Genomic DNA, 60,948 nt, shown 5'->3' on the forward strand with positions numbered 1-60,948 from the left:
TTGACTAAGCTTGTATCTAAAACTTACTCAGTCTCATTGTGCCAAAAGGCTTTGAGAAACTCTAAGTTCAAAATTAGCAGTCAGCCATACATGAAAATTTTAAAATAGTTCCTAACCCCCCACTTGGAACTAAATTTTCACGTTACACGGGACCAACATTCGCCACCCATCATTATACGTGCCTCCACTCTTTAGTCCTGGTCTCACTTGATACCTGACTTCACACTATACAGCCGTCCTCAGACCACTGCCATATCCACTCGTCTTCACATGGTCTAAATGGTAAAATAATATCAATGATATCATGTGCCTCCGTCTCAATAAAACACCCCTAGATTTTACTCGAGTCCCACTCTCTCCTATCATCAAGCAACAAGTCATCAACCTTTAAATCTCCCAACCCAAGGACCGAAATTGAATTAATACAAACTCCATCAAGTTTAGGCACCCAAGGATCGTCCCAAACACTTATAGACTTCCTATCACCCACCTTCCACCTTATACCCATCCTTAGAATATCAAGCCCACTCCAAATACTTCTCCAAACCACACTAGGATTATTACCTAATTTGGAAAAAAGTAGTTCCTCATTTGGAAATATCTAGCTTTGAATATTTTACCCATAAAGTATATGGAGACTTAAGTGTAAATCTTTAAAACTCATGCCCCCAAATTCCTTCCCTTGACACAATTTTGACCAATGAATTCCTCTTCTCCATTCCGGTTTCAAGCCCACCAAAATGAATTCATTAATTTTTGGAGATCATCACAAATAGAACGAGGTAAGAGAAACGTACTCATACAAAAAGTGGGTAGTGCTTGTGCCACGGATTTGAGAAGTACTTCCTTGCCTGCCTGTGATAAGAAACGAAATCCCCATCTCCCAAATTTCTTGCGCAACCTATCTAATAGGAATGCAAAAATTCGTCCTTTAAACTTGCCTATCAGGGACGGTAACCTGATATACCGATCCGCGTCCAATGGTGCATTTACCTATAAATCCCCTTAATTTCGTCTTTGAGGTCCTCCCGGACGTTGGCACTAAAGAAAACTCCCTACTTGTTTAAGTTAATCGCTTGCCTCGATGCGTGTTCATATCCAGACATAATTTTGATCACCTCCCTTGTCTCTCCCATAGATGCACCCGAAGAATAGGAAGCTATCATCTAAAAAACAAAAAAATTGAGTTATAGCTGGTGCCCATCTGCATTGCACCCAGTTATTAAATTCTGCTCCTCAGCCCGCTTAATTAAGCGGGAAAGCACCTCTGCACACATGACAAACATGGCAGGTGATAGCGGGTCGCCTTGCCGTAACCCTTTACCTAGTATGATCTGTGAGCTCACAATTCAGCACCATTTTGTACCAAACCGTGGTAATATATAGCATAATCCACTCAATCCACTTCGAACTAAACCCCATACGCTCCATCACCACCTCCAAAAACTTCTAATCGATCATATAGTATGCGTTGCTAATATCAATTTTCAAAGCCACATTCCCTGCCACCCCTCTGCTTTAGCACTTCATAAAGTGTATAGATTCAAATGCTACATGTACAATATCAATTATTGACCTGCCAAGGACAAAAAGAGATTGGGTATCACTAATGGTCTCTGGTAGAATAATTTGCAATCGATTAGCTAACACCTTTGCAATCAACTTATATACCATATTGCATAACGATATTGGTCGAAACTCTTTCAGCGAAACTATGTTCTCACACTTGGGAATTAGAACAATAGTCGTACCATTCAAAGTCGGCAGGAACGTTCCCAAATTCAGCCATTCAGTGCATGTTGCGCCCTCCTCCTTCCCAATTTTATCCTTAAAAGGCTGATAAATTCCAGAGGCCCGAGCGATTTGTCCGAGTGCATAGAAAATAACGACACATTAAATTCATCACATTCGAAGGGTGTTGTGAGCATCACATTAGCTTCCTCATCAACCATCCTAGGGATGACACAAAGACTCATGACTATTAGATTTGAAAAATAAGAAAATAGTTACGCAACTAGAACATTGAGACTTTTGATAGTAAGTAGATACTTTCCATTTTTAGGGCAGATTGCCTATAAATATCATCACTTTCTCAACATTGCGTGTGTCTGCAAAAAAAAAAAAGGACAAAAAAAAAGAAGAAAAAAGGCAAGTGAAGGTTAGAGAGCATTTTGAGGGCAAATCAACTCAAACCAAAACCATCCAAAATCACCATTTTTACACCAAAACTCCAAATCGAAAAAGGGGCTTTACCTCAACTCCTACCATCTCCAATCCAAAGCTCACGACTAAGCTCTGATTTAGGAAATACGGAACTATTGGCACACAACGATGGTAAGATTTTGGAGGGTTCTTATGGTCTTTTTATTTCTATTTTCTATGGATTTTGGTGTTGATTTGAGTCGTACCATTCAAATTCGGCAGGAACGTTCCCAAATTCAGCCATTCAGTGCATGTTGCGCCCTCCTCCTTCCCAATTTTATCCTTAAAAGACTGATAAATTCCAGGATTCAAACCGTTAGGCCCGAGCGATTTGTCCGAGTGCATAGAAAATAACGCCACCTTAAATTCATCACATTCGAAGGGTGTTGTGAGCATCACATTAGCTTCCTCATCAACCATCCTAGGGATGACACAAAGACTCATGACTATTAGATTTGAAAAGTAAGAAAATAGTTACGCAACTAGAACATTGAGACTTTTGATAGTAAGTAGATACTTTCCATTTTTAGGGCAGATTGCCTATAAATATCATCACTTTCTCAACATTGCGTGTGTCTGCAAAAAAAAAAAAAAGGACAAAAAAAAAGAAGAAAAAAGGCAAGTGAAGGTTAGAGAGCATTTTGAGGGCAAATCAACTCAAACCAAAACCATCCAAAATCACCATTTTTACACCAAAACTCCAAATCGAAAAAGGGGCTTACCTCAACTCCTACCATCTCCAATTCAAAGCTCACGACTAAGCTCTGATTTAGGAAATACGGAACTATTGGCACACAACGATGGTAAGATTTTGGAGGGTTCTTATGGTCTTTTTATTTCTATTTTTTTATGGATTTTGGTGTTGATTTGAGTTTTTGTTGATTTTGATGTTTGGATGATTTTCTACGATTCTACTAGATTTGGTAAGTTTTTTTTTTTTTTTTGAAAAGCTAAACTTGGTAAGTTAGATCTAGAGTTTATTCTTTCATTTGTGGAAATAATAAATCCATTTCTAATTAGGAATTTGAAGGTTTTTAAAATGGTTTTGTGAAAGGTTTTCACTCGTTTTCCAAATTTGGTCATGCTCATAATCAGATCAACTAGAACACGGAAACATTCAATAGTAAGTAGATACTTTTCATTTTTAGAGCAGATTGCGAATGAATATATCATCATTTTCTTAATATTGTGTGAGTTAGCAAAATAAAATAAAATAATAGAGGCAGGAAAAAAGGAAGAAAAGAGGTACATGAAGGTTAGAGAGCATTCTGATGGTAAAACCATTCAAACCAAAACCATCCAAAATCATCATTTTTATACCAAAACTCCAAATCGAAAAAGTGGCTTTACCTTAACTCCTACCATCTCCAATCCAAATTTCGTAAGAATTCGGGAAACACGAAACTATTGGCATGCAACGACTGTAAGGTTTTGGAGTGTTGTTACATCTTATTTCCATTTTTATGGATTTTGGTTTCTTTCATTTGTGGAAATAAGAAATCCATTTCTAGTTAGGAATTTGAAGGTTTTTAAAGCATTTTGAGAATAAAACCACTCAAATCAAACCATCCAAAATCACAATTTGTACACCAAAACTCCAAATTGAAAAAGGGGCTTTACCTCAATTCCTACCATTTCCAATACAAAGTTCGTGACTAAGCTTTGATTCGGAAAACACTGGTAAGATTTTGTAGTGTTCTTACCGTGTTTCTTATTTCCATTTTTATGGATTTTTTGGTGTTGATTTTGAGTTTTTGTTGATTTGATGTTTGGATGATTTTCTAGACTTAGTAAGTTAGATCTCTATTCTTTTGTTTATGGAAAAAAGAAATCCATCTCTAGTTAGGAATTCAAAGGTTTTTAAAATGGTTTTTGAAAGTTATTTTTGTTTCTAAATTCTTTATTTGGTTTAGAACGATGCTTTTACGAAATGTTGTCACTCGTTTTTTATCTGATTCGAGAATCGATAAACTTGTTTTGAGGCAGAACCATCATCCAGATTTTTTTTTATCGTTTTTTATCTGGATGGTTCCATATAAAGATGTCCAATCAGAACCATCATCCAGATCAAACAAACAGCTGTTTTACCAAGAACACAATGAATTTAGTCTCTCTCGGACAATCTCAGTTCTAATCAGATCATAGTTAGATATAAAATGCTTCCTGAAAATATATTACCAGTATAAATCAATAGAATTATTATTCCATGTATGGTCATGCCTAAATCAACAAAAGTATCAATCTTTAACATTAAACTGTGTAAAAATTGCATAACCAAAAATCACTAGTCAAGAAATGCAAAGTTGCTGTCGAGAAAAACAGCAGCCAAGCCAGCACATTTAAAACCTAATCAATCAATTGGAAATCGCACATGCTTTCCTTTAGGAGTAGGCACTCCTTTCAAATGCAAAACATTTGCCCCTTCTTCTACAATAATCTCATCATCACTGTCATACTCAAACTTCTTATACTTCCCTTCAAACTTTGATTCAATACTTATCTTCCCTACTCCTTCACACACTTCATCAATCCAGTCTTCCTCAAAATACTCCTCTTCCTCTTCCTCCTCCACATCTTCTTCATCATGAGTGCTTGCATTCACTTGAATTGACCAATTAGAACCACTATCCTCATCTGTTGTCACCACTGAAACTGATGATAATGAATCAGATTTCTCTGAGAAATCCAGCAATAATGATCTTGTCACACTCTTTTGAGACTCATCAAACATTTCCCCCACCACCTGAAACAAAAAAGAAATCAAAATTTCACACATACATTTCCCCCATTCATAAAGTTTCAATCTTTTTACAAAATCCACACCTGACAAATCTTCAATTGTTCTTCAATCACAGGCAGAGGCGTGATAGAGGCACTAGAGCCGCCATTAATGTTGCCACCATCATCATCTCCAGAGAGATTAAGTATCTGTGGTGTATTAGCCGGAGTAGGGGCAAGAAGTCCGGTTGGAGAATTAACAAACCCTTGAAGATGAAGAAAGGGACGATTCTCCAATGAAATCTTTGAAATTTCCCCTCCTTCTTCTTCAACTTTCTGCAATAGGGCTTTAACTTGCCCCCTTAACAATGCCTCTCCGGATCCAGGTGTCATAATCATCTTACTTCTATTGCTTCTCTGTTTATTCATCATCCCTGATAATGGAGTCTCAGACCGACTTACCAGAGCAACCCCGACAATTGGGGAATCATTTGTTATATCAATAAGCGCACACCTATCTTGCTCATTATTTGAATTTCCTCCAATTCTTCTTCTTGATTTCGCTACTGATCCCTTATCTTCTGAACCTGAAACATAAAATCATAAGAACAAATTGAATCCACAAAATCGAATTTTGAAATTAGAAAGGGGGGGAAACGAAAAAACGAACTTGAGATGTTGGTATTGTTAAGAGCAGCGATTGTCTGAGATCTTGTGAGTCTTCTAGTTGACGATGGAGTTTCCATTGCAGAGAAAAGAAAGAATCAATGAAAGCGAAAAAGAGAAAAGTAGATTGTTTCTGTGTGAGGGAAAGTTGAGAGGGTTTTTATGTTTAAAAGGTTTGGTGGATAGGGAGAGAGAGAGAGAGGTTTAAACGGTAACTAGACCGTTAGAGCGCACATACGCGTTTTCTACAAAAACTAGCCGTTGAGGTTTTATTTTTCTGAAGAGCGCTTGGATAATGTATTTTATCGGGTTTTATGGTAATAATTTTTTTTTTTGATAAAATAGTGGTGGTTTTAATAATTATTAATTGCCCCTAAACTTATATCTTCTACATTATTTGATAAATTATTACTTTTGGTTAGGGCTGTAATCGAGCCGAGTCGAGCCGAGCTTTGGCCTGTTCAAGCTCGGCTCGCTATAAAATTAACGAGCTCGAGCCCGAGCCGAGCTTGATATAAAATTAACGAGCCGAGTTCGAGCCGAGCTTTGGCTTGCTCAACGAGCTTGAGCCGAGCTTCGAGCTTGTTTTGAGCCCAACATCCTCTTTTGGACTTGGTTCATTAACAAAATTATCTAACCATGAATTGCTTGTGAGTAAATTGTTAATTATATTTGCGAAGTTTGCTCGCAAATAACTCTTTAATTGTGTACATAAACAAGCTCACAAGTAAAGTTCGTGAATAAATAAACAAGATGCTTACAAATAGTTCATCTATTACTCATTTATTATGTTTGTAAACGAACTCATCTAATAGCAAATGAAATAATATTAAGTTTAAATATTTATGAACTAACACAAAACTATATAGTAGTTTTCTACAAAACTAAAATTTGTTCATAAATGTTTTAATCGAGCCTGCTCGCGAGCTTTCGAGCCGAGCTTTGGCCTGTTCAAGCTTGGGTCATTCACGAACCGAGCCAGTAAATCGTGTTCACGAGCGACTCGTTTACAAATCGAGCCGAGTCGAGCCGGGCTTTTATCGAGCCGATCACCGAGCGGCTCATGAGCGGCTCTGTTCATTTACAGCCCTACTTTTGGTTTACTAAAGTCACTATATAAATTTAGGATTCATGTACAAAATAGCACCAATATAGATTTAATTTCTAAAAAAGAATATAAATTTAGGCATCGATAATGGAACGTGACACGTTATTCATATTACTTCGTTAAGTTCTGGCAATTATACGTGAAGAGAGAAATCAAAAGTTAACGGAGCAATATGAATGACGTGTCACGTTTCATTATCAAGACCTAAATTGGTACGAAATTGAGACCTAAATTGCTATGGAATTGAGACCTAAATTGGTATTCTTTTTTAAACGTTAAGTCTATTATTTTGTATATGGATGCTAAATTGATACTTTTCCAAAAAGCGTATGCCTATTTTTGTACCTTATCTCTATTTTTTTTAATAAGTAAACTTGCAAACTGTACAAAATTAATTAACTGATAAATATAAATTTAGGTAAATATTTTTTTTATATAATTTGTCTGATTTCTCAGTTCGAGACTCGTCATATATTTTTTAGGTAAATAATTTATTCGTTTCTGTCAACTCTTCAATTTTTTCAATTAGAGTCACGAGTCAAAATAGATAAAATAAAATTTAAAATACGTTTTTCCTATTTTATAACGATAAAAAATCACTATTTTATTTGTTTCCTTTTTTTCTTTTTTTTTCCAAAATGTTTTTAAATATAGCAATTGATTTATTAGTTTTTATATTATTATAAAATTTTAATTCAGCAGCGTACAATTTATTTGAATAAAAATATCTTAAAATTATAAAATTGAGAGTAAGAATATATGAAATTATAGATATGAATTTTTTATTCCTAATATTTACAAATAAAATGAACAAAAATTATTTTGAAAATATCATCTAGATTCGTAATAATGTTTATCATTAATTTAAAGATATCATATTAAAGGCAAAGTAAAAAACATACCCTATTTGCATAAATGTAATTGACATGCTTACCTTATATAGTATATAGGAGTGTGTATAAATAGATGCATTACCCCTAAGATGAAATATACAGAAATACTCTCTTTCTTTGTCTGTTTTTATATAAAAAAATTTAAATTTTACTTGGTCATAAAAGCCGATTGGGTTTTAAAATTTTGAAAACGACGTAATTTAATTAAATGATTCGTTTGTTTGATGAACTTGTTTAAAAGCACATATTAATTTTCCAAATTTATTGAAATTAATCTATTGCTTCTCTAAATTTGATTAAATTAAAATCTGCTTTAATTTGTTTAATTTTTTTTTTTGTCTTGTATATAGAATTTAGGTTAAATTTTTTTCTGTCATGTAGAATTTAGGAGGAGGAAATTAATTACTTTAAAAATAAGTTTGGGAGACTAATATTATACTTAAAACATAAAAGACAACATTTACAGAGTCAACTTGTAATAATTGAATTCAATAGAATTTGATTTTTTTATATATTTTTTGGTAAATAATCCGACTATTCGGTTTGAAGTTTTCACGCACCTTTTAGAACCAATGGGGTGTTTGTTAGGAGGGATATAAGAGGTGGGATATGAATAAAAAATACGAGATAAATTATCCCGCGTTTGTTTGTGAGATAGAAGAGTGAGACAGATGAGTGATAAGTCTCTTATCCCTCAAATCCTATACCCAGGAGGGGGTGGTATAAGGAGGTGGGATAAGCTCATGCGATTTTAATAGGATGGAAAAGTCCATCTTATTCCTCAAATTAATGTTATGTAGTTTAAATAAGGTTAAAATAGTAAAATGTATTATTTTATCCATATCCCTATCCCACGTACCAAACATTGAATAATAATTCTCGAATTATATTTTTATCCTTATCCCAACTATTTATCCTTATCCATATCCCAACCTTTATCCTTATCACTATCCCAATAGAATACCAAACGCCCCGCAAGTGTACATAAAATAGAAAACGTTGCTTTCGGAAAGTCAACAGAAATGGTCTCGCCATCCCTAAAGTTTCTTGCATCGGCCAAGTTTTTTTTTACACGAAAAGTATCAACAATAAGAAGAAATAAGAAATTATGAAATGTTTAGAGAACTAGATTGTATATATATTAGGTGTAAATTACACCTATCAGTGGGTTTTTATATAAAAATTCTCAGCCCAAGTCTAAATCGTTGTTAATTTAGGTGGACTTGGATCGAGTTTGGCTCGGACTCAAAAATCAAATTTCAAACTCAATCCATATAAGCTCATCTAAAAATATATATACAATTTTTAATAATAAAAAATAATTATATAAATTTACTAAATAATATTAATAGGCATGTCGGGCCATGTTATTTTTATAAACCTCAAGTTGATCGAAAATATAGACAAGTTTTATCGGGCCTAAGCCTAAGGTCAGTGTTTCTTGTCCAAGCCCGGACAGGGTGACACGGGCCTGCGAGGGCCGGACAGGAACCCGGGCTTGTGAACAAGTCTACCCATGATCCTTGAACTTTGCTCATATTTTCATTATGGATCCTAAACTTCAAAATCTAACATTACGATCCCTGAATTTTGCACTTTACTAACATAAAAACCACTTTTACTGTTAAATAAAATGATCACTCCAATGGTAGATTACTCTCATTGTAGAGCTGATGGAAATGATATTATAAAAAACTTGAATTCTTGAACTTTTTGTTTTTTTTTTTTGTTATTTAGTTGTTGCTTCATTGAGAGAAAATAATTGTTTAGAGAGAAAGTTTTGAAAATTGTGATTTGAAAAATAAAAAAATTGTGATCTGTCCTCTACAAACTTCTCCATGTCCTTTGTAATTCTCTTCCTCTTCACCAAACGATCTTCTTATGGGCAACCACTGATGATCTTAATGACTCCCCTAAGCGCTCGCTCAACTTAGCATCTATCATGTTGTTATAGTGACTTCTCTGGTCATTTTATATAGCTTTCATTGTTCTGCCATTTTATTAAGCTCTGTAGCTAGCTAGCTACAATCTTTCGTGTCATGGCCTTTGCTTTTATAAAACTCATAGCATGTTACATTATGGCGGTGCTTAGAGGATTTTAGATTCGGTGGATATCAGATATGATGCCTATTTTTTTCAACCCAATAGAGGATCTCTTTTTTGGGAGAATTTAAGGGGGACAAAGCTTTGACCAGCTTGCTCTCTTGACCTTCGATAATCTTTGCTTTAGTCATTTCTAGACTCTTTTGGAATGTCTTGGGTCGTCTAGTGGTGAGCTTTTTGGATAAATATTTGCTTCGAAAATTGGAAGCTATAGCTTCAACAACTCCATCTACATTTAGTTGATAGATTTGTATGGCTTCCCTTTGAAATCTTTCCACCCACTTATGGAGGGTTTCGTGAGGTTCGTGAACTAGGTAATTCAAATCTTGCATAGTTTTACTTTTTTGGGATGGACATGATTAAATTCTCGACAAACTCATTTTCCATTTGGTTACACCTCCATATGGATCCTAGAAGGAGTTGATCATGTTGAAACACCTTTCCACATGATTTTGATTTGACAAAATTATTTAAGTTAATCTGATGATTAAGACAATTAAATTTAAGTGCTTTGATTTAATTGTACTAATGTCTTTGTTCAATGTTGAGTATAATATTAAATGAGAACAGAAATAAAAAGTAAGACAGAACGAAGTCAGCATGAGCCACAGAAGCTGAGTAGAACACAACTCAGCATCATAGAAGAAAAGTCTTCTCCAGAACAAACGCTTGAAGATGAAGCTGACCGAAGAAGCTGAGTAGAACGTAACTCAGCCCCGTCAAAGATAAAGATCGAAGGCAACGTCAATTAAATCAAGCTGAGTGTTCGTCAGGACAGCACCAATGATCCGTTGACTAGAAGACAAAGCCCGACAAAGGTCTGCACCAATTCAGAAGCCTCGGAATTGCGCCAAGAGACCTTTTCGAGACGCATGGATCAACTGGCGTTTTGCAAGAAGACAAACCTGGCGCTAGAAGACGAAACCTGGTGCAAGAAGATGAAACTGGCAAGCCTAGCGACTGCTAATTTCAGACGACAGGATTGGCCTGCAAATCTGAATGCTGACCAATGAATGACGTAAGAAGACCGTTGAATTCAATGGATATATCCGAATTCAAATGATTGAAGCTTCAGATTTTACTATAAAAGGACAAGTTCATCACTTGGATCTTTGGCCGAAATACAAGAAAGCACAGACAGAAAAGCAAATCTTCACAAGAGTGAAAATCCAAAATAGAAGCTGTCTAAATAGAAAAAGCAAGTTCTTACACCCAAATCCAATCTCTGTGTAAAAGTCTAGAGTGAATTTGTATTCATCTAAAGTGTTCTTCATTTGAGAGAACAAATTTTGTATCAATTGTAAAGGTTGAGAGAGTGAAGCTGAGTACTCGGTTTTAGTACTCAGTGGTAGAGAGAATCTAAGCGTTCGGTCATAGCGCTCAGTATGGTTGAGTAGACGAATAGAGGACGGAACTCTTGCATATTCAATTGCTTTGTAAACGGTTTGTGCTCTACTTTTAAAGAGCTCAATAGTGGATTGAAAAAGCCCGGAAGGATTCTGGGGACTGGACGTAGGCGGTGAGGCCAAACCAGGATAAGGCTGCTGAGTAATCTCTAACCCTTCTCTTGATATATATATGTATGTGTTGTTTGCTTAAATTACTCAGTATATAATTTGTGTAAACCGACGCTGAGTAATCAGAGTGCTGAGTTGGAAGCTGACCTTAAGTGTTATTTCCCAACTCACAAGTGAAACAGTTCTAGTCAGCATCTGACTAAAGCTGTCTTACACTACACTCAGCCTTGCTGACCAAAACTGAGTGAAGTATTTTAAAGAATTAAAATAAGTCAGCATAATTAAGCGAAAAATTTACATTACTTCCTAACCCCCCCCCCCTTGGAACTAATCCTATTACATTACACGGGACCAACAAGTGGTATCAGAGCACAGTAGCTCACTACTCAAAGATAAAACTATCTTGAGCTGATCCCTGTAAATGGCTGAGAACAGCACTCATTTCCTTCCAGGAAATCAAACAACACAGATACTCCCTGAGGGATTATCAATTAGTCGGCCTCCTCTGTTTTTCGGGTCAAACTATACATTTTGGAAAAACAGAATGAAAATTTTTATTCAGGCAACAAACATGAGTGCATGGCTTGCGATAGTCCAAGGCCCGTTTGTTCCTTACAAAATTGTAAACAACGAGAAAGTTGTTAAAAGTGAGACTGAGTGGTCAGAAGATGACCTTAAGAAATTACAGAATAATGCTTCGGCTATCAATATGCTTCAATATGCTTCACTGTGCTTTAGATGCTGCAGAGTACAACAAAATTTCAGGTTGTGAGTCAGCACAGGAAATATGGAAAAAGCTAGAGGTGACCTAAGGAGTCCAAGGTGAATCAACACATGAGACTGTACGAGTTGTTTGAGATGAACGAAAATGAAGACATCTCTGAGATGAACTCAAGGTTCACAAATATCATAAATGAGCTTAAGAGACTCGGCAAGAACTTCACATAAGAAGAACATGTGAAGAAAATCTTGAGGAGTCTCTCCAAGAGCTGGAAAGCTAAGAAGACAGCTGTGGAAGAAGCTCAGGACCTGACCACATACAAATATGATGAGTTCATAGGATCTCTGCTGACCCATGAGATCTCCATGAAGAATTTTGAAGCTAAGGAAAAGTCAGAGGACAAGAAGCAAAAATCTCTTGTCATGAAAGCTGACTCAACAGAAGCTGACTCATCAGATGATGAGGAGATGGCCATGTTCACCAGAAAGATGAAGAAGCTGTTCAGAAAGAATGACAAGAACAGCAAAAGGCCATTTAGAAAAAGCGATAAATACAAAGCTGAGTCCAGCGACAGCAAATATAAGAAGGACAGCTCGAAGCCTATCACTTGCTTTGAATGCCATCAAACTGGGCACATTAAATCAAGTTGTTCCTCACTGAAGAAAGAAAAGAAAGGTAGCAGAAAAGCTATGGTGGCAACATGGAGCGATAGTGATGAGTCAACCTCATCAGAAGCTGATGCCACTGAGTCAGCAAACATATATTTCATGGCTGACGAATCTGCTGACCACTGCCGATCTGAGCAAGTTGACCTCTCAGATGGATCTGACCAAGAGGAACACTCCAATGAGGTAACATCTCTTCTTTTGCTCAGAAATGAAATGGTTAATGCCCTGAGTGATCTCTATACACTGACCAAAAAGTGTAATAAGAAAATAAGAGCACTCAGCATGCGATGTGATGAGATTGAAGAGGTCAAACTGAGTGACCTCCGACATCTGCTTCAAGACAACACCAGGCAAGATGAGAATCTAAAAATCATGCATCGGTTTGTCTCGGAAGTCCAATCAGACTCTAAGAAGCTGAGGAAGGACATCACATCTATACAGAACCAGCTGAGTACATCGGCTAAGAAAAGGTTCTATTCAAATGCTGAGTATCAAGGTACAGGTCAGCATAGACAGTACACTCAGCAGAACAGTCAGTGTGACTGTTGTGGAAAAGAGGACACACTGTAAATATGTGTTGGTATGCTCAGCACCATCGTGCTGACCAAAAGAGGAAATACCCTCAAAGGGTAATTTTTTGTGACTATTGTGGTAAAGATGGACACACCATAAATGTATGCCGCCACAAAATAAAATATGATGCTTCACCTGTTCATGCTAACCAACGAGGACCTAAAAAGAATTGGGTACCTAAAGACGAATAGTTTAAAATGCAGGTGAGCCTGAGGTGCACGGAGAAGTCAAAGCTATGGTACATTGACAGCATATGCTCGAGGCATATGACTGGTGATGAAACTCAGTTCATCACACTTGTGCATAAACGAGGTGGAAATGTAAGCTTTGGAGACAATAAAAAGGGTAAGATAGTAGGATCAAGTACTATCGGAGGAAATCCTACTATTGAGTCAGTCTCCTTAGTCAGGGGTCTCAAATATAACCTATTGAGCGTGGCTCAGCTATGTGACAGTGGTAGAAAGGTTGTATTTGATGCCACTGAGTGTCGAATACTCGAGGGAAAAACAAATGATTTGATTTTAACTGCCCCTCGTGTTGACAATATTTTCATGTTGAGTTTAGAAAAGAAGTTTTCGAAAAACATATGCTTAGTGTCAAAGGAAGATAATTCCTGGCTATGGCATAGGAGACTTGGTCATGTAAGCATGGACCTCCTTGCCAAATTAGCAAGAAAGCAATTAGTTGAGGATTTGCCTAAACTTAAATTTGAGAAAGATCAATTATGCAATGCTTGTCAGCAAGGTAAACAAACCAAAAAGTCTTTTCAAAGTAAAAATATTGTCTCAACCAAGCATCCATTGGAATTACTACACTTGGATCTTTTCAGACCTGTCTAGCCACTCAGCTTGGGCGGTAAGAGATTTTCCTTAGTCATTGTGGATGATTTCTCTCGGTATACTTGGGTCATCTTGCTGAGTAGCAAGGATGAAGCCTTTGAGATGTTTTCAACACTGATTAGAAAACTTGAAAATGACAAACACTTAAAATTAGCTCACATCCGAAGTGATAATGGTAGAGAATTCAAGAACCAACAGTTTGATGAATTCTGTGAAGTCAGCGGCATTGACCATAATTTTTCTGCTCCTAGAACTCCTCAACAAAATTGGGTAGTTGAGAGGAAGAACAAAACCTTAGTTGAAATAGCTAGGACAATGCTGAGTGAGAATAGGCTTCCAAAGTATTTCTGGGGTGAAGCTGTCAACACAGCATGCTATATACTCAATAGGGCTTTAGTTAGACCTATACTTAAGAAAATCCCCTACGAACTTTGGAAAGGACGAAAACCCAACATTGGATATTTTCGAGCCTTTGGTTGTAAATGTTTTATACTCAATACGAAATACAACCTTGCCAAGTTTGACTCTAAAGCTGACGAAGCGATCTTTCTAGGGTACTCAACTAACAGTAAAGCATATAAGGTGTTCAATAAACGAACTCAGGTCGTAGAAGAGTCTGTACATGTTGAGTTCGATGAAACTGACCCTACAGGAAAGTCAAGCAGTCTGCCGAAGATGACCCATGCTCAGCTTCCGCTGACCAAAATGGAGCCGCTGAGTCATTACCACACGGGCTGACCAAAGGTAAAAACGAACCTGAAATTACCTTTGCTGACCAATCTAAAACTACAGAGATTGTTGAAACACGTGCTCCTGAAAACTCAACATTACCCAAAGAGATCAAAATTCCAAGAGGACACTCAGAGAAGTCCATTCTTGATGCTGCTGAGAACACCCTGATGACCAGAAATCAACTCAGGAGATATCTCAGTAATGTTGCGTTCGTCTCAGTCCATGAACCAAAGAACTTCACCGAAGCTGAGCACGACGAATTCTGGATCAATGCGATGCAAGAAGAGCTTGATCAATTCAAGAGAAATGAGGTATGGGATTTAGTACCAAAACCTAGGAATCAAAAGACCATAGGAACTAAATGGGTCTTTCGAAATAAGCTAGATGAACAAGGCAATGTAGTCAGGAACAAAGCCAGACTCGTAGCTTAGGGCTACAGTCAGCAAGAAGGCATTGACTATGGTGAGACCTTTGCACCCGTAGCTAGGTTAGAGGCTATAAGGATATTATGTGCATATGCTAGCTTCATGAACTTTAAACTATTCCAAATGGATGTCAAAAGTGCATTTCTTAATGGAGTTATAAACGAAGAGGTATATGTTAGTCAGCCTCCAGGGTTTGAAGACCCAAAATTTCCAAACCACGTTTATAAACTCAAGAAGGCCCTGTACAGCCTGAAACAAGCACCACGTGCTTGGTGCGAAAGGTTGACTAGTTTCCTGAGGACCAGGAACTATGTCAAAGGTAAAGCTGACACAACATTATTCATTAAGAAAAAGGGTAAGGATACCCTGCTGGCACAAATATACGTAGATGATATTATCTTTGGTGCTACTAATGAATCAATGTGCAAGGAATTTAGTAAACAGATGCAAACTGAGTTCGAGATGTCAATGATGGGCGAACTCAACTTCTTCCTTGGACTTCAGATTAAGCAAGGGAAGAATGGCATCTTCATTAGTCAGTCTAAGTATGCCAAAGAAATATTGAAAAAATTCGATATGGAAGAATGTAAACCCATATCTACCCCAATGGGTACTGACACTGTGCTTTGCGCTGACGAGAAAGGTAAGTCAGTAGACAACAAGTTATATCGAGGTATGATTGGCTCTCTACTTTATCTAACTGCTAGTAGGCCAGACATTCAGTACTCAGCATGTTATTGTGCGAGATATCAAGCTGACCCCAGGGAATCTCATTATATAGTTGTCAAAAGAATTTTTAGATACTTGCAGAGCTCAGTTAATGCAGGTTTATGGTATCCAAACACAAATGACTTCACACTCATTAGATACACCGACGCTGACTATGAAGCTGGAGCGTAAAAGCACCTCAGGAGGATGTCACTTCCTTGGAAGCTGTCTAGTGTCTTGGTTCAGTAAGAAGCAATCGTTAGTGGCCCTGTCAACAACTGAAGCTGAGTACATTGCTGCTGGAAGCTGTGTGGCATAAGTCCTATGGATTAAGCAACAGCTGGAGGATTATGGAGTACAAACAGAAACAATCGAAGTCAAATGCGACAACCAGAGTGCCATTGACTTATCCAAAAATCCAATCCAACACAGCAGGATGAAGCATGTCAGCATTCGGCATCACTTCATCAAAGACCATGTACTCAAGGGTGAGATCAAGCTGGCCTATGTTCCAACAGATGAATAGCTTGCGGATATCTTTATGAAGCCTTTGGCTCGTGAGCAATTTAACATACTAAGGGAAGCTATCGGTATGTCTAATCCTCTTTAATAGATTTCTGCGCTTAAATGAATGTTGAGTGATTATTACATTCTGAGTGATTAGTGCTTAATGAGTAACTATTGTATGCTGAGCTAATATAAATAACATAAAATCACCTTATGCTGAGTAGACATACATACTGTGTGATTACTATGAGCTGAGTTACTAAGCACGCTAATATCCCTTCTACGTAAAACTGAGCACTCAGAACTTCAAAACGTTTCATATTCTAGATGCTGAGTAAATCCACTTGCACAATAAATGCTAGCACGCGCATTAAGTAGCCACCTAGGATGATGTAAGCGTAATAAATAGAAAACACATGCGCCGAATGTATTATAAATGCCAGAGATAACGGTCGATTGATCAACCCGAGGTGAAACCGCCATTTTGACCTATCAGATTAACTCGAAACGACTATAAATAGTGGACGATTTCCCACTAACTACTCTTTACACTTAAAATCTTTGGCATTCGATTTCTCTCTCTCTCAAAATCCCAAAACTTCTGCATTTCTCTAATTCTTAAGAAAATCATGTCTAGCGATTCCTAGAACCATTCTGGTCAAGATTACGACGACAATCGCTCCGATCTGAACCCTCCGTCTCCTGCTCAGCAGGACTATAAAGAGACTTCCACTGAGTCTCAAGAACAAGGTCAGCATGACCAATCCAAGGTCAGCACTCCTAGCAAAAACCCCCAAGCTGACTAAGCAACTCCTTCAAGAACGAAGAAGGAGAAAAAGAGCAAGCAGCCTAAGGAAAAGGTGTTCCTTCCAGTCTACAAGAGCGTGCAAAAATTTAAAGTCTTCCGTTCCCGTTGGTTCTCCAAGGGATTCGTAGAAGCTGAGAAGCCCTTTTGCGAGTGGATTTCCAAGAATGGGTGGACCGAGCTATTCTCTCTCTCCGACACCACTTACCCGCAGATGGTAAGAGAATTTTACTCCAATCTAAGGCTTGCCGAAGATGATGTTGACCACCTAGTCACCAAGGTCAAAAAAAAGGACATCACCATCACTCCGTCCTATCTCGCTAAACTGTTAAAGCTGACGGCCAAAGGATCAAAACTCAGGTGCACGAACGACTACACATGTGTTGACTACCCAGTTGAGTTCTATAAACCAAAGAACCATAAAGGCGAAATCGACAGTACCTGCATGGGTCAGCCTCAGAAAATGGCCCACTATATCCTGACCAATTTCCTGTTCCCTAAGATCAACGCCTCCTCCTCAGCTTCAAATTTTGAGCAGTGCTTCACCTGGCACATGCTAAACTATAAGCCGCTCAACATGCCCGTATTTCTCATCGGTGCCTTCCAATGCAGTACCGGGACACTCAGGATGGGGTCTCTCATCACAAAGATACTGCAGGATCACAAGGTCAGCATGGTTGAGGAGATTGAAATTTCGGGTACGGAAATCACCGTTGTGGTGCTGTTCGGCTTAGCATACAACCAACCGATAAACCCAAGAAAGGAAAGGGGGATATGGTTGAAGAAGAACCTGTTGATGAAAATGAAGAAGGGGATAATATGGTTGAAGCAGCATAGGCTGAGCTGACTAAGAAAGGGAAGAAAGTGATGGGTGACAAAGAACCCGCTGACCGCACTAGGCAGGATAAAAAGAGGAAAGCTGACAAATCCTCCTCCAAAGACATTAACACAGCTCCGAGGAAGTGATGCTCGAAATGTGTATCGTGCAAAACTAAGGGCAAGTGCACCCTATCGTTATCAAGTAATAAATAATAAGTAGAGTATCGTTCCCACGAGGATTGTGTTTATAGCTATTGATTTTTGTGAATTTCTATTATCTAAGCAATCAAAACTTGAATTGTTTGAGATACTAAACTAATGAATTTAAAACAACTAAATAAAGTAAACAAAGAAGGAAACAAAATGGATTTAAATATGATGTAAATCACTAGAGCAAGGCTTCACCTAACCAAATGTATGTAATCCACATGACAATCCTATCCAAGTTCTTAAGTTTTAATCTAGAGACGGTGATTATTTCCTAAAGTAATTAACCAAGCTTTGGTCTAGTCAAGATTAATCCTATTTCACATACAATTATCCTAGTTTTGGTCCAATCAAGAATAAAGGTATAATGAAAGCATTAAGCTCTCTGAAATAACCCCAAAAAGTCGTGAAACTAAACCCTGAAAAACCGCACCGCATAGACACATGTCTAAACTATGTAGTTCCATTAATTATCTTAGTGTCGGTCAACCAAAACAATTAATTGTAATTTAGCTAAATATTGGCCAAATATCTAACTAGGAAATTAAGCTCCATAGTTTAATTCTCTAATTAATAAATTATGAACTTGAAATTGGATTGCAGGTAAATCATCTACTTTGATTAGGATCCACCATAGCTCTAGCTATGGATTTGTTAGTTCATGGTAGATGGAAAGAAAACAAGAAATTTAATAGAAAACATAATTAAAGTAAAGGGAAGAAAAGATGAAGTGAAAATAAACTTTGAAATAAAAACTAGAATCAGTTAGAAAGGAAGAAAGGAAAAGAACAAAAAGAAACTATAAAAAATCTAAAAGAGAGAGCTAAAGAGAGTGTGGTGAGGCCTGTTCCATGTCTGTTCCAGGTCTGCCTTCATGCTTCCAAATGTAGGTATTTATAGTTGCACATGCCTTCATACATTCCTTGAAACTTCCAACTTTAATGCCATTAAAGAGAAGATTAATGGAGGATTGAATTCTTTGCTCTAACTTCTTAATTTTAATGTAATTAAAAAGAAGATTAATGGAGAGTTGAATTCTTCTTTGCAACTTTTTAACTTTAATAGAATTAAAGAGAGCATTAAGTAGTGTAACTCCTTCTTGAGCATTCAAAAGACTCTTTAAATAGTCATAACATTCCTTGGATGGTTATTGAGGAATTTATGACAATAAAGACTTATGTAAAGAGTCATGGATTCTTCATTCTTCAACTGCTACAAGGTCACCAACTAGAGAGAGTTCTAACTTTGCAACTTTATTTACTTGAATAATGATTCCTTAATTGCATTTTTTCCCAAATAATACCTAAAAACATATGGAACAAGCATTAGTTCTTGAAACACAAAACTAAACATAAAACAATTAAAAAATATTAAAAACTATCTTAACATGTATGATTATTATAATTAAAATATATTAAAAACTATATGAAAATGCAAGATAACAGGAAGCTTCGGATAATCTCTAGTGCGAAGAAAGTTGTTGCTGAACAAGCTCAAGGGGAACCTAAGTCAGCGGAGAAACAAAAAATGCAAGTTGAGCTTGAGGAAGAAAGTGAGGAGACACCTGATCAGCCCCTGAAGAGGAAGAAAACCTCTGGGTTGAAGCCAATTGAAGCTGACCCACTTGACTTCGTGATTACAAAGGAATCACACTTCGCGCGGAGTCAAGAGATTGATCTAGAGAAAATTCCCTCTGGTCAGGAGGATGAACAAGGCTACACTGAGGATCAGCCTCAAGCTGACATGATGGGTCATGCTGAGCAAAGTAAACCAGTTGATGCTGAGCAAGCTGAGCACCTGGCTAAGTCACCAGTGAAGGACAAGGTTGTGGAAGGCCTTGATACTGACCTTAACTCCTCCTCTGAGTCTCTCGAGTATATTCCTGATGATCCTTCTCCACCAACTAAAACTCCTAAGGACAGTACGGACAAGCGTTTCAAACGCAAAGCTCAAAAACCCAACCTCATCGACTTGTTGGATGACTCCCCTCTCAGAGATCCAATCACCAATTTAACCGGACTTCAGTTCCAGTTCTTCACCAATGTTGTTGAACCAACTCCGGACCAAATCAAGGAAAAACAAGCCTCTGTTTCTCAAGCTGAGGAACAAGCCGACCCAATTGTCCCTAAAGGTCAACTCTCTACCGACACCGCTGCTCAACCTTCCACTGAGCAAGTGCTCGAAGTCCATGATGCTCAACCAAACGAGCTAGCAAAGGAAACTCCTGCTCAAGACAGTTCTGAGTTGCCTCAACCTCCAAAATCTACTCAACTTCAAACTGACACTGAGCAAGTCAATATTTCTGCTGATCCAATTCTTCCTACACCTTCACAACTGAAAGAAAATCTGTCAGCCCATGCTGTTGACCTAGATAAAAGTGCAGCTGCTGACCAAGCTGGCACCTCCACTACTCAACACCAAACACCTCCTCCATCCGGTGCTGATAAGATTCCGACCCCTGAGCAACACACTGATGAATCCTATGCTTACCTAAATGCCTCTGAGTCTGAAAGGAAAATTATTCACTCAGCTCAAGCTCTCCTTCAGGATATTCATCAAACTCACGCCGATGTTGCTAGGTCTGTTCATGTTGAGCCAACTCAAATCTCGTCTGTCACTCAGCTTCTGACCGAAATCAAGGGTCTCAAAGAACTGATGAGCGTCATGACATCTTTCATTTCTCAACAGCCCAAGCAAGAGTCAATAGTGAAGCTGGCCGAACTCCAACTGATGATGGTGAACCATATGAACTCCATCCAAGGTCAACTCAATACCTTATCAGCTGCGAACTCAACGTATGCAACCTCTATTGAGGTCCATCACCACTTCTCCCAGCTGACCTTTGAGCTGACTGGAGCTCGTGACCTTATATCCTCCTCCTCTCAGTGCTCCATCGAACAGATTGGTGAGGCCATTCGCCTACTCAACCTGAGTAAAGAGGAAATGGACACTGACCAAGTGAAGACCAACGAAATTCTACAGTGCACTCAATCCACCCTTGCGCAGGTCCGGCACACAAATGCTCAATGTTAAGCATATGACACTGCCCTGCTCAGGATGTATCATCAATCCTATGCTCGGATGACAGAATCGATAACTTGGATCGGGAAATCTCAAGAGTATCTGCTAAGTATGCTCAGTGCCAACATTAAAATCTCCGCTTCAAGTATGGACAAGGGTATGCAGGTCTTCCAAGGTCTTAGAGAGAGTATGAGTCAACTGCAACTGTACTCCTCCAAACTGACTCATGCTGTTCAACAGGGAATCTTTTATGCTCCTTCTCCTCCATCTCATGATGCTGGAAAAATGGGGGAGAAAGAACGAACTCAGCAGAAAACGGGGGAGGTATCTAAGCCAGCTGTCGGAACTCAACGGAAGCCTGGTTCAACTTCTGCTGACCCGAGCACCCACACTCAGCAACAACGGACTGCCCAAACCAAGCCCATGTCAAATCATGTTCAAGCCAATATTAGGAAATAGTGCTAGCAATAGTCTATAGTGCTTGTAACTTATATTGCATGGCATGTTCTTGTTAAGCTGAGTTATATGACTTATAAGCATCTTTTATCCACACTGACTTTATATATGCGATGCTAAATTGTTGTGCTTACATGCTGATCTGTCACACTTAACTATTCATTGAACAACAAATTAAAACTTGTGAACATAAGGAATATACAAGTAAAACATACTCAGCACACAACTCTGATACTTAGATGTGACACTGAGTAATAACTAAATGTTCCAAGCATTGATCTACTTCTGAAAAGAGAGCCTAGGCTCATCTGAATTAGATCTTAGAAGGTCTAGAATTGAACTAAGTCAGTAAAGGCATGTCTTAATTTCACTCAATTAAATCTTAGAAGGTTTAGAGTTAATTTAAGTCAATAGATGCAACCCTTACGGGGGAGTAACTTCAGAAGAATAAAAGGTAAATCAATCATGGGGAACCTCAATGCTGAGTTCCAAAATTAAATACTTTTGCCAACATCAAAATGGGGGAGTTTGTTGAAACACCTTTCCACATGATTTTGATTTGACAAAATTATTTAAGTTAATCCCATGATTAAGACAATTAAATTTAAGTGCTTTGATTTAATTGTACTAATGTGTTTGTTCAATGTTGAGTATAATATTAAATGAGAACAAAAATAAAAAGTAAGATACAACGAAGTCAGCATGAGCCACAGAAGCTGAGTAGAACACAACTCAGCATCATAGAAGAAAAGTCTTCTCCAGAACAAATGCTTGAAGACGAAGCTGACCGAAGAAGCTGAGTAGAACGTAACTCAGCCCCGTCAAAGATAAAGATCAAAGGCAACGTCAATTAAATCAAGCTGAGTGTTCATCAGGACAGCACCAATGATCCGTTGACTAGAAGACAAAGCCCAACAAAGGTCTTCACCAATTCAGAAGCCTCGAAATTGCGTCAAGAGACCTTTTTGAGACGCATGGATCAACTGGCGTTTTGCAAGAAGACAAACCTGGCGTTAGAAGACGAAACCTGGCGCAAGAAGATGAAACTGGCAAGCCTAGCGACTGCTAATTTCAGACGACAGGATTGGCCTGCAAATTTGAATGCTGACCAATGAATGACGCAAGAAGACCGTTTGAATTCAACGGATATGTCTGAATTCAAATGATTGAAGCTTCAGATTTTACTATAAAAGGACAAGTTCATCACTTAGATCTTTGGCCGAAATACAAGAAAGCACAGACAGAAAAGCAAATCTTCACAAGAGTGAAAATCCAAAATAGAAGCTGTCTAAATAGAAAAAGCAAGTTCTTACACCCAAATCCAATCTTTGTGTAAAAGTCTAGAGTGAATTTGTATTATCTAAAGTGTTCTTCGTTTGAGAGAACAAATTTTGTATCAATTGTAAAGGTTGAGAGAGTGAAGCTGAGTACTCGATTTTAGTACTCAGTGGTAGAGAGAATCTGAGCGTTCGGTCATAACGCTCAGTATGATTGAGTAGACGAATAGAGGATGGTACTCTTGCATACTCAATTGCTTTGTAAACGGTTTGTGCTCTACCTTTAAAGAGCTCAGTAGTGGATTGAAAAAGCCCGGAAGGATTCTGGGGACTGGACGTAGGCGGTGAGGCCGAACCAGGATAAGGCTGCTGAGTAATCTCTAACCCTTCTCTTGATATATATGTATGTGTTGTTTGCTTAAATTACTCAGTATATAATTTGTGTAAACCGACGCTGAGTAATCAGAGTGTTGAGTTGGAAGCTGACCTTAAGTGTTATTTCCCAACTCACAAGTGAAACAGTTCTAGTCAGCATCTGACTAAAGCTGTCTTACACTACACTCAGCCTTGCTGACCAAAACTGAGTGAAGTATTTTAAAGAATTAAAATAAGTCAGCATAATTAAGCGAAAAAGTTACATTAGTTCCTAACCCCCTCTTGGAACTAATCCTATTACATTACACGGGACCAACAGATCATACTAGCAGGCCTCAAAATCTTTGAGTATGGTGGGAAAGAGCATGCAACTGAGGGCGTCCATGGAAGTAGTTGTCTCTAAATCTCGAAGTTCTTGACATAGGTCATTGGCTTAGTCATTCCATTATAGTCCTTCAACGTTGGGTGCTTGAACCCTCAAAGCATTGCCTTCTCCATAATCTCTACACAAAGTGGTGTGCTTACATCCATTATTTCAGGTATACGAGAATCGACCCTGCATCCACCATAGCATTCCGGAGTTCCTTCCAAATGAGGTTATACATTTCCTCATTCAGAAGTGAACCCTCCCATTCTCTTATCCTCTGATTCGATCTAGGATCCCATCAACCATTAGATTTTAGTCCTAAAGGTTTGAGGTGGTTTTCTTCATAATGCTGAAGGCGAGATTTGGCTCAGATCGAGAATTATCTTTCCTCCTTTTGGGAGATCTAGATTCATTAGATCAATGGTGTTGTCTATGAGGTGTTTGCAAATGATGATACTTTTGGTGTATATGATTGGATTCTCTCTTTAGATCATCCTCGAGAGACGTTATGCTGGGAATTTGTAGACAAGTTCCTCTTTTTGGGGCAAGTATGGACAATATTATGTCTGGTAGAACAAGGAGTAACATCAAATTTTCTACTTGTTTGTTGGCCTCTTTTTTTCATGGACTCCTAGATGGAACCTATGTTATAGATAAGTCTTTCCATATTTTCATCCATGAACCTTCGTAGGTCATGGTCCAGGGATCTCATGCATGGTTATATCTATTGATCCAATGTTGGGGTGATGTGCAAAGGCTCTATCAGATTATTTCTCGTATCAACTAGACTCTGATTCCTTATTGGCGGAGCTAAAGAATAAGGAATGTCAAAGGTTGGTTGGATTAGTGACTAGATGACAAAGCTACTCATCTTAGTTATGGTGCACTTTTTTTCATCCATGTTCACCACACCATCTGGATTTTCCAAACTGGGCTTGCTGATCGTACTAATTTCATGAAGTAACATAGAAGAGTAGTCGGAGGAGGGCAAGGGACTAGCGACCCTACTCTAATGCTTACGTTAGTGAAGAGTAGGACTGAGTAAGAAATAAACTTAAAGGAGTTGAGGGAGATAAGTCAATGAATACTTTTTTAGTGTTGTACTAGGTATATTTATAGTAGAATTGGGGGATACCCTAGGTTTTAGTAAACTCCCACGTGGAAATGCCTTAGTGGATGTGTCAATTATAATTATATTTGAAGGTACCTATTGTTTTCACTTATTCCGGCGGGGAATAAGGGGCAGGGAGCATGTTCCGTTTAAGGTCCTCATTTGATTGGACCACGTGTCTGGCATTTATATTTTTGGATGAAGTGACATCATTGGTCCATGGGTATTCTCATTATGATGGTATGATATCATATGTCCCCCAAAGCTTAGACTTCGAAGTGCGTTAGGGCTTCAATCCTACTATTGTGCCGAAGGTTGACTATTGCTTCGGTGTAGATTTGGATTGATTATAACCTTCAGATCTCCTTGGTTTATGTTTGGTTCGCGACATGTTATCGTTTTTCATTATTTCGATGTGAAGTAGTAAGTAGGTGTATGATATGAGATTTGATGAGTGCGTGAATTGACGTCATTTAATTTTCTCATCCATCACGTGATGATGATGTCATTTCCCAAAAATAATGTAGAATATTTTTGACAGATAATTTTAAAACTATAAATCTGTGTTTATAAATAGATAAATCAGAAATTTTTACAATTGCAAGAAAAAGAATGATTTTTGTTATTGATATGGTAGGGGTTACATCTATTGAGAATAAAATGAGGGAAAACCGACTAAGGTGGATTGGCCATGTAAGACGAAAAGCGCTTGATGCGCCGGTTAGGAGGACTGAAGAGTGCCAAAGGGATGTAGTGGTGAGGGGTAGGGGAAGACCTAAGCAAACTTGGAGGAGCGTGATCGAGAGTGATATGAGTTTACTGGGGATTGAGGAAAATATGGTAGTGGATAGGACAGAGTGGAGGGAGAGAATTTGTGTTGCTGACACGACTTGATTTCACGGTTTTATATGATGGTTCATGTTAGCCGACCCCGAATCATTTCGGGACTAGGGCTTTGTTGTTGTTGTTGTTGATATGGTACGAAATAATGTAATGGGCTTAAGCACATAAGCTCAGGTCTATTATTTCGCATATTTGGCTAGTCCATCCAGTTAAGAAGGGTCTTTTCGGAATTAATGTAAGAAAGGAGCTTCGAATTCCAAAAGGTACACTTAAGTCACTTCATTGCAGAAATTTAGGTTCCAAACAAATAACAAGCTGACACGTGTGCAATGACACAAACATTAATGTTTGTAAATAGCACATGAATTGGGAATCATGTACACAATTCTACATTAACTACTTTCACTAAATAACTCGCAAGTTACGTATTTCAACTAACTTATGCATCAGAGAGGGTTTGCCGGTTTCCGATTCTCTGTCTAACTGTTTTTTTCATTTTCAGGTGATTAGATAATATCAGTTATAATAAATGAGAACCATAATAGTAGTAGTACAATAAATTCATTCAAGAATGGTATAAAAAAAATATAGAGGTTGTAGCTACTTCAATTGAAAGCAATTATGAGCATGCATGAAAGATGGAAGTAGGTATCATTAAAAAGCGTTGTAGGTATGGTTCATGGATACTCATAATTGCACTTGTCACACCATATGCCACTCCATTTCCGTGTGAATTAAAATTAAATAATAATAATAATAATAATCATAATAATATAATAATCATAATAAAAAAAAATATAGGTAAATATTTGGTTTAATTTTTGGGATAAGGTAATAAAATAGGCCTATAGTTCTTGGAGAAATATTAATTTAGACTCCACGTATAAAATAACACTAATATATATCTAGCGTTTAAAATAGCACTAATATATTACTCCGTTAAGTTATGTCAATTGTATGTGAAGTGGGAAATCAGAAATTAACAGAGTAATAGGAATGTCGTGTCCAATCCGTTATCGATGCCTAAATTGATACACTTTTTAAACGTTAAGCCTAAATTCATGCTATTTTATACGTGGAATCTAAATTGATACTTCTCTAAAAATCATAGGCCTATTTTGATATCTTATCCTATAGTTTTTTAACTTAAATATTGAAGTATTAGAAAAACTATGATAAATTATATGACGGGTAAATTACACCCATGACAACTAAACTTTACCTATTTTTACGTTATGGTCACTGAACTTCATTTCTTCCCGGTATAGCTACTGAACTTTACACTTTTTAATACCAGTAGCCACTCAATGCCTCAAAACGATCATTGACGGCTAAAAATAAAAAATCCAAAGCGTTAATAATATTCTAAGAAACTTTAATTCTTAAAAATTTTCATTTTGAGGTCATTTATGTGTTGTTTGGTTAGGAGAGAGAAAATTGATTTTTAGAAAGAGAAAGCTCCAAAAATATGATTTTCGAAAATAAAAAATATGGTTTCATGGTAAATGTCGTTCTGAGCAACTTTAATTCTTGAATATTTTATTTTAAGGTCGTTAACGATTGTTAACAGTCATTTTGAGAAGTTCGTTAAAATTGAGTGGCCATCGGTGTTAAAAAAGTGTAAAGTTCAGTGGCTATACTGGGAAGAAATGAAGTTCAGTGGCCATAATGTGAAAATGGGTAAAGTTGAATCGCCATGGATGCAATTTACCCATTATATGGCATAGGTTAAAATTCACAATGTATTATTTTATTTTTGAAAGGGACTAATGTATTATTAATGTATTTTACATAATTAAGCCCTGAACTTTTAGGATTTTAGAGATTGAGTTTCTAATGATTTACTTTTATATTAAGTCTTTTTTTTTAAAAAAAAAAAAAAAGTCCCAAAACACTTGAGTTCCTCAATATAATTTTGTTAATTAAACCATTAATGAAGAACTCAATATATATAAAAATTAAAGATCAAAGGCTTAATAAATTTTTTTATTAAGATTAAGTATTTAATCAAGAAAAGTTAGGAAGATTAGATGTTTAATCAAAGGCTTAATCAAGCCATTAGGGAAGAACTCAATACATATAAGGTGCATGCTTTAAAAGAGGTTTGTAGATATACATATTTATAGGGCTGTAAATGAGTCCAGTCGCTCATAAGCGATTCGGTGGTCGGTTCGATAAAAGCTCAGCTCGACTCGGCTCGATTTGTAAATGAGCCGCTCGTGAGTACGATTTACTGGCTCGGTTCGTAAATGACCTAAGTTTGAGCATGTCAAAGCTCGGCTCGAAAGCTCGCAAGCAGCTCGATTAGAACATTTATGAACAAATTTTAGTTTTGTAGAAAATTATATAGATTTATGTTAGTTCACAAAATATCATAATTTAATATTATTTCATTTGCTATTAGATGATTTCGTTCACAAATATAATAAATCAGTGATAGCCGAACTATTTGTAAGCATCTTGTTTATTTATTCACGAACTTTACTTGTGATCTTGTTTATGTACACAGTTAAAGAGCTATTTGCGAGCAAACTTAATAAATATAATTAATATTTTACTCACAACGAATTCATTGTTAGATAATTTTTTTAATGAACCAAATTCAAATAGGATTTTGGGCGCGAAACAAGCTCGAAACTCGACTCGAGCTTGTTTATTTTCTAATGAGCTGAGCCGAGTTTCAGCAAGCCAAAGCTCGGTTCGGGCTCGAGCTTGTTAATTTTATAACGAGAAGAGTTTGAGTATGCCAAAACTCGGCTCGATTATAGTCCTACATATGTAAGGCGGTAGTGACCCTCAAATTAGGAATGCCATTTTTGTTTAATTTTCAAAAAACTTTGTGCGTAATGAAATGTTAAAAAATAAACAGTTGTATGAAATGATGTTATATTTGATACTTGTTTACATTTTAGCTTTTTTTTTTTTTTTTTTTTTTGTAGGAAAGGAAAGAAAAACAAACAAAACAAAGCCGCCTAACCCGGGATCAGCCTAGGAAAACTGACTCCCACCATGTCATCCAAAATAAGAAACGAAAGGAAACCCGGAGGAGTAGAAAAGGTTGAGAGTCCCAACATCCTGACATGACCTTTAATTGCTTGATTACATTTTAGGAGGAGCTAATTTTTATTTTTATTTTTTGAATAATAATAATAATAATTATTATTATTATAGATATCAAATTGGAAAAAAATATTATTGTTTATAAAAAATTTCAAAGTAACTTCATTTTTTATGAGATTAAAGTTGAGTATATTTTTTAAAAATATTAAAGTCCAAATTCTCATATTTGGCACATGAACTTCAAAATGTTTAAAACGAGTATATATATATCATAAACCACATTCTCCTAGTTATCAATGATTTGAATATTAGGTGCATATCTCAAACCTTAATTTAACATGTTATTCATTCCTCTATACCTTTTACAATTTCTTTTTCTTTCATTCACTCCCAAGGGCGGAGCCAGCCCAGAGCTCGGGGGCCAAAGCCCCCCGGCCACCGGCTCCGTCCTTAAGTACGGGTCGATTTGTCTTCTATAGCTCCCTAAAATTAGTATATATTGATTCTATATAGTATTCTTTCAATGTTTAAATGTAGATCAGATGGTTAAAGATGTATATTCTCTCCAACCTCATTTTCTTTTTAGAAAGTTTTTATTAATTTTAACTTTATTTTTAAATAATTATAAAAACATGTTACCATTATTAATTAATTTAAATGGACTTTTTATTTTGATAACACTTTTGAATTCATTTTTATTGTCTTTTTCATTAAGAAAAAGTAAACATATTTAATTTTCTATTAGTTCAATACTAGTTTCTAAAAAATGATAACATTTTTATAATTTTAACGCGTTGAATGCTAGTTTTTTTTTGAAAAATAACTTGAAAGCAAATTATTAAAAGACAATAGTTTATGAAAAATAACGTACCTGAAACTCTGATTTTAAGGCTATTTATAAGTAATTATGTACCTGAACAAGACTATGTACTTTTACGCGTGGCAGTCTCTCGTTGGTTCCAGACTCCTTCGTTAATAACATTTCGCATTTGATGGGAACTAGGAGTGTGCCTTTAGGATTCAAGACAACTATTGGTCCACGTGTCTCTTTAGACTAGGGGTTCAGGGACCCGGACCCCTTCAGCCGTCGTAACCACCATGACCATGAGTAGTTTCGGTCTCCACTGTCTCCACAAAATTTAAGGATATAGAACTCGAAATGATATGTCTTTTCATGAACGAACACAACTATACACGGACAAACACGACTATTCACGTACGAACACGACTGTTCATGAAAGGAGGTGTTTGTTGGTATTTAAATTAATATATAATTTTATTCAAAATTTTCCAATAAATATCATATCACTAAGCATTTGATCTTCGATGTTATTTGGAGAACTTCAAATTCACATTTAGACATATATATTATGATCTCACTTAATTAAAAAATAATAAAATCCATTATAATATATAGATTTATATTACATACAATAAAATATGTATGAAAGGTGCACCATTCGAAATAGAAGAACGGAATGTTTCTAATAATTTCCGGAGAATTAGACATAAATAAATTGTAATGAATAGGTAAAATAGATGGGTAGGTACACGAGAGACACGAGTTAGTTAAGCATCTACCACACACACCATTTCATTTTCTATATATTAATTATTCATCTCACCCTTACATTCTTCACACTCTTCTTCTTTTCTTCCCCAATTTTATTTCAATTCTTAGTTAATGGCTCCGTCTACACTCACGGCATTGGCCGGCGAAAAAACTTTGCAGCAGAGCTTCGTTCGCGACGAAGATGAGCGCCCTAAGGTCGCTTATAATCAGTTCAGCAATGAAATTCCGGTGATCTCGTTGGCCGGAATTGATGACGATGAAGGGAAAAGAAGCGAGATATGTAAGAAAATAGTTGAAGCATGTGAAGATTGGGGGATTTTTCAGGTTGTTGATCACGGCGTTGATTCTAAGCTTATATCGGAAATGACTTGTCTTGCTAAGGAGTTTTTCGCCTTGCCTCCTGAAGAGAAGCTTCGCTTTGATATGTCCGGTGGAAAGAAGGGTGGTTTTATCGTTTCCAGCCATTTGCAGGTTCTTTTCGCCGGAAAACCGGTCACATTAATTTCTTTTGGCATAACATTCCAAAATAATCTAAATCCCCTGTTTTGGTAAATGGTTTTGGGGTAAATCAGTTCAACATTTTAATATTTAAAAGAGTTTATTAAATCCAAAATTAATTTCAAAAAAAATTGATTTTAGAAGTTTTTTAGATTAGTTGATTCTCCATCTTTTTTGAAGTACATAACATGATATTACTAATCAATTAAATTTTACCAAACAAGTTACAATCACGTGTCTAAAAAAAGTAATCAACTAACAACTAAAAACCATTTACAAAACTTAAATTTCTGATGAAGATGTGTCAATTTACTCTTCATGTTATTTTGTATGAACAGGGTGAGGCGGTGCAAGATTGGCGTGAAATAGTGACCTATTTCTCATGCCCGAAGCGCAACCGAGACTATTCACGATGGCCGGACAAGCCAGCGGCATGGAAAGCGGTGACGGAGGAGTACAGCGAGAAGCTAATGGGTCTAGCTTGCAAGCTTCTTGAAATATTATCGGAAGCAATGGGTTTAGAAAAAGAAGCATTGACCAAAGCATGTGTTGATATGGACCAAAAAGTAGTTGTAAATTTCTACCCAAAATGTCCCCAACCAGACCTCACTCTTGGCCTTAAACGTCATACAGATCCGGGCACCATTACCCTTTTGCTCCAAGACCAAGTTGGTGGCCTCCAAGCTACTAAAGATAATGGCAACACTTGGATCACTGTTCAACCCATCCCGGGTGCTTTCGTTGTCAATCTCGGTGATCATGGTCATGTAAGTATTACTAACGCTGGACGCGAATGTTAGAGATACTGAATTGGATCGCATATAAAAAATCAGAATTGGATTAAACTGTTTACCGAATTTGACGAGGAATTCAGAATTGGACCAAATTGTTGACACTTTTTTTTACTCAATTATAGGAAAAAAGTCAAACGGTTAGGTCTAATTCTTTTTCAAGAATATCCGGTCAAATCTAGTATTTTTCCTCAATTTTACTTTCTATTTCATTAATTTTGGATAAATTACATCCACTGAAATTTATTAATTTTCACAGTATGACAAGTGTTGAGTACCTTTTATGTTACGTTTTAATGGTCAAATGCTACTTGAGGTAAAGTTCGGCGACCATCCATGTTGGTATATAATGATACGGATTTGCTCACATGGACATTAATTTAGTCATTCACGATCTAAACTAATTTATTAACGATGATATGAATAATTTGATGCAGTATCTAAGCAATGGGAGGTTCAAGAACGCAGACCATCAAGCAGTGGTGAATTCAGATAGCAGCAGGTTATCAATTGCTACATTTCAGAATCCAGCACCAGAAGCCATTGTTTATCCTCTGAAGATTGAAGAAGGTGAAAAGGCAATAATGGATGAGGCAATTACATTTGCAGAAATGTATAGGAGGAAGATGAGCAAGGATCTTGAGCTAGCCAAGTTGAAGAAATTGGCCAAGGAAAAAGACATTATTCAGAATCCTAAATTGGAAACTAAGCCTATTGATGACATCTTTGCTTAATTCACATCTTTCTATAATTGTTGTTATTGTGTTTTTTAAGTTCACCTTCTTTGTATTACCTACTCTGGCACTCTATCTTAATATGGAATAAGATTCTTCATCTATTTCATTTGCATTTCTCACAAAATTGTCCAAATTTGCATTTCATTTCATGTGATTCAGTGTGGATTTAAAACAATATAACCAAGTTTAATACCTTAAGTAAAAGAAAAGATCGAGTAGCGTACTTCCGGAACGAATTGGCCAAGGCAAGAAAGATCGAAAGTTAAGGTAAGGAGTGCTAGTAGCGGGCAGTCTTTACGCATGTAGTGGGGAATGACAGTTATTGACTCAAGTGTGGATGTATAAAAGAGAAGAAATCGAAAAGAAAGAGATCCAACTCAACTCAAATCAACAAAATCAAATCAAAATCAAACTCAATCCAAATGGAATTCAAACAATTCTCCAATTATGACTTTAGCTAAATCTACAACCTTGGTTTATTCAATTCGATCAACTTTCAAGTTGTATTCAGTGTAGTCATAATCACTCTTCTAGATTCCGCTGCGAACTATGGACTCTTTTATGTCCTTTAAGTCTTTTACACTTTCGTTTGGAAGGAAACCTTAACTTTTTGCCTATTGACACCATGAACTTTTAAAATAACCTATCACACATCTGTAGTTGGCTTTAAAAACCTATTGCACACCTATAGTTGGTTTTTAAAATCTATTAGACACATATAGTTGGCTCATTCGGACCTCCTACACACAAAATCGTTGATTTTTCGTCTTTAACGAACGAGGTGGTATGCGTGTTATAGAAAAAATAAAAGCGTATGAGTTTGTTAGGTATGCCACCTCATCCGTCAAAGACGAAAAATCAACGATTTTGTGTGTAGGAGGTCCGAATGAGCCAACTATAGGTGTATGATAGGTTTTTAAAGCCAACTATAAAGCATTAAGCCTTTTTCTTACTTTTAAATTAATTTTAAACTCTTGAACTTACCTACGTATCTACTTAGTAGTACAGATGATTAGAGACCACAACATCAAGAGGAAAAAACCAGCAGGTGCCAAGAAAAAAAAAACCAAAGCAAAAGACAGAAACAGAGAGATACAGCAAAAACAAAAAATAAAACCAGTAAACCAGGCTGCTTTAGGCAGCAATTCGCCCCGGTAAGGCGTTTCCATCATATCCCTTGATAGAACCTCCCGCATATCCACAAGCGCTGTAATGAGGTCTGTGACACTGAGTGGAAACTCATCAGCTTTATTAGCTAACCAACTCGCACTTATCAATTAATATCTGTTATCTATCAGTAACAGCAAACAATTAACAGTTAACAAACATTATAGAAAAGTAGAAAAAGAAAGCAAATAAACTTACAGAAATCACAAAGAGGAAGATGGAGCAAAAGGTGCGAGCAAAAATCTTTGCTTTTGCAATTTATAAAGGTAAGATGGATGAATCATTACTTATTCTTTAGGTCTTTTTGAAAAAAGAGAGATAATCTGCAAATAAGGGAAATATGTCTTCCAAAAGTAACAAAATTTGGCACATTTTTTCAACAAATGGATAAAGTTAAAAACAAAGCCTTAAAGAACTTCGACTCAAATCAGGGGGACATCTGATATCGTATTAAATAAAGGTCTGAACACATGGACCAATAAGGACCTTTAGATAACAAGGTTGAATTTCAAAGATACACTCATAATCCTTAAGTATCACCATAATTTACGATAAAAGGAAGACATGCATAAAAGCGCATGAAATATAAACCAATCAGTTGTCAACACGTGAAAAGCTACTCAACAGTAGGTACATTTCATCTATCTATAAATAGTCATTCCTAAAAGAGTACAAGATACATAAGCGGGAAATCACCGAATTGTTTTGGATGGGAAAGGAAGCGTAGGAAATTTTACCCCTGAAATCTAAATTTGGGCGAGGGCGGGGTAACTACCCCGAATTATGGAGATCCTCGTCCCGCCCCGAAAAGAACCTCGTGAAGATTTCCCTAAAATCTCTGAAACTATATAATTAAAATTAGAGTAAATAATTATAAGGTCTCTGTGTTTTTACCTAACACACTACTTAGTCCTTACGTTTTTAGAAATAATTATATAGTCCTTCAGTTTTTGTTTTTGTTAACTCCTTAGTCCCTATGCTTGGGTCAATGTCAAACTATACTAAATAGACTTTAAAATACCAAAATTACCCTTTACTTTATGTTTTAATAATAAAACATTTTGGTTTGTTAATTTTTTATATAATTATATAATTTTAATTTAATAACATAAAATTTATTGAGTAAAAAATGAATAAAAAATATTTTAAAAATTATTAAAATAGGAGTCAGACTATCATTGTAAAAAGTTTTTACAATTCTAATAAATTTTTCGAATGAAGAAAAAAATATATGATTTTTAAAAAATTATAAAAATTTTATAATAATATTTAATATTAGTTTAAAGATATTATATTAAAAATAAAAAATAATTACAATTTTAAAAAATTAATAATACATTTTTTCAAATATATTAATTTCGATGTATATGTAGTTCAAAAACTTTATTAAAAATTAATTATATTAAATTTGAACTAAAAGATAAATTTTTTTTTATGTATATAACTAGGGGTAATTTTGGATTTTTATTTACAAAAATAAATGGAAGGACTAAAGAATTGATTAAGATAATACTTACTCCTAAACAAATAATATAAAATAGGGAAAATTATAAAATTGGGTCAAACGGGAGGCCCATTTACATATTTAACCCATTTACTAATTCTACTACATATCTAGACTAATTTTGTGTGACTTTCCAAAAATACCCCTAACCTTCCCACTTCCACCTCTCGCGAATCGCCGCTCCCCCCATCTCCTTGGTTATGCGAAAAGTTGCTCATGCATTAATGATTTCAAGACTTTTGATCTTCCTTTCTTCCTTTAAATTGCACGAAATCTGCACCATTTAGTCAAAATCACAATGAATTTCTCTTTTTCATCTCTTCATCTCTTGATTCTGCAACTTCCCAACCCTAGAAAACGAAGCCATGGTTTTTCAACTTTCTCTTCGTTGCTTGGTTTCTTTCTTCTTGTTACCATCAAAGAAATGGTTTTTCTACGTTATTTCCTTCGTTCTTCCCATGTTATCATATTGTTATTGTCGCTTTTGGGGGTGAAAATGGCGAAAAATGTAAGTATCTGTTTTTTTTCTGCGTTTTTTCATGAATTCACTTCGCAATCGATGGTTTCGCTAAGCTTTGCGAAGAGAACGAGCCTGGAAAGTGATGATCTACTTCGTGAATTGATGATTTCGCAAAGATCTGCGAAGAGAGAGTCTGAAACGTATGGATCTACCTCGCGAATCGATTAGTTCGCGAAGTCTGCGAATAGATCCTCACGTTTCAGACCTCGCAGACTTCGCGAAAGCATCAATATGCGACGTAGATAGTCACATTTCAGACCTCGCAGACTTCGCGAAAAAATCGATATGCGAAGTAAAATCACCTCTTCCCCTGCACATTTACATTCGCATGCTTCGCTAATTTTCATTTCGCGAAGCAAAAAACGTCTTTTTCCCTGCTAATACGATTAATTTTTTCTGTAGATGGTTGAATACGTAACATCCCTTTCTGGAAGGCGGCGTACTAGGCTGCAAGGGAGATGATTTTCCTTCCTATATAGGGATGAACTTCCCCAAGATTGACACATTCACTCCTGAAATGATTCGTTAGGAGAGGTTGTGTCAATCTCGGGGTGCACCATGGGACACGTCCATCCCATAGTGCCAATCTTCAAAGTGGACCTAACTTAATCCGGTGCCAATCTTGAATCGGATGAGTAATCTTGGTGTGCACCGTGCGACACGTCCATCCCAAAAGGTCTGGAAGTCCAGACCTTTTGGGATGGATGTGTCCCATGGTGCACACCAAGATTACTCATCCGATTCAAAATTGGTACCGGATTAGTTAGGTTCACTTTGAAATGATTGGTTAGTAGAGTTCATTGTGGCAATCTTGTTGTAAATTTTGATAATGTTATGATTTGAATGTTGTTATTGTGGCAATCTTGTTGTAAATTTTGATATTGTTATGATTTTAATGTTCGAATCCGTTGTTGTTTGCCATTTTTTGTTATATACCACTTCGCCTATTAGCTTCAAAACATATCCAGCATTCGCATATGCGAACTAAATTCATCAAGCAAAACAAACTTCAGCTTCGTAGGCTTCGCATATGCGAACTAAATTCATTAAGTAAATCAAAACATTAACTTCGCAGGCTTCGCATATGGGTGAATATGCGAAGTCAGACGGGATGGGGCGAGCTCTGCGTAAATATTGAGGGTATTTTTGGAAAGTCACACAAAATCAGTCTAGATATGTAGTAGAATTAGTAAATGGGTTAAATATGTAAATGGGCCTCCCATTTGACCCAGTTTTGTAATTTTCCCTATAAAATAAAGCTAGATTTTTTTTGTCAATATATATCAGAACTCCAAACGCTGTTGTGTAGTTTTATATATTACATATATATTGTTAATTCCATGCTAATTTGATTTCATTCCTACCAACACTTTATTGTTTCAATTGGCAGATGATGATTTCTTTTCGGTATGTGATAGAACAGCTAATTGGATGTCAAATTTCGTAGGAACTCTCTTCTTGAATCGTTACGAGTGTGGTGGGCCGCCAGTAGACCTTTTTAGGCCCCGTTTAGTTCAGCTGTTAGCTAATAGTTGTTGCTGTTGCTGTTAGCTGTTTGCGGTTGTAGTACACTGTTTGTTGTTGTTGTTAGCTGTTTGTTATTAGTTGTTTAATTATTAGTGTTTGGTAAAATTATACTGAACTGTTACGGTTAATATTTAAAATATCTAATATGGACATGTTTTAAATTAATCAACAAATAAATTATAAAATAAAAATTGGATTACACAAATTAATAAAAAAATCTAAATAAAAAAAAATTATTGAACGCAACAAAATCTTGTTCTTTCGATAATTATGTTACAAAAATAGAAATAATATTAAAGAATAAACATATTTTATGGAAATAAGAATGATAATTTTGTTAATAATAAATAACTACAAACACTTGTTCGTGAAAAACTTCAAAACACTGCGGTTTCCAGAGAAAATGCAAAACACTGCTATAAATCTAACCAAACGTTATATTTCTTACAGTTTGGAGTGAAACGTTAAACGCTTCTCCGAAAAATTCAGCCAAACACCTCCTTTTCCTAGTGCCTAGCCCTTCCAACGTGACCAAAAAAAATTATATATAAAACTATATAGATAATATTCTTATTTAATATCATTTTTTATAGCATTTAACTTGTATTTTTAATTCTTTACTCATTTTTATGTGGATATTCACCAAATCTCTTTTTGAGTTTTTTTAAAACCATCTCAAAAATATTATTTAGAGACGGAATGAGAAATGCATTTACCAGATGTTTCAAAAAGCTGTTTAACCCTTTGCATATAAATAAAATATTTTCATACTTGGACACTACTTAGGAAGAAGATGCTTAATTCCCTTAGTTTGACCCTAAGCATATAAGTCTTTCTTTAATTAGCATAAATTTAGGACCATGAGTTATTGAACATATTTCATTTAATCATACAATTAAATTGATAATGATGAAGCTTTAAATGAAACAAAATTGGATGGAATAATATATTTTTATTTTGTCATTTTTTCTCTAAATAGAGCATACATAATTTTATATTATAAGATACAATCATTAAACTAATTATTACAATGAAACAATATACATTGATTGATTTATGGGATAATTACTAATCTAACCCAATCAAGGACCTCAATTTACATATCTAACCCACCTTGCTTCCATTTTACCAAATTAGACATTTAAATCCATTTTGGACAAAACTACCCTTATTTTAGTTTGAAGGTTCATCTCCTACCTCCCGCTGCTTCCACTTCGACTTCCTCACCTGACCTTTCCCATTCAACTTCATTGTGGTTCATCTTCTTCAGTTTCAGTTCGTTTCAACTGCATTTTACGTTTTGAATTCATCACTATATATAATCCGGTCTGTTCTTCTCTGTATTTTCATTTTTATTTTCATCTCCTACGTCGGCTCGGGCCCATTTTCATCTACTGCGCGCGGAGGTTATGGCGAGAAAACGGACGGAGGCGGCGGCGGCAAACGAAGAGGAAGGACGGACGAAACATAAGGTAAGCATGCATCATCTTCTTCCTTGTTGTTTCCGCCATTAATGAAGCTTAAATGCGCTCGAATATGCTCGAATGCGACGTTAATGGCTACCGTGGAAATATGGTCGCATTTGTTACCTAAATGCGCTCAAATGCGTTCATATTAACTGTAAACGAAGCCCTGTCGCATTTGTTACCTAAATGCGCTCAAATGCGTTCATATTAACTGTAAAAGAAGCCCTGTCGCATTTGTTAGATAAATGCGCCCAAATGCGACCTTAAACCTTGTCGCATTTGAGCGCATTCACAGACGAATGCGACAAGATTGTAAGTAAAACAAGGAATTATATATAGAATATGTCAGATTTGTTAGTGAATTTAATATGTGTATGTTTAAAATTGTTACAGCATGATCCCAGGGAAGCCAAAAAGCGCAAACATAGTTCCATTTTCAAATATCCCAAGACGTCTGATTCGGATGCTCAAGTAACAGTGAGGTTTAATATGGATTCTGGGGTCATGATAAAGAAGTACCTCAGTGAAAAGCAGTTAGAAATCTATAGGAAAACATGTTTTGGTCAATATTTGGATATGAAGATTGATGGTTTCTCTTCTGCAATAGTTCATCATGTCCTATCGCGGGAGATTAAACATAAAGAAAGTAAACACAGGGAGATGTGGTTCAGGGTGAGGGGAGTTGATATGAGGTTTGGAGATTAGGAGTTTGGCTTGATAAGTGGTTTAAGGTTTGGGGTCAACATGGGAGAATTCATGGAAAGAATGTATGAATTAGAGATGCCGCATAGGTTGCGAAAAAAGTACTTTAAGCAATACGAGACAATAACGACAATTAACTTCTTCGAAGTTTTGGAAAGTGTAAACTGGAAGAAGAAGGATGCGACTGATAGATTTGACCAAGATGCTATGATGATTGCCATGTTGTACTTTGTGCATGGCAATGTACTGGACAATGCTAACTGTAGGCATGCAAAGGATTGGGTTTTGGATCTTGCAGATTATCCAAAATTGTTTAATGAGTTTCCATGGGGTACGTTGGCTTGGGAGGAGACATATAGGACATTGGAATGGGCCATTAGGAAAAGAATGAAGGCAGTCAAGGCAAATGCAGTGGGAGATAGGGGACGTGTTCCATATCAACTTATTGGATTTGCACACGTATTCCAGGTATGGTTTTTATTTTTATATACGGTATTCCAATTGACGTATGATTTGTGTATATATGTTTGGTGTATGAATGCGCCCGAATGCGATCACCAAAGTTACATCTGTGTCGCATTTGAGCGCATTCAAATAGAATGCGACAAGGTTGGGTTGCTAACCTTGTCGCATTCGAGCGCATTCAAATGGAATGCGACAAGGTTATAGTGCTTATCAAGGGATACCTCTTATTTGCAGAGCTGGATTCTTGAGTTGTGGAATGTGACTCATGCATATTACAGAAGGAGAAGTGGCAACCCACTTCCACGTTTGCTGAGATGGACCCAGAGAATAGTCCCCTCAAACCAAACAGTCAGAGAAACGTTTTCTGTAAGTGGAATGAGATTTATATGTTTCCATTTATTTTGTATTTGTTTACCAATACATTGCTATTTTTTTGCAATGTAAGGTTGCTGATCCTCTAGACGCGCGTCTTGTGGTCGAGGATGAAGAGAAAGAGTTCGATTGGTACACGTATTTAGTGGACCATGTTGAAGGACGGGAAGCTAATATAGATGCAATATTTGCCCAAATAGGGAAAGGTAAGGAGAAGGTTAAAGATGAGGAAGAGGAAGGTGATGAGGAGGAGGAAGGTGATCAGGAGGAGGGGGATGAGGAGGAGGGGGATGATGAGAAGGGACATGTTGAAGAGGGAGGTGATGATGAAGAGGGTGGTGAGGGAGCTGAAGATGATGAGGAAGGGGATGATGAAGTTGATAGATATATCATTGCATCACGGTCACAAACGACCGAGATAAATCAACTTCAGAAAGTTCTGATGGATGTGCTTGATAGGCATCATAGGTGGTGCAAGGGAGAATTTAGCAAGGTCGGTAGTAGGTTGGGCAGCCTAGAGGAACGAGTATCATTGATTGAGGGGGATATAAAAGACTTAAAGGCGATGGGTCGACCCAATACTAATCGGGAGAATGAGGAGGCTGAGACCAGTATTGTTCGGGAGGAGGTAGGCATGGTCCAAGAGGAGCCAAGTAAAGATGGAAAGGAGCAAGAGGCAGCTGTTATACTTCAGGAGGAGTCAAGTAAAGATGGAAACGTTCAGAAGGAGGCAAACGTTCAGAAGGAGGGCGATGAGGTTAATAGGGGTGGAAATCGAGAGGAGGTCCAGAGTGTTATTGTCGTATTAGACGATTCTGTGCCCGAGGAAGTTGTCCATCTTGATGATTCTGTTCCTGAGGAAGTTGCCCAAGTAGGGGAGGTTGTCCATGAAGTGCCAAAATAAGTTGCACCAAAGTTGCAGCAAGTCCAAGAAGTCCAAAAGGTAGAAGTTGGTTGAATTTATACATGAAATCGTATCTCTGGGTCGCATTTTGTTATGGAATGCGCTCAAATGCGACAAGCTATTACCTGAAAGCTTGTCGCATTGGAGCGCATTCACCTCCAATGCGACAATCTATTACCTTAAAGCTTGTCGCATTGGAGCGCATTCAAATGGAATACGACAAGCTATTACCTTAAAGCTTGTCGCATTGGAGCGCATTCACCTCCAATGCGACAGGCTATTGCATTACAGCTTCAAGGAGATAAGCTCATTACCATGTTTTTCCTTTTGTAGGTGGTTGCCATAAAAGAAGATAAAGGTCCAATGAGGGGTAGAGGGACTGGGAAAGATGAAGATAAGGGTCCAACCCGATGAGGTAAAGTTCCAACCCGGGGTGGAGGCAGAGTTAGAGGTAGAGGGAGAGCAGGTGGAAAAGGTAAATGGGTTCCTAAGATGAGCAAGTATTTGAATTCACCGTTCACCGATCCATTACAGTACACTGATCCATTAGCCTTATATGGTGGCCAATACATTGGCGGGTTTGAGGAAAGACCAGTTATTTGTAATGTTGATGATCAGCGCCATCGAATAGATGCATGTTTGATAGAGGAGTTGGATGCATGGATCAACGGGCCTGAATCAACTGAGGGAATACGTTTGGATGGTTTAGACATGTACTGGCTTGATGCAAAGTTTTTCAATACCCTTCGGCTTGAGGGGACATATATCTGCAATGAGGTAACATTAATCCATCCAATATACCCTTTTCATTTGTAATTATTTGCCTTTTACTATAGTATTAAAGGTTTACATAATCACTGTTGCAGCATATCACTAGTTGGCTGTATTTACTGAGACGACAGTCAGTACAAAATGAGGTGGATGCAGAATGGACTACAGTTGATACAGATTTTGTTGGATTAATGGGCCAAGCCATGTATGTGAAGGGGTTCAATGAACCAGGGTGGGATAGTGAAGACTATTTCGTACAAAGAGTAAAAGGTGATGCAGATAATTTTGTTCGCCCTTGGCACACAGTGAAAAGAGTGTTCATTCCGATCAACTACAAGCAAGAGCACTGGATCCTAGGAGTGTTAGAGTTGCGGTCTATGCACCTAAACATATATGACAACCTTATCTCAAACATGTCGGAGCAACCTTTGGATGCGTTCCTCCAAACACCTTTACAAGTCATTGTTAGAGTCATGGAATTGAGCGGCTATTTTGTAGATGGACGTGAAAGTGTGAGACGGATGATCACTTGGAGTAGAGTTCCAGGGGTGCCACAACAAATGTCCGGCTCAAATGACTGTGGTATTTGGACTTGCATAAACGCACAATTCTTAAGTGGATTACATGATCTCCTGCATGATGACTCATATGTATATCCATACAACTCTACGGATGACACTTTCTTCCGTTTGCGCCTTGCAGTTGAGTTGTTTCATGGACGGTTGTTAGATTTCAAATGATATTGTAATAGCATGTTTTTTGTTATATATTATGTTTTATTTATGTAATCCTATTGTGTTATATGTTCTTATTTAAACAACCTTGTCGCATTTGACTGGAATGCGCTCAAATGCGACAAGCAATATTCAAAAAGGAATTTTCTGAACCGCATTTGAGTGCATTTAACACTCAAATACGACGAGGTTAGTAAACAACCTTATCGCATTTTACTAGAATGCGCTCAAATGCGACAAGTAGTATTCAAAAAGGAATTTTTTGAACCGTATTTGAGCGCATTCAACACTCAAATGCGACGAGGTTTGTAAACAACCTTGTCGCATTTGACTGGAATGCGCTCAAATGCGACAAGTAGTATTCAACCGCATGTAAACAACCTTGTTAAGGACAAATAGAATACAAGCACAATGTTAAGGACAAATGATAAAGTCTTTGGACAAGCATAATGTTAAGGACAAATGGTAAAGTCTTAAAACAAGCACAAGCTTGCATACAAATGATAAAGTCTTAAAACAAGCATAATGTTAAGGACAAATGATATTAATCAACTCGATCATAAATGCTTTGAGGTAGTAGTGTTAGAACAACTTGCTGAACTTGAGATTACACTAGGAAGCCGTGTAGTGTTTGGAAGCATGGATGGACAATTCAAACGATTATGACCGATGCTCCCGCATCTGCTACACCTTGTGCGAATTACATCTTCACCCACGGATGGCCTTCTTTTCTGACCTTTTGGTCGACCAGCAGACCGCCCCTCCTTCTTAGGAGGAAGCACCTTCATAGGATTCTCATTCACTTTCCATTCCGATTGGTGACCAAGTGGATATATCGACTCACCCCATGCCAACTTAAGTGACTCGTTGGTGTAGTAACGATGCACCCACCTATAGGCGTTATCCATCCTATGTTTGGAAGCAACTTTGCATACGTGTTCACATGGAAATTGGGCTAGTTGTCATTTCCTGCACGTACATGTTCCTGCATTTAAATCAACAAGTCCCCCCTTTACCCGATCACCGATTTGAAAGGTGTGATTATCCACAGGGAAATACGAACAACGTATTGCTGCCCCTACACCCTTTATCATCTTTTTTTCTGGCAACTTGGTAAAATACCCCACACGTTCTTCTGCAGAAACATATTAATCTCATAAATAGTTATGTATTATAAATAAAATAAAATAAAAGACACGTTTATAACCTGCTTCTGTACGTCTCTCGTAAAACCATTTCTGTAGTGTCATGCGTATGAACTCAACCAACATTGTGATTGGTAGATGTCTAGCCTCCACCATTAACGCGTTGAATGATTCTGCAACATTCGTGGTAATAATGTTATACCGACGACCACAGAAGAATGCACGTGACCATTTCTCTTTTCCAGCTTGCAGTAAATAGTCGGCAGCACCAGAATGTAGTGAACAAAGTGTCTTAAAGTTTTCCTCAAAATCAGATGCCCGATAGGATTTTGCACATTTCCAAAATGCCTCATCTATCTTACGAATTCCACAAAATTTGGCCTTCACATTTTGTTGCAGATGACGAGCGCATGCCCCATGTACAGCATTAGGAAAAACCAAATTAACTGCATGTATAATGCTCTGATTTCGATCTGATATAATGGCTAGATCTTCAACATCGTGCAGACACTCTTTCAATTTATTCATAAACCAAAGCCATGATTCATTACTTTCTTTCGGGCCAACTCCAAATGCAATAGGAAAGATCATTTTATTCCCATCAATGGCAACTGCAATGTATAATATGTCGGGATATTTACCTTTTAGAAAAGTTCCATCAACGGCTAAGACAGGTCAAATATGTTGTTTAAAACCTCTCAATGAAGCACCCATAGCCATAAAGAAAAATCTAAATTGATCATCATCATCTGTCTTTATATGTGTCACGGTTCCCGGATTTGTACTCTTCAACATCTCACAGTAGTCCGGTAACAACATGAACGATTCCTCCGGCGAACCACTCTGCGCTTCCAATGCCCAGTGTCTTGCTCTCCAAGCTTGCATATAAGAGAGATTAACGGAAAAATCTCGTTCAAAATCGAAAACAATATCCTTTGGTCGATGCACCCGATTTTCCATATCAAACCTATTTCGGAGTAGTATCCCTGCAACACGTTTCCCCGCTTGCCTATGGTGCAGACATATCTGATCTCTCCCACAAGTGTGCATGTCCATACCATCCATTCTTGAAAGCCTGAACAAATTGGAACCTGGAATGACGATCCCTCTAGCCCTCCATTTACATTTGTCCACATCCTTACATTTCACCTCAAACAAAGACTTGTTTGATTTGTAAACCTTCCATTCAAACGAATTTTCAATTGCATATTTTCCAAGTGAATCTTGCAATTCAACTTTGTTTGAAAATATATCATTGACCCTCAAAGTAGTCCATCCGTTTGATTGCTTAGGTGCAATCATATTCACGGGCGCACCACATGGCTTTGGACACCATCGAAATGGATCAGTCATCCTTTTCATTCTATCTTCATCACCATCCTCATATGGGATACGTTGGACGCATTCAGATTGCTTAGTTGTTTCATGAACACTTTTAACAGGAATTTCATTCTGAGTGATATCTTCATTCTCCACATTGTCACCATTATCGTAACAATAATCATTATCATAATGCTCATCATAATGATCATGATTATCATTATTCAGATAATCATCATTATTGTAGTTCTGATAATCGATACCATTTCCACCATCGTTGTCATCCTTACCATGTATAGGAGCATCCAGTTCGATGGTGGGATCATTACTTACTACTTCCGTTGGTTTGCTTTGACCAACATGTCCATCCTTGTTAGGTCGCAATGTTGAAGCTTCTGTTGTTCGCATGTTTAGAGTAACATACAATGGAATCAAATCGGTCGGATTCATTCGGCAATACTCTATGAATCCCATAACATCTTCATCGTCATCAATATGTGTTATCCCACCACGCAGTTTATTTGGACCATATGTCGCCTGCATGGACATTTGGAGATCATACGAGGTTGAATCAACGCGAAGTGCACCATAAACTTTCTCTTTCAACTTTTGCAAGTCAATCTCTGTTGGCAAAACCAACAACTTCGCTTTACCACCCACGTATGTCATCACAGTTCCCTCTGTGGTCCACAGTCTATTCCAAGATAAAAAACACGTACACCTCTCTTTGGTTGACATACTTCTACATTTAGTAAAATGGACACGTGATCAAAACATAATAACGCCAATTCATATGTAAATGATGCTCAAATGCGACATGCTACACCAAAATGCGACTCAAATGCGACAAGCTATACCAAAATGCGACGCAAATGCGACATGCTACACCAAAATGCGACCGCAAATGCGACATGGCTCTGAATGCGACAAGGTATATATGAGTCCGTGTCGCATTTGATTCTCTGTGTCGTATTTGAGCACCAGAATGCGACACATCGGGCGACAATGGCGGATTCGGAAAATGTCAAGATTCAAGCAAATGCATTCGAATACCAACTGTGTATTTCTAGTAATGTGTATGAAAAATGAAGAAATGATACTTACATGAACTTGAATGGGGTATGGATGTGCTTAGATCTTGGGTTGAGTTGATGAATTTTGCTGTCAGAATGTGAAAGTAAATGAAATAGAAAGAGGAGATGGTTGTTATATAAGAATAAGGGTAGTTTTGTCCAAAATGGGTTTAAATATCTAATTTGGTAAAATGGAAGCAAGGTGGGTTAGATATGTAAATTGGGGTCCTTGATTGGGTTAGATTAGTAATTATCCCTTGATTTATAGAGTAAAGTGAGCATAAATCTTTCACAACTCTATAAATCAAATAACATGGTGAGAGCATGATGTTAAAAAAGAAAAGGTTGTAACAGACAGGTGTGAATGTGCATGATCTTAAGATTACTGTTGACTGGTCCACATTATGACAATTATTTTTGAAGAAGGAGATATCTTATTATTCCACATGTAATATGATTTAATTGTATGATATCAAATGCCCCCACCAAAAGCTCTGGACCGAAGTGCTTTAGGACTTCATTATGACGGATGACCAAAGGCTGAATCCCTTAGGTGGGAGTTCAGACTATGCTGGACCGAAGTTCCTTCAGTTAAATGGCTGTTGAGAATTTCTTTCTATTTGGTAGATTTTGTGCTGACGTATTTTCACATGCATATTACCTTAGGAGAGAAGTAGGTGAAGACATGGAATAATGATATTAATTACTGACATATCACGTGAACCTGAAACATGATGTCATTCATTCTACATTTATGGTTTGTGCTCCGATCTGTGATAAATGTCCTTTTTAACATGATTTTCTCGTTAATCAATGTCACTAATGAGTGTAATTATATCATCGTTTTCGACCTTTAGATTATTTGGCACAATGTAATGATTAAAAATCTCATCTCGCTATTATGTATCCCCATCACCTTCTTTTAAAAGCCTATAAAAGAAGAAGATTAACTTTCAGAGGTTTTTTCAACTTTCTTTCGCATCCTCTAAGCGTTCTGTAAATTTCAACACTTATAACTCAATAACTTTTTTTATTGTTCTCTTTTCTATCCATTTATTTCTTTGATTTATGGAAGGATTGCGATAGATGAATTCTAAGAAATATCATTTCCTTGAAAATTTCGAACACTCGACCCCTTTTGTGAACATTCAAAATACAGTGATGATGCCTCGAAAATTAAAATCTTCTAAATATGCTAAAGAATCGAAAGATATAGAAAAGGTTGCATCTTTTAAGCAAACGGGTCTATTGGTTTATGATCAACCATCAACCTTAACCACATGAGAATTGATAGGCATCGTAACTTCTTATCGAGATAAGAGGGAAGCTAGTATACCTTCTGCGGAATATAAGATGTTTGCGGGCCCTCCAAGTTACCTAGGGGTGCTTACCCAACTACTGACGATGAATGTATTAAAGGAGTTTAATCTCTGGCCTTGCCAATTTATCCAAACAGTTGGCTGGAATTTTTGGTTTGCCAAGATCTGCAAAGATCTTGAGATTAACTTCACCGAAGCATCTAACGAAATAGGGAGGAAATCATGTACCACAATTACGATCGTACCATTGTAAATTTTCTCTTCTGCCTCTATTAGTATCTTGAATATGATTTGTTTCCTATGATTGTTGACCCCTTTAAATCATGAATTTCAATGGTAGGATTCAGTGGCGAATATATGATTACTCGGTTGGGAGCCGATTTTACACGTGCATTTATAAATCTTTTTTTGTGTATATATGCATGTTATAATTTGAATGGTCAAAAACCAAATTTTAAGTATTAATGTACAATTTCTCAAAATTAAACTATATTTCATTTAAGAGTCCTAATATGTAAAAAAATTGGATTTATGGAGGGTCGAACAGGTAAAAAATTTAAAAATTTTGATTTGAGAGGGCCTACCAGGCCAATTTTTTTTAAATAATTTGGATTTAAAGAGGGCCTAACAGACTAAAAAAATTAAAAATTTGGATTTACGGACGTCTAACAGGCCAAAAAAAATTAGAAATTTGGATTTAAATAGGCCCAAAAAAATTATAAATTGTGATTTAAAGATGCCTAATAGACCCAAAAAAATTTAGAAATTTGGATTTAGGGAGTACGTAATAGACCAAAAATATTGAAACTTTGAATTTTGGACAAGCCTAACACTTAATGGGCCATATTGGGAGCTAACTTAACACCCCGATAAAAAAAAATTGCAATAGGGGGCCGAAACTTTCCGGGACCAAGGTGGTTCCAATAGTCGGAAAGGCCCAGGGCCCATTGTCTACGCCTCTTGTGGGATTATATGTATGGGGAACGGACCACCTTGAACTGTTATATTTAACATAATCAGATAGAAAAAAAAATAATAGAATAATATGACCATTTTGTATTGTATTTTGACAGTCTTGAAAAGTAATATATATTCGGTTAAAAATCTAAAAAAAATAGACAAAAGGATCAAAATCAATATATATGTCAGTTGTTTTTTTTTCGCATTATCCCTCGAACAAAATGGAAGAAAAAGAAAAAAAAAACAGTTAGGAAATGGAAATGTTAACTAAAATATGGGAAACGGTGTTAGTTTGAGCGAGCGTGCCTGCCTTGCCTCCTTTTTCTTGTTGTGTCTGTCAAAAAACAGAAAATTGAACAAAAAAAGTAAAAAAATAAAAAAGTCATATTGACCACCAGACCGGACCACCTCCTCCTCTTCCCCTCCCCTCCCCTCCCCTTCTTCTCTTCTTCCTCCTATCTTCTTCTCCATTTCTTCTTTTACATCTTCTCTTTTATATATATATATATATATATATATATATATATATATATATATATATATATATATACCGATTTATCATTACAGAGAATCCTCCATTCTCGATCGCGACACGCGTCGCCCAGCTCTCCCCCTTGTCATTTCGAAGGCTGAAAATCTGTTCCCCCATTCTCGGCCAAGAATTTACATTCTCGGTACGTTCAGATTTTTAGGAAGCAATAGTTGCACATTTTCGTTTTCAACAAAACGCGTCCATTCGATTGGATAAGAACGCCTCTTCGCAGCAGACACGTTCCTTAGACACGACTCCTCAACATCTATAAATAGAAAGTTGATTTCAGAGTTAAAATATAGATAGATTGAAGAGAAGATTAGGTACAGAATTAATGCAGAAATTCTGAGTCAAGTGATTCAGAGTTAGAAGTTCGATTTTTGCAAATAGCATTATGATGTACACACATTGTTTACCAAATAATTACAAACACAGTAGCATTTAGATTTAGATTAAGATTTGTTCATATTAGTTTACATTTTGGTAGTAGAAGTACCCATCACTATTCTGAAGATTCAGCGAGAAGATTTAGTAGAGGATTCGCCCCGGAGCCTGACAAACTCTAACGAAGTTCAAGGAGAGGATTGACAACCCGTTCGCTTGAAAGTCGTCGAAAGCTTCCATGCTTCTTGTTCTCTGTAAACTTGTATCAAATTCATACTTCATCTAATAAAGTTTATTCAATTCAATAGATTTTTATGTAGCACTTCTGTAATTGATCCGAAGTGAGTTCTGGTGTTTTCATTAAAACGTAGTTGAATTCGAAATATTTACAAGGAAACTTTGTTGAACACTTAGGCAAATTGATATCTTGAAAAAGTATTAATTTGGTTAAGGTAGCAATCTAACCCGACCGTAGGAGGATTGTCTGCGGTTCAAAGCCTTTTAATTGAAGGAATTCATGTTATTACATTTATATAATTGTTTACAAAGTTTAAAGTTGTTTTCTTTGCTTAATGCAAACGAATACATTTATTCCCTTTTCTAAAGCACTAAACGTTTCTGTCTTGTAAATTCATTCTCAAAACAGAATTGATTTCTAACATTCTACATTCTCTAATCTAATTCTTATTCTATCAATTTCAAAACCAAATCCAATTAAACGATTTTCCGTATTATAAACCTTGAAAGTAAATCAAACTGAGTTAAAATAAGTTTTCGTTAAAAAACATTCCCTGTGGGATCGATATCATTTTATTACTACAAGCGAAGCCGTGCACTTGCGGAAATCGCTCAACACCCGTCGTATCAAATAATAATCCGGTTAAGACCGGGTATCGAATCCACGGGATTTATATCTACAAGTATTAAACTACTCGGTTCTATTCGTTATCTAGGCGGTGAATACTTTGGGTTGGTTTGGGTGACAACTACAAACTACTCCTAAACTATGGTGAGACAGATTTATGTAATTCAAACTCTAAAGAAATGATAAAGGTGACGATAAGTTATAAGATATAAGGAACAATAATTCCGAACATGTACGAATGATAATTTACTCTTGCAAAGATGATTATGTGTAGTTCGACCGACCCGTGAAGTACTTAGACTACGTGGTTCCTAGTCAAGGCGTGTCTAATGCTGGGGACCAGAAACTAGGGCCCGTAAGTTCCGTGGCTTGTCAATTCCTACGGTTTCCGGTGTGTCACTTCCGGTAGGGCAGCACCTATATGGTTCCCTAAAGATAACCCGTCCCTACGGGTCACCGGGTAACATATTCCCCTACGCGATAATCAATTACAAATATCAAAACAAGTAGTAAACATCAACACGTATAGAGAAACGAAAATTGCAACACATATATTATAAATATGGAATGTATAGAAGTGGAATACAGCCAAGCCTAGTACATAGAAAGAGTACAAGCTAGTTAATAAGTAGAAAGGGAAGAAGATTCGGCCCTTAGGACTAGCTAACCGGACTCAAGGCTGTCTCGTAGGACTTGGAGGTGGAACTCTCGAGCTTGGTGGATACGGATCGAACGTGACTTTGACGAAGTGACAGAATAAACGTACAAGCTCTCAAGGTGGTAGAGTTTTGTTACATAAATTTTGAATGAGGAAATGAGTGCTAGTCACTCTTATTTATACATCAAGCTCGGGGGTAGAATCGTAAATACACAAGTTACAAGTAGGAATTCACATTATTTTTGCAGTTTTTCACATGGCATGCCCCGCGTGGACAGGAGGACACCCCGCATGTCTGCCCATTCCGTTGATAATTTCCTTCGTGTGGACCAGATTCAGACTTGTTGTCTCAACCACGCCCCGAGTGGTTGAGCTTCTGGAGCTTTAGATTGAAGAATTGCTCATGTACGCCCCGCGTATAAGTGGGGACGCCCCGCGTGGTAGCTGTTGACTTAGTGGGACCATGCAGTCTGACTGCCGTGATTGAGAGGGCATTGTTCTACGCCCTGCGTGGTTTCTGTTGCGCCCCGCGTATAAGTGGGGCGCCCCACGTGGTGCCTGTTGACTTAGTGGGAACATGCAGTCTGATTGAGAGGTATGCCCCGCGTGGTTGCTTCTGCGCCTCGTGTGTGTCGGTGAATTTTCACTCCTTAACTCGTACCTGCGAAGTACAATTCTCGAGAGCCGAGTTAGCTTGACGTTTATTTTTCTGAAATTAATAAAAAACAAAGGAAATTAACCAAAAGCATAAAATTTATTTTTATTTTGTTATTTTATTAAAAACACATTATTTTTGTAATTAAACTTACTTATTTAGTCCAAAATTAAACCGTAAATCACGCTAAAAGATAGAGGCAAAATGCCCCTATCATTTATTTGTGATAATTAGATAATAAAGGAAGTTAATTTATAAAATAAATAAATATAATGACCAAATTAACTTTTTTACCTTTGACTTTTAACACCGTTAGTCAATTTGGTATGTGTTTGCTAACGAAATGAACCTCAAAGTACCATTTTGTAATTTTTTAAACCACAAGCCTGTAATCGAAAATAGGTGTAACCACAAGGTTTATTTTTGTACTTTTCCCTTAAAATTATTAATTGTTGTTATATTTACCAATAATGTGAGAAGAGAGACTCTTTAATAATAAATTATTAATAAAAAAATAAATTAAGAGGCACTAAGAGGTGGAGAGAGGCTCTCTATTAATAGAGAGGATTGAGAGGTTCTTAGTGATTTGAGGAGCCACTAAGAGACTGTTGGAGCTGATTTTTCATTCTCCCTCCTCAAATTTTAACTTAAGAGCCAATTTAAGAGGCTTTTGGAGATGCTCTTACATATATATTGTTAATTTCATGCTAATTTGATTTCATTCCTACCAACACTTTATTGTTTCAATTGGCAGAAGATGCTTTTTTCCGGTATGTGATAGAGCAGCTGATTGGATGTCAAATTTTGTAGGAACTCTCTTCTTGGATCGTCACGAGTGTGGTGGGCCGCCAGTAGGCCTTTTTAGGCCCTGTTTGGTTCAGCTGTTAGCTAATAGTTGTTGTTGCTGCTGTTAGCTGTTTGCGGTTGTAGTACGTTGTTTGCTGTTGTTGTTAGCTGTTTGTTATTAATTGTTTAATTATTAGTGTTTGGTATAATTATACTGAACTGTTACTGTTAATATTTAAAATATCTAATATGGACATGTTTTAAATTAATCAACAAATAAATTATAAAATAAAAATTGGATTACACAAATTAATAAAAAAATCTAAATAAAAAAATATTGAACGCAACAAAATCTTGTTCTTTCAACAATTATGTTACAAAAATAGAAATAATATTAAAGAATAAACATAATTTATGGAAATAAGAATGATAATTTTGTCAATAATAAATAACTACAAACAGTTGTTCATAAAAAGCTCCAAAACACTGCAGTTTCCAGAGAAAATGCAAAACACTGCTATAAATCTAACCAAACGCTATATTTTTTACAGTTTGGAGTGAAATATTAAACGATTCTCCGAATAATTCAACCAAACACCCCTTTTCCTAGTGCCTAGCCCTTCCAACGTGACCAAAAAAATTATATATAAAATTATATAGATAATATTCTTATTTAGTAGTATTATTTTTTATAGCACTTAACTGATATTTTTAATTCTTTACTCATTTTTCTATGATGGATACTCTTTTTGAGTTTTTCTAAAACTGTCCTGAAAATATTAGAGGCGGAATGAAGAATACATTTACCACACTCTAGCGGTTTCGAAAAGCTGTTTAACCCTTTACATATAACTAATATTTTTCATATGTGGACACTACTTAGAAAGGAGATGCTTCATTCCCTTAGTTTGACCCTAAGCATATAAGTCTTTCTTTAATTAGCATAAATTTAGGACTATGAGTTATTGAACATATTTCATTTAATCACACAATTAAATTGATAATGATGAAGCTTTAAATGAAACAAAATTGGATGGAATAATATATATATATATATATATATATATATTTGTCATTTTTCTCTAAATAGAGCATACATAATTTTATATTATAAGATACAATAATTAAAAAAAATTATTACAATGAAACAATATACATGATTGATTTATAGAGTAATGTGAGCATAAATCATTGACAACTCCATAAATCAAATAATATGGTGAGAGCATGATGTAAAAAAAAATGGTTGTAACAGATGTCGGTGTGAATGTACATGACCTTGAGGCCTCTGTTGACTGGTCCACATTATTAGAATTACTTTTGAGGAAGGGAATGTCTTATTTGTCCATATGTAATATCATTTAATTGTATGATATCAGATGCACCTCACTAAAAGCTCCGGACTGAAATATTTTAAGGCTTTATTATGACGGATGACCGAAGGCTGAATCCCTTAGTTGGGAATTCAGACTATGCTGAATCGAAGTTCCTTCAGTTAAATTGCTGTTGAGAATTTTTTCTATCTGGCAGATTTTGTACTGGCAAATTGCCTTAGGAGAGAAGTAGGTGAAGACATGGAATAGTGATATTAATTGCTAACATATCACGTGAAGCTGAAACATGATGTCATCCTTTCTACATATTTATGGTTAGTGCTTTGATCTGAGATAAATGTCCTTTTAGCATGATTTTCTCGTTAATCAATGTCACTAATGAGTGTAATTTTATCGTTGTTTTCGACCTTTAGATTATTTGGCACAATGTAATGATTAAAAATCCCATCTCGTTATTGTGAATCCTCATCACCTTCTTTTAGAAGCCTATAAAAAGAGAAGATTAACTTTCAGAGGTTTTTTCTACTTTCTTTCGCATCCTCTAAGCGTTCTTCAAATTTCTTCAGCACTTACAACTCCATAACTTCTTTTATTGTTCTCTTTGCTCTCCATTTATTTCTTTGATTTATGGAAGCACTGCGATAGAAGAACTCTAGGAAATATCATTTCCTTGAAAATTTCGAACACTCAACCCTTTTGTAAACATTCGAAATACAGTGATGACGCCTCGGAAATTAAAATATTCTAAATATGCTAAAAAATCGAAAGATATAGAAAATGTTGCATCTTCTAAGCAAACAAATCTGTTGGTTTATGGTCAACCATCAACCTTAACCGCATGAGAACTGATAGGCACCGGTAACTTCTTATCTAGATAAGATGGAAGCTAGTCTACCTCCCGAGGAATATAAGGTGTTTGCGGGTCCTCCAATGTACTTCGGGGTGTTTACCCAACTACTGAAGTAGGGGTTAAGGCTTCCCCTCTCAAATGGGACGATCAATGTGTTAAAGGAGTTTAATCTCTGTCCTTGCCTATTTATCCGAACACTTGGCTGGAATTTTTTGCCTCTACCAAGGTTTGCGAAGATCTTAAAATTAACTTGACCATACGTCTAACCAAATGGGGAGGAAATCATATACCACAATTACGATCGTATTATTGTAATTTTTCTCTTTTGCCTCTATTAGTATCTTGAATATGATTGGTTTCCTATGATTGTTGACCCCCTTTAAATCATGAATTTCAATTGTGGGATTCAGTGGCGAATACATGATTACTCGGTTGGGGGGCTGATTTTACACCTGCATTTGTATTTTTTTTTTTTTGCTAAATCAAATCTGTTCAATTTTTTTGTGTATATATGCATGTTATAATTTGAATGGTCAAGAACCAAATTTTAAGTATTAATGTACAATTTCTCAAAATTAAGCTAGATTTCGTTTAAGAGTCCTAACATGTAAAAAAATTGGATTTAGGGAGGGTCAAATAGGTAAAAAATTAAAAATTTTGATTTGAAAGGGCCTACCAGACCAATTTTTTTTTTTAATAATTTGGATTTAAAGAGGGCCTAACAGGTCAAAAAAAAATTAGAAATTGTGATTTAAAGATGCCTAATAGACCCAAAAATTTTTAGAAATTTGGATTTAGGGAGTACGTAATAGACCAAAAATATTGAAACTTTGAATTTTGGACAAGCTTAACACTTAATGGGCCACATTGGGGGCTAATTTAACACCCCGATAAAAAAAATTGCGATAGGGAGCCGAAACTACTCGGAGTCAAAGTGGTTCCGACAGCCGGAAGGGCCCAGGGCCCCTTAGCTACGCTCCTGGTGGGATTGTATGTATGGGGAACGGGCCACTTTGAACTGTTATATTTGGCATTATCAGATAGAAAAATATAACAGAACAATATGACCATTTTATATTGTATTATGATGATCCTGAAAACTAATATATATTCGGTTAAAAATCTAAAAAAATAGATAAAATGATCAAAAAATTTTAATTTATAATGTGTTTTTCAAAATAGGATGATTAGCGTGTTAGACTAGTAAATTATTTACCTTATTATACAATAATAATAATAAAAAGGTCGAAAAAAATGCAAAAAAAGAAAAAAAAAAACAGTTAGGAAATGGAAATGTTAAAGGAAACGGTGTTAGTTCGAGCGTGCCTGCCTTGCCTCCTTTTTCTTGTTTGTGTCTGTCAAAAAACAGAAAATTGAACAAAAAAAGTAAAAAAATAAAAAAATAAAAAAGTCACATTGACCACCAGACCGGACCACCTCCTCCTCTTCCCTCCCCTCCCCCTTCTTCTCTTCTTCCTCCTATCTTCTTCTCCATTTCTCCTTTTACATCTTCTCTTTTATATATATATATACCGATTTATCATTACAGAGATTCAATGGCTGTTTGACTTTTCTTATGTTTTTTCTCCTCTTTGATTCGCATCTGATGAAGAATTTCCTTTAAATCACTTTCATTACCAATGGGTGCCTGCTTCTCCACCATCAAAGTCAGTGGTTCTAACAGCAACAATACATCCACTGGCTTTGTCAACCGGAAGGAGGTCACCGGAAAGACCCAATCAACCACCGTTATTGCCAGACCGCCGGTTAGAGCCAGGACGACGACTACTACAATTACGCATAAACAACCGTCCAATCATAACAATAGTAATCATAATGATAATCAAAAGCCTAGGCAACAACAACAACAATCTCAGCAAAAGGTCAAAGACAAGCCGGTTTCCAGGCGTCAATCTGGGGTGATCCCGTGTGGTAAACGCACGGATTTTGGATATGCTAAAGATTTCGATAGACGTTACACGATCGGGAAATTGTTGGGCCATGGTCAATTTGGTTATACCTATGTTGCTACTGATAAGGCTAATGGAGATCGCGTTGCGGTTAAGAAAATCGACAAAAATAAGGTATTCTTATAAAAGCTTTGATGATTTTTTTTTTCCTTCAAATCATTTAGTTTTCACAGGTTCTGTAATATGTTTGTTTGTTTGTGAATCTCGTAGTTTTAGGGGTTTTCAGATTCCTTTGTGACATTGAAATGTGATTGATTGACTTGAAATTTCAATTTAATTAGAAGTTATCTAGCTAACGGGGTGTAAGATAAATTGAAAGAAAAAATAATGACTGCTACTACTGGAATTTTTGTTCTCCACTTGGATTTTGAACAATGGAAATTAGGCACAAGATTGTTGTTTTTTCTTTCCTTTTTTAGATTATTGTATTTTTGTTCATTTTGCCTTTTTGATGATTGCATCTTTTCTTGAGAATCAAGCTTCCATATAGTTGATTTTACTGTTCATATGAACAATCAATTTATTAATTTTACCAGTAGCTTATGGTATCTGATTATTGTTTGGCTGCTCTTATGGGCTTATCCGTGTATTAATTTAGATATTACAAATTGAGCTGATTAACTGTATGAATTTAGATATTACAAATTGAGCTGATTAACACAGGAACAAGGCTTTTTGCAGCACACGGAGTTCTAGTTGCTAGCATTTATGTAGATTGAAAAATTAAAGGGTATCTTGTAGTCTAAGAAAGTTCGATCGAGTGTCTTTCCTTGTTGCTAATCTTAGATTTTGATCAGAGTTTTCTCGATTATATGTCTCATTGATGTTAAATTAGGATCTGCATATTCCTTTGTTTCTGTATCCAAGTTAGTATTTTGAAAGAATGCCTTTTACTCTACTCTTTTCAATAGAGAAGAAGAAATTTTTGTTTTGGACACAGATATTGTTTTACAAACTTTATAGCTCCTCTTAAACATAGTTGTCTTTTCCATTATGATCCTATAAAATGCATAGTTATAAAGACTCTGAACCCATACGAGTTTCCTTTTTGAGGGCTCTTTTACTTGGCCAGTGACACTATGCTGTTCTTGAACTATTTGTGATTTTGTTTAGATAACTTGATAGCCTAAGATGTAATAATTGTCATTCCTTTCAGTTCTTGAAGAAAAACGAGTTTGTAACATGCTTTCCTTTTATCATATGTTTCTTTGCTATTATAAAGCTAATCTCATTTTTCCTACAGATGATTCTTCCTATTGCTGTTGAGGATGTTAAGCGAGAAGTCAAGATATTGCAGGAACTTACGGGCCATGAGAATGTAGTCCAGTTTCATAATGCATTTGAGGATGACTCTTATGTATATATAGTTATGGAGTAAGTCTCATAGTTGTAGTTTTATTGTTTTCCTAACTGTATGATGATTGATTGTTTAATGCTGTAGTTGCATCTCCTCTAGATACAATTGCTTTCCCTAGAACATCTTATGACGTGTTTTCATTATTCAGTATCTTCCTCATTAACTTTATGTTCTCTTTACATTGTCTTTCATTAGGTTATGTGAAGGTGGTGAATTGCTGGACAGAATATTGGCGAAGTAAGGATAGTTTACTGCTGCAATTTTATTTCATTTTTACAGTTTCTTCTCTCTGACAATCATGTAACATTTTTTTCAGAAAGAGTGTTTTGGTATATAATTTTCCTTTTCTGCTAATTTTCTCAAATCAGGAAGGATAGTCGCTATACTGAGAAAGATGCAGCAGTAGTTGTGAGACAGATGCTCAAAGTTGCAGCTGAATGTCATTTACATGGTTTAGTGCATCGAGACATGAAACCAGAGGTATGATCTTAGTATGTATGTTTACGCTTTTGATAACTAGTGCATACTAGTTATTTTTCAATATACGGATAAAACTTCTTGATGATGTCTGCCTTCTTTCTTTCCTTTGCCTGTAGAATTTTCTTTTCAAGTCCAACAAGGAAGACTCAGCTTTAAAAGCGACAGATTTTGGCTTGTCAGACTTCATAAAGCCAGGTGAGTGAACATCTTGCTCACACTTGTATCATTTGCCAAAAATTATGAGGTTGAGAGAAAACGGGGCCAATTAGCGGGTGTAAGGTGAAACTGAAAAGCTACCCATGTTTGGTGACATATGGAGAGACAACCATATATACATATTCATACTATCTCATTTGAGAGTCTTTAACCTGTTATTAGAATTTTAAGCTATCCAGTCAGGAACTGCTGTAGCAATAAATTACTTTCCAATTTGATGCAGGGAAGAAATTTCAAGATATAGTTGGTAGTGCCTACTACGTAGCCCCTGAAGTATTAAAGCGGAAATCTGGACCTGAATCAGATGTCTGGAGTATTGGTGTCATTACATATATTTTGTTGTGCGGGAGGCGCCCTTTTTGGGATAAGACAGAAGACGGTATATTTAAGGAGGTACAGTATTGTGTCTTATGAATCTTTACGTTCCATTTTGCCATTTGCATATTTGAAGTTTAAAGTAGACTTTCCTTTATTATCGGTTTTGCACAATCTGCTCAAATTTTTGAATAATTATACTTGTTTCCTATTAGGTTATTGTACAGATGTAGTTTCTTACTTCTAAGGATTGAATGATGTTAATTTGTCGTTCTTTTCTTTTTTCATTCAAATAACTGAAATCTTTTGTCTGCAGGTCTTAAGAAACAAGCCTGATTTTCGCCGTAAACCTTGGCCATCCATAAGCAATAGTGCCAAAGATTTTATAAGAAAGTTACTGGTGAAGGATCCTCGGGTTAGGCTAACTGCTGCGCAGGCGTTATGTATGTATCTCACTGGTCTTAGGAAAGAAATGAATAACGATGAATTATAGCGTGTTAAAGTTATACAAATTTTGTACTAAAAATATTCAATTTGGCAGCGCATCCATGGGTCAGAGAAGGAGGACTTGCCTCTGAAATACCTATTGACATTTCTGTGCTCAATAATATGCGGCAATTCGTGAAGTACAGTCGTTTGAAACAACTTGCTCTAAGGGTAAAGCGGCATTTTATTGTTGTTTTCTTCATGTAGGAAAAAATATGTTATTTCTTTTGATCATTTCCTTTTTTACAAATAAATGTAGGCATTGGCTAGTACTCTTGATGATGAGGAGTTGAATATTCTTAAGGATCAGTTTGATGCAATTGATGTAGATAAAAACGGTGCTATCAGTCTTGAGGAGATGAGACAGGTGTTTCTTCTTTTACGTTGAATTAATCATCTTATATTTTTTCATATGGTACATAGTTTTTTTTCCGAATGAAATGTAGCAGTTTATTTTGTTCAAACCCGAATTGTCTCCATGCAGGCACTTGCTAAAGATCTTCCTTGGAAATTGAAAGAATCCCGTGTTCTAGAGATTCTTCAAGCGGTAAGCATGCTTTGTTCGATCTAGCCTTGGAAGAATGTTTCTTTAAAACTGCAAATTGTTCCTTTTTCTGCGATCTTTCGTAGGCCATATTTTTGTATGTTGAGCAATGTGGTTGCATCTGAACACGCTTTCCTTGGAACCTCATGGATTGTTATCTCTTGAAACAGATTGATAGCAACACAGATGGGCTTGTTGATTTTTCGGAGTTCGTTGCTGCTGCTCTTCATGTACATCAACTGGAGGAACATAATTCTGAGAAGTGGCAGACGCGTTCACAATCTGCTTTTGACAAATTTGATATCGATAAAGATGGTTATATAACACCAGAAGAACTAAGAATGGTCAGTATTCTCAGCATTATTCTTGATTAACATTGCAGAAACAGGAAATAGTTTTTTCTCAGTTTAGTAACAACCAATTGATTTTGATTTGCAGCACACAGGGTTAAAAGGTTCTATCGACCCATTACTTGAGGAGGCAGATATCGATAAAGACGGTAAAATTAGCCTATCAGAATTCCGCAGACTTCTAAGAACTGCAAGTATCTCAAGAAATGCACCAAGCCCATCTTATCATCGGTATAATCGAAAGATGTAGAATATAATGGAAATGGAGAATTAGAATACGGAGACAACCCAGGGGAGTTAAAAGAAGGGGAGGTCATTTTTCTCGCAGGGTTTGCTTCAAAATGGCAAGATAAGCCGACGAAGCTCGTCTTTGGTGGTCGTGGTGGTGGTGTGGCTATTAAAAGGATGGCTCTGAGTTGAGTGTTGATATTGATTGTTGTACATTCTTTCCGAGTGTTTGCTGGTGCCCTGCCGATTGTAATGTGTCTAATATACCAATGTGTAGTTGGTATTTCATAAATCAGTTTGTGTTCATCAAAATCATCATTTTATACCTTTTTTTTTCTTCTTTTTGTCAACCATGTACATTAACCCACAAACATAATTTATGCATAGCATCGACTACCATTGGCAGGTCTGTCTTAAACTTTATATATTTTAATATAATTTTGTATTAAGAAAATATAAAGAAAAATTGATGTGTTGAAAGGGTGTTGTTTTGAATGGTTAATTCACATGTGTGAGAGCATTTTCAACACGGCGACATGGCTTTTTAAAATATCATAATTTATTATATGACATTAATTAGTCCTTTCAATTCACCGTGTGCATTTTATCAGCCTTCTCAATTCACTAAATGTAACACTTCGTGCCTCTTAGATTTACATATCTGTTTCA

The 60,948-nt window shown here is 36.4% G+C and overlaps 3 protein-coding genes across 3 annotated transcripts; 2 read left to right on the top strand and 1 right to left on the bottom strand.

Moving 5' to 3' along the window:
* Nucleotides 1-4,385: 4,385 nt before the first annotated feature.
* Nucleotides 4,386-5,745, bottom strand: LOC136208418 (uncharacterized). The gene is made up of 3 exons (XM_065999278.1): nt 5,591-5,745; nt 5,026-5,507; nt 4,386-4,945 (listed from the first exon to the last, which is right to left on the bottom strand). The coding sequence occupies exons 1-3, from the start codon at nt 5,664-5,666 to the stop codon at nt 4,553-4,555; spliced, it is 951 nt and encodes a 316-aa protein (XP_065855350.1). The 5' UTR covers nt 5,667-5,745; the 3' UTR covers nt 4,386-4,552.
* A 24,598-nt stretch (nt 5,746-30,343) lies between these two features.
* On the top strand, nt 30,344-32,432 carry LOC136209551 (naringenin,2-oxoglutarate 3-dioxygenase). Its single transcript, XM_066001048.1, has 3 exons — nt 30,344-30,765; nt 31,131-31,559; nt 32,021-32,432. Exons 1-3 carry the CDS (start codon nt 30,406-30,408, stop codon nt 32,315-32,317), a joined length of 1,086 nt encoding a protein of 361 aa, XP_065857120.1. The 5' UTR covers nt 30,344-30,405; the 3' UTR covers nt 32,318-32,432.
* A 23,317-nt stretch (nt 32,433-55,749) lies between these two features.
* LOC136208689 (calcium-dependent protein kinase 28-like) lies at nt 55,750-60,688 on the top strand. The gene is made up of 12 exons (XM_065999799.1): nt 55,750-56,417; nt 57,547-57,677; nt 57,856-57,897; nt 58,029-58,140; nt 58,257-58,335; nt 58,580-58,749; nt 58,988-59,114; nt 59,213-59,328; nt 59,417-59,524; nt 59,642-59,704; nt 59,872-60,045; nt 60,140-60,688. Exons 1-12 carry the CDS (start codon nt 55,974-55,976, stop codon nt 60,299-60,301), a joined length of 1,728 nt encoding a protein of 575 aa, XP_065855871.1. The 5' UTR covers nt 55,750-55,973; the 3' UTR covers nt 60,302-60,688.
* The last annotated feature ends 260 nt before the right edge of the window (nt 60,689-60,948 follow it).

This window comes from Euphorbia lathyris, chromosome 10 (assembly GCF_963576675.1).
Source record: "Euphorbia lathyris chromosome 10, ddEupLath1.1, whole genome shotgun sequence".
Taxonomy (NCBI): Eukaryota; Viridiplantae; Streptophyta; class Magnoliopsida; order Malpighiales; family Euphorbiaceae; genus Euphorbia; species Euphorbia lathyris.

Excerpts from the sequence above, each read along its gene's own strand:
- LOC136208418 (XM_065999278.1), bottom strand. The coding sequence starts at position 5,666 with ATGGAAACTCCATCGTCAACTAGAAGACTCACAAGATCTCAGACAATC. Across the intron at positions 5,508-5,590 it reads TAACAATACCAACATCTCAA|GTTCAGAAGATAAGGGATCA; the intron begins GTTCGTTTTTTC and ends TTTATGTTTCAG. Across the intron at positions 4,946-5,025 it reads AACAATTGAAGATTTGTCAG|GTGGTGGGGGAAATGTTTGA; the intron begins GTGTGGATTTTG and ends TTTTTGTTTCAG.
- LOC136209551 (XM_066001048.1), top strand. The coding sequence starts at position 30,406 with ATGGCTCCGTCTACACTCACGGCATTGGCCGGCGAAAAAACTTTGCAG. Across the intron at positions 30,766-31,130 it reads TCGTTTCCAGCCATTTGCAG|GGTGAGGCGGTGCAAGATTG; the intron begins GTTCTTTTCGCC and ends TTGTATGAACAG. Across the intron at positions 31,560-32,020 it reads ATCTCGGTGATCATGGTCAT|TATCTAAGCAATGGGAGGTT; the intron begins GTAAGTATTACT and ends AATTTGATGCAG.
- LOC136208689 (XM_065999799.1), top strand. The coding sequence starts at position 55,974 with ATGGGTGCCTGCTTCTCCACCATCAAAGTCAGTGGTTCTAACAGCAAC. Across the intron at positions 57,898-58,028 it reads CTGGACAGAATATTGGCGAA|GAAGGATAGTCGCTATACTG; the intron begins GTAAGGATAGTT and ends TTCTCAAATCAG. Across the intron at positions 60,046-60,139 it reads CACCAGAAGAACTAAGAATG|CACACAGGGTTAAAAGGTTC; the intron begins GTCAGTATTCTC and ends TTTGATTTGCAG.